The sequence below is a fragment of the Artemia franciscana genome, chromosome 14 (assembly GCF_032884065.1).
Source record: "Artemia franciscana chromosome 14, ASM3288406v1, whole genome shotgun sequence".
Lineage (NCBI taxonomy): Eukaryota > Metazoa > Arthropoda > Branchiopoda > Anostraca > Artemiidae > Artemia > Artemia franciscana.
The window spans coordinates 35135814-35207902 of record NC_088876.1 but is presented as its reverse complement, the minus strand read 5'-3'; the positions used below and the strand labels follow the sequence as shown (position 1 = coordinate 35207902).

The 72089-nt window shown below is 34.8% G+C and overlaps 3 protein-coding genes across 7 annotated transcripts in view; 1 reads left to right on the top strand and 2 right to left on the bottom strand.

The window, feature by feature from the left end:
- The window catches only part of LOC136035785 (synaptojanin-1-like), a 16446-nt gene extending 9418 nt beyond the window's left edge, over window positions 1-7028 (bottom strand). The window contains exon 1 of the mRNA XM_065717759.1: window positions 6862-7028. The gene's annotated coding sequence lies outside the window, so the exon portion shown is untranslated. The remainder of the gene's footprint in view (window positions 1-6861) is intronic.
- Window positions 7029-36165: 29137 nt separating this feature from the next.
- On the top strand, window positions 36166-55015 carry LOC136035641 (nematocyst expressed protein 3-like). 5 transcript variants are annotated; one of them, XM_065717544.1, is made up of 5 exons: window positions 36166-36318; window positions 38282-38465; window positions 41500-41914; window positions 45946-46679; window positions 54613-55015. In XM_065717544.1, the coding sequence occupies exons 2-4, from the start codon at window positions 38284-38286 to the stop codon at window positions 46624-46626; spliced, it is 1278 nt and encodes a 425-aa protein (XP_065573616.1). In that variant the 5' UTR covers window positions 36166-36318; window positions 38282-38283; the 3' UTR covers window positions 46627-46679; window positions 54613-55015. The 5 variants fall into 5 exon arrangements, with proteins under 5 accessions (XP_065573616.1, XP_065573617.1, XP_065573620.1 ...); XM_065717545.1 differs by having other exon boundaries at window positions 36167-36318; window positions 45946-46327; XM_065717548.1 differs by having other exon boundaries at window positions 36263-36435; window positions 45946-46327.
- An 8218-nt stretch (window positions 55016-63233) lies between these two features.
- Window positions 63234-63683, bottom strand: LOC136035784 (uncharacterized). The gene has a single exon (XM_065717758.1). It carries the CDS (start codon window positions 63681-63683, stop codon window positions 63234-63236), a length of 450 nt encoding a protein of 149 aa, XP_065573830.1.
- Between the last annotated feature and the right edge of the window lie 8406 nt (window positions 63684-72089).

Genomic DNA, 72089 nt, shown 5'->3' with positions numbered 1-72089 from the left:
AATCTTCAACAACCTATCTTTGTATGCTGTGGAGGAGCTATTTGATAGCTTTTGTGAGTAAAACGATATTGTGATTAAGGTCTCTCCTCTTATTTGAATATAACTCACTTTGGTCCTATTACTACAAGCCAAAGCTATATTCTAGCAAACAGTCATGAAGAGGCTAACCAGAGAATCTTCTATTAAACTAGTTTTTTAGCCAAAAAATTTTTCATCCAGTCCAGAACTGCTACAAGCAACATAAACTTTTTTTTCATATTCACTCCTATAGAGAACTTGAATCCTGAGGTTCTAGAAAGAGATCCGCACAGATTTCCTGAGTTAGATTCATGTTTGTCTGCAGTCATCCCTCCATTTCCAAGTGCAGTGGGGGCTTCTAACAGGACATAACTAGATGGACTGTATGTGATTTAGACATGTTTTTCTTAGAAGTGATGAAGGTTACCAGGTTCAAGAACAAAGCCTAGAAAGTAAAGATTGTTTTGATAAAAAATCCTAGTCTTTCTCTCTTCAGTTTGGCCAAATATGTTGTTAACATACCCTCTTGCCATAAGGTATGGTTAAAAACCTGACTTTCTTTTGATGATGAAGCTCATTGGGTTTGGACAACCCTTCCAAATAAGTTTGTGGTCATTGGGACTATATACAACCCTCCAACCTGCCAGATTATTAGCTACCTTGAAACCTCTCTTAGTTATATTAAGGCAACTATGAAAAATCTGCCATCATCCTCCATGGATATTTCAATCTACACCATAAAATATGGCTCTATGGTAAAGACATTGAGAAGGAGGGCTCAGAACTGTATGATCTTTCTCTTTTGTATGGGTATGTACAAATTGCTGAACTCAATACCTACCATGGACCAAATGGATCATCTTGTCTTGATCTCATCCTTATGGATCATCCAGATTCCTTTAAGGTTGACACTCATAATTTCACAAGTAACCACATTATTAGGTATTAGGGAAGGGGGTGTAGTTAAACAGAGAGCAACTGTCAAAACTGACCCATACAATTTTAATGTAATGGAGTAAGAATTGTGTTAGGTAATGTGTAATTCAAAAAGGTGTTAACTGTGCTTTCAAACCAAAACTCAGAACAAGTAGCCTGCCTCCTTCAAAAAATATTTTTCCAAATGTTGTCTTGCTAGCTGATTTAAAGATTTTGACTAGGATATGTTTAATACATAATAGTTAAACTTAGCTGAAAAGAGAGCTAAATTTATACTGGTCCAGGTTCATTCCACATTACATTCAACCACACCTGGTTAAACTTTTTAAGTGCTTCATTTGTTTTACTAGATTTTGTAAGTCATAATCTTGGCTACAAAAATGCATAATATATTTTCTGTAATTCAATGTCAAGTGGTAAAAAATAGGGAGGGGGGCACTTGAAACCAGCTCATACCTTTCAATGTTATTCCCCTGTATCAAGTGATGGAGGTCTCATGAAACCACACCTAAAATAGAACATTCTGACATATTGCAGGCTATTTTATTGCAGAATTTTATCAAGTTAAAGTTAAATATCTAGGACAAAAACACAAGAATTTTCGGGAAGGTTAAGAAAATTCATTAAGAATTAAAAAATGGTTCTAAAGCAATTGTACTTACATAAAACAGAAAGAAAATGTTTCAACTTTTGGGGAAAATCATAGTATCACAAAATTAGTCATTGATTGCAGTTTTAAAGCAGTTAGTTTTTGTATTTCTGCAGAAACAGGAAAATATTGTAAATTCTTGTAGGTAGCACTAGCAATTTTGTTCACTTAAATTAATGTATAAAATTAACTAAATCAAATTAATAATAAAATTAAAAAATTAATTGAATAAAATTAATATAGAAACTATTTACAGACACAATAGAACATATTTCTTGATCTTATATGTGTTCTGTTCCTGCAAGATACACTTCCTGCATCTTGGGAACAGCAAAAGTACCATGGTTTAAAAATCATTGAAAAATCATTTAAAAAAGCAAATGATTTAAAAATCATTGAACCATTATTTAAAAATCATTTTTAAATTGCTAACTCATGATACCATCCAGAGTCCTTTACTTCTTGCCATTTCCAATAAATAGAGCCACTATTTATTGGAAAAGCCATCCTGGCCGAGTGGGTTGGTGCACTGGATTTGGGATCCTTTGTCTGAGAGGACATGGGTTCGAATCCCAGTGTACCCAATTCTTTGGTTTAAGACCGGGGTCAGTGGTGTGACCCTGTAAGCTTAGCCAGAGTCGACCCAGTTCTAAATGGGTACCTGGAGAAATCTGGGGAAGGTAAACAGGAAGGATGTGCAAAAGCACAGGATGGCTGGCCCCCAACCCCCCATTGCACTTCCTGGCTGAAGGGCCAAGAAACAGAGATCAGCACCGCCAGTAAGGACTGTAAAGTCTAATGCCATACCCTTTACCTTTTTTTAATAGAGCCGCTCATTTTCATTCAACACACTGCCAATCAGTTAGAGGTATGCAACTTAAAGTGGTTTAAAGTCACCCTCTATGTGGGTCTCTAGAAGGCAACTAGGTCAGTTCAAACTTTTTTTGTTTTTTGGTGTCAAGTCACCCTGTCCTATAGTACTAAAAAGACTAACACAAATCAAATATCTAAATAAGAAATATATTATTGGATTTCTTAGTCAATACTCTCACAAAACATAATAATCATGGGACTGGTGCAATTACTATAACTTTGCTGGGAAATATATTATTTGATTTCCTAGTTAATACTCTAACAAAGCATAATAATCAACATGCTGTCGCAATTACTCCAAATTTGCTATTTTTGTCAGTTTCCATTCTTTTTGTACTAAATTTTCTAATCCCCATTTTGTTTGTAATGCCAATTTAAAAAAAAAAAAATCAGCCAGCCTTTTTATACATCCTAGGGCTAAATCTAGGCATAGAGAGGGTGCTGGGACACAATTGTGAAAGTAGTGGTTATCATACTTCAAAAGAGCATTGAATGGGAATTTTCTTGGTAATAGTGTGCCAGAAATCCAGTTCTGAACTATGCATATAAGAACAAAAGAATGGTACTACTTGATTCCCTATTCAATAGTATTAAAAAAATGAAGGAGAAAAATGACTGCTATCATTTTAAGGTGCAAGCCATAAGAAATAAGGAACAATGTATCACTAAGGACTTAAAATGGAGATTTCAATGGAAGAAATTTTTAGAAAGACCTGTTTTGTTTGTATGTTTGGTAAAATTCTAGTTTAGGGACTTTTGGCTATCTTGGAAAGGGGTTAGGTTAGGAAAATAAAACTTTCAGGGATGGATCTAAAGGCTAAAGTATGCCATGGGAAGGTATTTTGAAGTACCTACCTCCCCTCCCTCTCTCTTAAGAGGGTCCTGACCTTTGATGACCTTTAAAAATATGTGTGTTATAAAAGTGAAACCTTGCAAAATAGATCTTCTGCTTGAACTAAGCACAACAAAATTGTTTTCAGCTTCACGACTTTGCTCAATCCCAATTTATAAGGTTTTAAAGATATGTAAATACATTTCCTAAACTTTGAAAAAAAAAAAAAAACATGGATCCAGAATTCTACTCAAATAACAGGAATTGCAATTTCAGAACTAAAGGCAGAGAAAAAGCAACTGGTAACTGAAAATTAAGGTAAAATGTTGTTTTATCAAAATTTCAATAGGTATAGACCTGTCATGTAGGCAAATTTCAGGGCCCTCTAGAGAGAGAAGGAGTGGAGGTGGGTACTTTCAAATTCCTTCCCAGGATATACTTTAGCCTGTAGATCCATCCTTGAAAGTTTCAATTTCCTAACCTAACCCCTTTCTGAGATAGCTAAAAGTCACTAAAATAGAATTTTACCCTATGTTTAAATGTATAGATGTCTAGGAAGGTCACAAAATGTGCATCAGGTGGTGTCTTCATCTTCTACCTAGCAAACAAAATTTAAAAATTTACTGATTTATCTTAGATAAGTAGCCTTATCCTACAACTGTCAAGGAAGTGACTGCTATATTTGGTAACACTGTATTTTATGGCAACTTCTAAATGAAATAGTTACCAATAAAATAGTTTTCAAAATATCTGGTAATCTTTTTAAGGCTAAAAAGAAATGTATCACATTAAGGGCTCAAAATAAAATTTGAAAAGAAAACAATTATTATAATTAGAACAAACATAAAAGATGCATAGCTAAGTAGGCTAATGGAAAAAGCTCAAATTTACAGGGTCCTTTAGAGACTCAAAATTTGCCAACTTGACAGGTCTATCTAGACTAAAGGCTAACTATTGACATTTTGACAAAACAAAATATTTTGCCTTAATTTTCAGACCAGTCCCTTTTCTCTGGTGTTAGTTTTGAAATTGTAATTCCTGCTATTGAAGTAGAATTTTAAGGCATATCAATGATTTTTTTTCTAAATTTAGGAAATGTATTTGCAGATCTTGGAAACCTCATAAATTAGGATTGAGTAAAGTTGTGAACCTGAAAATACTTTTCTTTTGCTACATTTAAGTAGATGATCTATTTTGCATGGTTTCATATTTATAACACAAAAATTTTCAAATGTCATCAAAGGTCACTGTCTTCTATAGGGAAAAGAAGTGGAGGTAGTCTACCCTAGTTACTTCAAAATAGGCCTAGACTACCTTCCCAGGACATACTTTAGTCTGTACATCCATCCCTGAAAATTCATTTTCCTAACATTACCCCTTATCAAGATAGTAAAAAGTAGCTCAACTAGGATTTTACCATTGGTTAACATAGTAGGCTAGCTTGGCTATACCTTCCCATGGAATGTTTTTGTTCCTATCAATGTCAATGTTCCTATTACCTGAACAATTGTTTTAGGTCATGAATCTACTGTTAATAGATGCATTTTAACTTTTTGAACATCTTTTCTCTCTTGCAAAATTACTGCAAACTCACCATTATGGAGTTATTATATATTTGCACATTAGGGGGGGGGGTAAAACATAGCATATATTAAATACAGCAATGGTTAGTCTACATATTTAATATATGCTATGCTTTACCCCACCCCCCTGATATGCAAACATATAGCCCAAATTTGTTTCTAAACTATTACAGAATTGCAATTTCAAATATCCAATCAATGAAAATGGAAATGATTGCAATTCTATATGTGTAAATACAAAATATTTGGGCTGGAATAACTCCATAATGGTGAGTTTGCAGTAGTTTTGCAAGAGAGAAAAGATGTTCAAAAGTCAAAATGCATCTATGAACAATAGTTTCATGGCCCAAAACAATGGATAATGGATAAAAAAATAGGAACATTGCCTTATCAAGATAGTAAAAAGTAGCTCAACTAGAATTTTACCATGGGTTAACATAGTAGGCTAGCTTGGCTATACCTTCCTAGCCTCACTCCTTCCCAAGATAGTCAAAAATAGATTGCCTAGAATTTGGTAAAATTCTAGTTAGGCTAATTGACTTCTTGCTATCTTGGAAAGGGTTTAGGTTAGGAAAATGAAACTTTCAGGGATGGGTCTACAGGCTAAAGTATGTCCTTGGAAGGTATTTTAAAGTACCCACCTCTACTCCTTCTCCCTCTAGAGGGCCCTGAAATTTGCCTACATGACAGGTCTATACCTATTGAAATTTTGACAAAACAACATTTTACCTTAATTTTCAATTACTAGTTGCTTCTTCTCTGCCTTTAGTTCTGAAAATGCAATTCCTGTTATTTGAGGAGAATTTTGAGCCATATCAATGTTTTTTTCAAAATTTTGGAAATGTATTTGTATATCTTCAAAACCAGCAAAGTTATGAATCTGAAAATAATTTTGTTGTACTTCAATTAAGCAGAAGATCTAGGTAAAATTCTAGTTAATTGACTTCTTGCTATCTCAGAAAGGGTTTAGGTTAGGAAAATGAAACTTTCAGGGATGACACTACAGACTAAAGTATGTCCTGGGAAGGTATTTTGAAGCAACTACCTCTACTCCTTCTCCCTCTAGAGGGTCCTGACCTTTGATGACCTTTAAAAATATGTGTGTTATAAAAGTGAAACCTTGCAAAATAGATCTTCTGCTTAATTGAAGTACAACAAAATTGTTTTCAGCTTCATAACTTTGCTAAATTTCATTTTATAAGGTTTTAAAGACATGCAAATACATTTCCTAAATTCTGAAAAAAAAACATTGATATGGCTCAAAATTCAAGTAAAAGGAATTGCATCTTCAGAATTAAAGGCAGAGAAAAAGCAGCTGGTAACTGAAAATTAAGGTAAAATGTTGTTTTGTCAAAATTTCAATAGGTATAGACCTGTCATTTAAGCAAATTTCAGAGCCCTCTAGAGGGAGAAGGAGTGGAGGTGGGTACTTTAAAATACCTTCCTGGGACATACTTTAGCCTTTAAACCCATCCCTGAAAGTTTCATTTTCCTAACCTAAACCCTTTCCAAGATAGCAAGAAGTCAATTAACTAGAATTTTACCAAATATCTATTTTGCAAGGTTTCACTTTTATAACACACATATTTTTAAAGGTCATCAAAGGTCAGGGCTCTCTAGAGGGAGAAGGAGTGGAAGTAGTTGCTTCAAAATACCTCCCCAGGACATACTTTAGTCTGTAGATTCATCCCTGAAAGTTTCATTTTCCTAACCTAAACCCTTTCTGAGATAGCAAGAAGTCAATTAACTACAATTTTACCTCACAATTGCTAATGATAAAAGAGGATGAAGAAGGGAATCAAGTGATGTCTTCATTTATATGCTAGGCAAACCTAATTATGTTGTCAGCTACAAATTTACCCCTAACCCTTAGAAACCTAGTCATTTAACATTGAACTAGTCAATGAAGAATGGACTAAAAGACAAATAATGTTGAATTAGGCTACAATCAACTCTTTTCTGAAAACCACCTACTGTGCCACTTGTACTCTTCTACTTATGGGCTTTTCAGTTTACAGTATTTAGGCTTCTTCCTTTTTCTCTGTGTCTTGTGGTAGTTCTCGGATTCCAGGAAAGGGATAATTTACTGACAGGCTTTTGACAATCGATGGTGGTAGGCTACAGTTAGATATTGAAGTTCTTCCTTAAATTGATGAATATTGAAGTATTTACATGAATGTCAAGTGTATAATATAGCGCAGGAGCAAAAAGGCGGAAGCGGCTTCGGCACCTTTTTTTACAGATAACTTCCAGCACATGGGAAAAGGGCTTAAAATACTACTTGGGAAGCGATAAGAGTGAAAAATATTTTTTTTCCTAAATACCATTTCATCTGAAAAAGGACAGAAGCTTTTTCTTTAGCTTCAAACCTATATAAGTGACATATTCGGTCAAAGGAATAAAGATATGCACAGAAATAGCTAAAAAAAAATGTCTTGTTCGAACAAATTTTACGATCAGCTAGAACTCGTAAGATGATACTTTAGTTTAAAGTTTACATTGAATTTCTTCAACATTTCTGAGAAAAACACTAAAAGGTTTGGGATATACAATAACTGGGCTTTAAATTTCGTCTCTCGAATGGGCTTGAAAAAGACATTCATAAAATTTTTTGTCAGGTAGACCACTATACCGAAAACAAATTTGAAACTAATTTTGACTGTATCGATTCATGACACCAGAAAATGTGCTTCTTATTTATGTTAGGCTTATAACTTACAAGGAATGTAAATTGGGGCAGGTGCAGATAATGAACACTGATAGAGACATGTTTTGAATATCAGTTTTGTCAATATGTTACGCTCAAAACTGGCCAAAGAAATTTTGATTTATCAGAATGGCTTAGAGTAATAGGACATGTAACGGAAAGGAGAAGACCTCAATGAAGACAAAGGCTATTGAAAAAATTATTGCAATGTTTCACGATGCCCGAAATAGGTCCAAATTTATATTGTCGACTATCAGCTTCCTAAACATATAAATTAGGCCAAACCAACCTAAGAGGAGAAAAGTTTTATTTTTCTGTAATTAGCTCAAATTTTTCGGGATAAGTAGACTGGACCAAAGGAAACATAACACCGAATTTTGGCATAAGTATGATCACTTTGATTCTTTTCTCTAAAATCAAATTTTTCTATTTTTCATCTCATTTAAAACTTCAAGTTACATAGAGTCCACAAATAAAATATTAGGGTCAAAGGAATCTCAATTAAGACTAAAAATTAAGGACACACATCTGATTATATTGATTTATAACGTCCATATTTTTTAAGACAGCAAAGCAAAACTGTTTTTCATAAATGACATTGACATGCATTGATTTAAACAAAGAGACACTTATTGCATAATATAACAGACAACAACCCTTTTAATATAACGGCGGATTAAGGTACAAATATATTTCAAGCTGTTTCCATAATAATGGGTTCTGCCCTAAAAATTTAATGGGGAAGGCTTCTGCCCTATAGAAGACGAAGAATTATGCAAATTTTCGATTCCAATATACACTCTCCGCCTTTTTCATCCCCTTAAATTTTTATAGTAAAACTATTATTGAAATTTATTGCTCAGAAGTACTGCTGATCAAAAGTTTTGACCAAACATTCAAAGTTCGTCAAAAATTCAAAATTTTAATTCAATATTTTAATTTCAATATTTCAATATTTTAATTCTTAAGCAAAGAAGCTGAAAACAAAAATTTACAAATATTCTCAATATTAACCAAAACTAAAATTATATCAATTAGAGAAGATTGGAAACTAATTTTTCGAACCTTTTTTTTCTAAAAGAGAAGAGGAATTTTTCAAAGAAAAGTAAGGATCCATCTTGAAACTTAAGACATACAAAGTTAGTGTGACTTAAGTGTGACTAATTACAGACTTAAAACGAAAAGAAATTACCACAAACAGAAGTAGGGCAGAGTAAATTTTTCTCTGCCGGGGCGTCAGTTGCGCTTTACTGAAAACCAAATATTTCTTTTATAACTAAAATAAGCAAAAAATAACTTTGACTTCAAGGAATTACTGTCATTTATAAATGTTAAAAAATCATTCCAATATTAGTAGCTTTTCCCCCGTAATCAAGATTATTATGGTGTTTCTCTTTTTGTTGTTGTTGTTGTTGATAATTTTAGAAATAGCATCCACACTGTCCAAATCACAATTCTTGTTTTAACAAGTGAAACGCAAGCCGTTTAGAGGGTTTGAATGTGCGTGGGTGTGGGGTAGCACCAATTGTATTTGTAAACCATGACTCTTCTTGTGATAATGTTGTTGTTTAGTATTATGTTTTTGTTGATCTTGTGACAAACAAGAAATACTCCGCTCGAAACAAAAAATAAAATTCTAAACTAATGGACCAAACAGTTTAGATCCTGACTATGCATAGTTATCTAACATAAAAAAAATTTTGAGACGATAATCTGTTTTTTAAACAAAGTAGTATGCAAAAATGTGTAAAATTTCCATAAGAATTAAAGATCCATCTGATAAATATGACCTGATTTATTTTGAAGGACATCAAGAGCATCTCAGTGGAGCTTCCAGACAGATTTATTTCGCTCCAGACAAAGTGATTGGCAACCGTGACAGTTCCCTCTAAAAGATTGTTCTAGAGATGATTCCTGAGATTAGCCTGATTAAAAGAAGGGATGTGAGCTCACTTGCAGTTTCACATGATCACTGATGATGAGATGGCAAAGGGCTGGTTGAAATATAAGTAATTGAAGAATTGTTGCCGGAATACCTATAGCATAAGGTGACCTTATGTATCTTCCTCTTGTGTAGGGGCCAGTAACTTCATTTGTGTGTAAGGAGAACCTCTTGCAGTTTGAATGAAACTTATATTTGTTGTCCAGAGTTGAGTTATGCCTGATAATCTTAAATTAGGAATTACATTTATCAAACTGCACAAACCACATCTTACCTATACTAAAATTGATCTGCCATGCTGCTGCACAATTCTGAAAATGAAAAAGTCTGGCTGTTATAACCCATATTTACCACCTAGCAGCATAAAATTTCAGTGTATTGAGCGACATGTTGCTTAAACCCTTTCGGTGTAGCCGTATTTCTAAGGCTTCATTGTCAGATTCAGCAATGCTGGTGCTTAGTATTCTGTAAAAGTTCTTTACTGCTAAGGACTAATAAATCTAATATAGTTGGGTTTTAAAAGATGTTGTGTCGATTTGGTTTATCAAAAATCTGATGTAATGAAACGTCAGGTAAACAACCAAGGTTAACAATTCTTCCGATACTGCCAAAGAAATAAAAAAAACTTTACAAATATTCGTTTTATTGTTCAATAATAAAAGACAATTTTATTAATACGAATGCAAATTAATTGTAAAAAAAACTTTTCATAAAGGAAGTATTTCGACGAAAAGTAAAGAGCTGCATTAAACCAAAATAAAAGGTAAACGCTATATTCTAAACTACAGATTTTATAGTCTGGTAAACTACAGATGATAATCACTTACAAAGATTCTAATTGTGAACTTCGTTAGTCGTTATTTTCCCAGTAAATGGCTGCAGTGGTTGATCTAGGGGGGCAGGGGGGACCTGGGCCCCACCAAATTTTTTCTCTGAAACCCTTTTTCCTTATTTTTCTTTTTTCAATCTTTTTTTTTAAATAGATTTAACAATTTGGTCAATTATTGACACCTTTGTAACACCCCCCCCCCCCTCTCCCAAGGTTTTGAACCCTTGTCACATTGAGCCTCCCCCAAGATTTTCCTCTAGAATCAACTTTGGCTGGCTTACCTTTTTTGCTTTGGGTTTAATACTTTGAATTTAATTTTTGTTTTATTTTAATCCATATTGATAGCTTTTTAATTCTTCCAATTTAGGTCTTGTTTTTACAATTTAGGACTTAAGCGGGGAAGCAGTTTTCTTCTCAAATATCCGTTTTTGTTGCTTCTAGTATTTTTGTTGATTTTATAAAACCCCATTTTCGCTTTTCTTCTCTTTTATATTTTGTAGTAACATAATGTATTGACTCTTAGTTACCCAAAAGCACATCTCAAAGATATTCGTGGGGAAATAAGTTTTCCTGCCATTTGTGACTGATTTGATTTATGACTTCCACTGATCCTTTGAAAATACCTAGCTGAAGCTTGTTCTGCTTCAACCATTGGAGGAGTAGAGATGCTTCTATAAACATGAAATTTTCTCGTACTGCTCTGGCTGGATCTTTAATCTATTTTCGATCTTGATATTACTAATTCTAGGATTCTAAATTCTAGGAAACCTCTGCGAATGTTGTCAAATATGCCCTTGTTTGTTCCTAGGCTCTTAATTATAAGAATATTATCTTTCAAAATTTTAATTGTTGGATGATTTCTGGGAAAAATAGGTGGCAATGTTTCTAAGATGATAATTCATTAGACATTTCCACTCACAGTTAGAACTTAGAATGTCTGTCATGGACCTATTTGGGATTAAATAAAAAAAACAAGTTTTTTTTAACTGAAAGTAAGGAGCGACATTAAAACTTAAAACGAACAGAAATTACTTCGTATATGAAAGAGGCTGCTTCCTTATCAACGCCCCGCTCTTTACGCTAAAGTTTGACTCTTTCTCTCAATTCTTCTTTTTAAAACAGTAAAAACTTTAGCGTAAAGAGCGGGGCGTTGATGAGGAAGCAGCCTCTTTCATATACGAAGTAATTTCTGTTCGTTTTAAGTTTTAATGTCGCTCCTTACTTTCAGTTAAAAAAACTTGTTTTTTTTATTTAATTTCTGAACGTTTTTGAATCAATGCATGTTTTGATTTTGGCTTTCCGCAGAGGAATAATTAAAACGAAATTTGCATTTTTTTTTTGTTTTTTGGCTAAATGGCTTTCTCATAATTTTGATCGAATGATTTTGAGAAAAAAGAGCTGGGGAGGAAGCCTAGTTGCCCTCCGGTTTTTTGGTTAATTAAAAAGGCAACTAGAACTTTTAATTTTTTACGAATATTTTTATTAGTAAAAGATTTACGTAACTTATAAATTAGCTTACGTAAAGAACTTTTCTATTCTCATATTTTTATTACATATATGAGGGGGTTCGCCCCCTTGTCAGATCCTCGCTCTTTACACTAAAGCTTAATTTTTGTCCCAATTCATTAAGAATGACCCCAGAATCACAAAAGCCGTAGAATAAATAGTTGAAATTACTAAAAATGCTTTAGCGTAAAGAGCAGGGTATTAGGAGGAGGTGAGCCCCTCATATGGGTAATAATTTCTGTTTGTTTTATGTTTTAATGCTGTTCCTTACTTCCAGCTGAAAGAACTTTTTCATATTTATTTTTTCATTGTTTTTTTTTTAAAATAATGCTAGTAAATCCTGCGCTCCCTTCATGGAGATTTTCTTCCCCCATGACAAATTATCGATGGAAAGTTCCCCCAGCATATCACCCTCTTCTCAACCCCTCCCCCCAACCAAAAAAATCCTCCTGAAAAACACCTGTACACTTCCCAATAACCATTACTATATGTAAGCACAGGTCAAAGTTTGTAACTTGTTGCCCCTCCCACGGGGACTGTTGGGGAGTAAGTCGTCCCCAAAGACATAATTATAAGGTTTTTCGACTACGCTGAATAAAATGGCTATCTCAGAATTTTGATCCGTTGACTTTGGTAACATAATTAGCGTGGGAGGGGGCCTAGGTGCCCTCCAATTTTTTTGGTCACTTAAAAAGGGCACTAGAACTTTTCATTTCCGCTAGAATGAGCCCTCTTGCAAATTCTAGGACAACTGGGTCGATACGATCACCCCTGGGAAAAAAAAAACAAAACAAATAAACACGCATCCGTGATCTGCCTTCTGTCAAAAAATACAAAATTCCACATTTTTGTAGATAGGAGCTTGAAACTTCTACAGTAGGGTTCTCTGATCCGATGAATCTGATGGTGTGATTTTCGTTAAGATTCTATGACTTCTAGGGGGCGTTTCCTCCTATTTTCTAAAATAGCGCAAATTTTCTCAGGCTCGTAACTTTTGATGGGTAAGACTAAACTTGATGAAACTTATATATTTAAAATCAGTATTAAAATGCGATTCTTTTGATGTAGGTATTGGTATCAAAATTCCATTTTTTAGAGTTTTGGTTACTATTGAGGCGGGTCGCTCCTTACTACAGTTCTTTACCACGAACTGTTTGATAATCCTACAAAGAAAAGCTTTTTTTGTCAATTTTACTGTGCAATACTTAATTTTTGAGACCCGTGACTTACTTATCAGAAAAAAACAGTAAAAAACAAAAAAAAGTGAAAATCTACTTTGAAAAAGGCATTTCCGTAAGATTTATAACCACAAAATCGAAATCTTCAATGAAAGTAAATTCGCTTTTACTTGAATGACATATGCGTTTTCGTGCTGAAAATAGACTACTCTGAAATTTAGCATCGTTTGCCAAAGCATCTAAAATCGAGCATTTGTGCAAATTGCTGAAAAAATAGAGCTCAATATATCTACAAGTTTCTACTTTAGTTGTAGTTTATCCGGCTTCTTTCTTTGTCCATTTGTTATTGACTTAGAATAGTATCAAACAGTTCGTGGTAACGAACTGTAGCAAGGAGCGACCCGGCTCAATAGAAACCAAAACTCTAAAAAATGGAATTTTGATACCAATATCTACATCAAAAGAATCGCATTTTAATGCTGATTTTAAATATATAAGTTTCATCAAGTTTAGTCTTACGCACCAGAAGTTACGAGCCTGAGAAAATTTGTGTGATTTTAGAAAATAGGGGGAAACACCCCCTAAAAGTCATAGAATCTTAACGAAAATTACACCATCAGATTCAGCGTATCAGAGAACCCTACTGTAAAAGTTTCAAGCTCCTATCTACAAAAATGTGGAATTTTGTATTTTTTGCCAGAAGGCAGATAACGGATGCGTGTTTATTTGTTTGTTTGTTTTTGTTTGTTTTTTTTTTCCAGGGATGATCGTATCGACCCAGTTGTCCTAGAATGTTGCGAGAGGGCTCATTCTAACGGAAATGAAAAGTTCTAGTGCCGTTTTTAAGTGACCAAAAAATTGGAGGGCACCTAGGCCCCCTCCCACGCTAATTATTTTCCCAAAGTCAACGGATCAAAATTCTGAGATAGCCATTTTATTCAGCATAGTCGAAAAACCTTATAACTATGTCTTTGGGGACGACTTAATCCTCCACAGTCCCCGTGGGAGGGGCTACAAGTTACAAACTTTGACCAGTGCTTACATATAGTAGTGGTTATTGGGAAGTGTACAGGTGTTTTCAGGAGGATTTTTTGGTTGGGGGAGGGGTTGAAAAGAGGGGGATATACTGGGGGAACTTTCCATCTAGGAATTTGTCATGGGGGAAGAAAATTTCCATGAAGGGAGCGCAGGATTTAATAGCATTATTTAAAAAAAAACAATGAAAAAATAAATATGAAAAAGGTTTTTTCAGCTGGAAGTAAGGAGCAGCATTAAAACTTAAAACGAACAGAAATTATTACCCATATGAGGGGCTCACCTCCTCCTAATACCTCGCTCTTTACGCTAAAGTATTTTTAGTAATGTCAACTATTTATTCTACGGCTTTTGTGATTCAGGGGTCATTCTTAATGAATTGGGCCAAAATTTAAGATTTAGTGTAAAGAGAGAGGTACTGACGAGGGGGCGAACCCTCTCATATGTGTAATAAAAACACGAGAATAAAAAATTCTTTACGTAAGCTAGTTTATAAGTTACGTATATCTTTTACTAATAAAAAGATTCGTAAAAAATTAAAAGTTCTAGTTGCCTTTTTTATTAACCAAAAAATTGGAGGGCAACTAGGCTTCCTCCCCCGCTCTTTTTTTCTCAAAATCATTCGATCAAAATTATGAGAAAGCCATTTAGCCCCCCCCCCAAAAAAAAAAATATGCAAATTTCGTTATAATTATTTCTCTGCGGAGAGCCAAAATCAAAACATGCATTGATTCAAAAACGTTCAGAAATTAAATAAAAAAACAAGTTTTTTCAACTGAAAGTAAGGAGCGACATTAAAACTCAAAACGAACAGAAATTACTTCGTATATGAAAGGGGCTGCTTCCTCATCAATGCCGCGCTCTTTACGCTAAAGTTTTTTACTGTTTTAAAAAGAAGAGTTGAGAGAAAGAGTCAATAAAAAGAACCAGAGATAAATAAAATAAATAAATGAAATTCATAATATAAATTTACAAATAACGTAAAATAAATATACAAATAAACGTAGAAATATTTATTTTTAAATAAATAGACTTATGTAAATAAGTCAGTTTTCATCTTGAAAAACGCAAACATTACTCATAAATAAATATAGACACCACAAACATATTGTACATCAGTGACATTGTTGCCAAAAGTGTCGCTAAAAAATTTATCAAGGGGACAGTCTTTATTCTTTCAGCTACTTTGTGTCTTTACCTTATATTCACCTAGTTGTATTTGCATGTAAATTAATTAAAAAAACAAAGTTTTTCTTACGGAAGTAAAGAGATAAATTGAAATTTAAAGCCAACAAAAATTATTGCGTCACCAACATCGATTATGCAAAATATGTCTACAAACCACTCAAATAAACTGACTTGTGGTATTTTCCAATAACAAAAGAATTCTAAAAACTAGGGCTTTACAGAAAGCACAAAGTTGGCCCAAAAAAAATATACTCTCTTAAGAACAAATTCTGTGACTAGCTTGCAGAGAACAAAAACTAATTGTAAGTTTCGTTATATCGAACAGTTCGTTAGTAAGGAGCGACCCGGCTCAATAGTAACCAACACTCTAAAAAGTGGAATTTTGATACCAATAGCTACATCAAAAGAATTGCATTTTAATGCTGATTTTAAATATGTAAGTTTCATCAAGTTTAGTCTTACCCATCAAAAGTTACGAGCTTAGAAAATCTGCCTTATTTTAGAAAATAGGAGAAAACACCCCAAAAAGTCGTAGAATCTTAACGAAAACCACACCAACAGATTCAACGTATCAGAAAACCCTGTCGTAGAAGTTTCAAGCTAATATCTACAAAAATGTGGAATTTTGTATTTTTTGCCAGAAGGCAGATCACGGATGCGTGTTTATTTGTTTTTTTTTTTTTTTTTTCTCAGGGGTGATCGTATCGACCCAGTGGTTCTAGAATGTTGCGATCAAAACTATTAGAAAGCCATTTAGCCAAAAAAATAAATATACAAATTTCATTTTAATTATTCCTCTGCAGAGCCAAAATCAAAGCATGCATTGATCCAAAAACATTCAGAAATTAAATTAAAAAAAACAGGTTTTTTTTTAACTGAAAGTAAGGAGCGACATTAAAACTGAGAACTAACAGAAATTACTTCGTATATGAAAAGGGCTGCTTCCTCATCAACGTCCCGCTCTTTACGCTAAAGTTTTTTAGTGTTTCAAAAAGTAGAGTTGAGAGAAAGAGTCAAACTTTAGCGTAAAGAGCGAGGCGTTGATGAGGAAGCAGCCCATTTCATATAGGAAGTAATTACTGTTCGTTTTAAGTTTTAATGTCGCTCCTTACTTTCAGTTAAAACACTTGTTGTTTTTTATTTAATGGTCTTTCAGCGACCATGACATCTAGAGCATTTAGTGTATTAAATAAAAAAACAAGTATTTTTAACTGAAAGCAAGGAGCGACATTAAAACTTAAAACAAACAGAAATTACTCCGTATATGAAAGGGGGTTTTCCTCCTCAACGCCCTGCTCTTTACCCTAAAGTTTGACTCTTTCTCTTAACTCTACTTTCTAAAAAAGTAAAAAATTTAGAGTAAAAAGCGGGGTTTTGAGGAGAAAACTATTCTTTTGATGTAACTATTGGTATCAAAATTCCATTTTTTAGAGTTTCGGTTACTATTGAGCCGAGTCGCTCCTTACTACAATTAAATAAAAAAAAACTAATTTTTTTAGCTGAAAGTAAGGAGCGACATTAAAACTTAAAACGAACAGAAATTACTCCGTATATGAAATGGGTTGTCCCCTCCGCAATCCCTCGCTCTTTACGCTAAAGCTTTTTATTGTTTTAAAAAGCAGAATTGTGGCAAAGAATCAAACTTTAGCGTAAAGAGCGAGGGATTGCGAAGGGGACAACCCATTTCATATACGGAGTAATTTCTGTTCGTTTTAAGTTTTAATGTCGCTCCTTACTTTCAGCTAAAAAAATTAGTTTTTTTTATTTAATTTCTGAACGTTTTTGAATTAATGCATGTTTGGTTTTGGCTCTCCGCACATAAATTTTTAAAATTAAATTTGTATATTAATTCTTTTTTTGGCTAAATGGTTTTCTCTTAGTTTTTATCAGACGATTTTGAGGAATAAGGGGTGGAGAAGGAGGCCTAGTTGCCCTCCAATTTTTCGGTTACTTAAAAAGGCAACCAGAATTTTTAGGTTTTAACGAACGTTTTTATTAGTAAAAAATATACGTAACTTAAGAATTAACTTACGTAACAAAGTTTCATAATCTTATATTTTTATTATGTATGCGAGGGGGGTTTGTACCCTCGTTAATGCCTCGCTCTTTACACTAAATCGTAAGTTTTGTCCCAATTCTTTAAGAATGACCCCTGAATCAGAAAGGCCGTAGAATAAATAGTTGAAATTACTAAAAATACTTTAGCACAAAGAGCGAGGTATTTATCTCCTCCTAAATACCTCGCTCTTTATGCTAAAGTATTTTTAGAACCCCTCATATGCGTAATAATCTCTGTTCGTTTTAAGTTTCAATGCTACTCCTTCCTTTCATTTGAAAAAACGTTTTCATGTTTATTTTTCATTGTTTTCTTATAGTAATGCTAGAAAATCCTGCGCCCTTTTCATTGAATTTTTCTTCCCCCATGACATATTCCTCCAAGGTAAGATCCTCCAACATAGCCCCCTCCCCTCATCCCCACCCCCAAACAAAATAAAATCCCCCTGAAAACGTCTGTACACTTCCCAATAACCATTACTATATGTAAACACTGGTCAAAGTTTGTAACTTGCAGCCCCTCCCCCAGAGGTTGTGGGGGAGTAAGTCATCCCCAAAGACATAGTTATTTTGGTTTTCGACTATTCTGAACAAAATGGCTATCTCAACATTTTGATTCGTTGACTATGGGGAAAAATGAGCGTGGGAGGGGGCCTAGATGCCCTCCAATTTTTTGGTCACTTAAAAAGGGCACTAGAACTTTTCATTTCCGTTAGAATGAGCCCTCTTGCGACATTCTAGGACTACTTGGTCGATACGATGACCCCTGGAAAAAAGAAAAAATAAATAAAATAAACACGCACCCGTGATTTGTCTTCTGGCAAAAAATACAAAATTCCACATTTTTGTAGATAGGAGCTTGAAACTTCTACAGTAGGGTTCTCTGATACGCTGAACCTGATGGTGTCATTTTCGTTAAGATTTTACGACTTTTAGGGGGTTTTCCCCCCTATTTTCTTAAATTAGGCAAATTGTCTCAGGCTCGTAACTTTTGATGGGTAAGACTAAACTTGATGAAACTTATATATTTAAAATCAGCATTAAAATGCGATTCTTTCGATGTAGCTATTGATATCAAAATTTTTTAGAGTTTTCTAAAAGAGTTATTGATATCAATTTTTTAGAGTTTTGGTTACTATTGAGCCGGGTCGCTCCTTACTACAGTTTGTTACCACGAACTGTTTGATTCGTTACCATGAACTGTTTCATTAAATACAATAACAAGTTTTTTTTTCAACTGAAAGTAAGGAGCATCATTAAAAATTTAACGAGCAGAAATTATTCTGTATATGAAAGGGGCTGCTCCCTCCTCAACACCGCGCTTTTTACACTAAAGTTTTTTTTATTGTTTAAACGGTAGAGTTGTGAGAAAGAGTCAAACTTTAGCGTTAAAACATCTTTTGTCACTTAAAAAGACGTTCAGACATGGTATTCCCGTAAAGGGGGAGATAACATTCCTCCTTTATGTAGTGACAAATCTTGTTAGTAATCAATTGGGAAATTGAATGATACACAATCCTTTCACCAGGGCTGTGGGGGTCATGACACAGTTATTAGACCTTTTGAACAAAATGGCTTTTCAAAATTTCTGTAAGTGTTGAGGAGAAGAGGTATTCAAAAAGGGCAAGGAGACTAGTTGCCCTCCGCCTACTCTTCAACGCCCCCCTCAACATACCGTGGAAGTTTCAACTTAATACTCTCAGCCGTTCCTTAGATATTGCTGATACGCCTTTTTGACACCCAGCATGCACATAGTGTGTTCTGGTTGTGCTTGACACCCCTCTCAATGTATTCTTCAAGTTTCACCTTAACAGTGGCGTAATTTCGTTAAAATCCTGGAGGGGGCAAAGTTGGAGCCAATTTTTCCAAATCAAATGAAAATGACAATAAAACTAAAAAATAAGCAAGTGGTACCATAAAGGTACTCTATAGTACTATAAAGGTAAATATGTACTAAAAAACTGGTCTGTTTCTGTTGACGCTTGAATTATGCAGGTTATCTTAGTTTTGACAAGATTTTAGGAGAAACTAAATTTCAGCTTGGGAGCAGCCTCGGGTCAGGGGGGGGGAACCAAGGTCTGGGAGGGGCAGTTGCCCCACCCCTGCCCCTTAGCAAATTATGTCCCTGCACCTTAATTCCCATACCCTTTTTGGGGACCCAGAATCAGACATGGTCCTTTTTCCCACTAAAAAAAAAACCTTTTATGTTAACAATATACAACCTGCAAAACTTACATCCCTTGTCTAGGGAGCTGTGATGGTGGGAGGGGGGTTAATGTTAACCCTGGGGTACAGTTATTTGACCTCTGGAATATTTGGAACAAAATGACAATTTCAAAATTTTTAATCAGATTGCCTTAGGAATAAAGGGTGTGGGAGGGGCACTGGCTGCCCTCCGATCACTTTGACTCTTAAAAAGGGTACTAGAACCTTCAGGTTCAATCAAATGAGCCCCGTCCAATGTTTACATGACCGCTTCTTCCGCATAATGTGGCTTATGGGGAAAATGATAATAATAATTACAAATAATACATTGAAGCCTTATGACTCTTTACGATGTATTGCTTCTAAAAATGTTTTAACAAGAATAATTTTTCAATAAAAATATCAAAAAGGTATTTTTTCAAAATATACAAGGGTGGAAGGGCAAGCTCAGCTGCCTTTTTCCAATTGTTGCCACTGCCAAAATTTCAGGGGAAAAAACCTTCGGTCCATTCATTTGGCCTATTTTTCCTTCTTTTTCGAATGCCACTTACGAAACTGTCACGACCCTCAGATCAATCCTAGCGATTATAGGCTAATTTGGACCACATACTCTTTTCACATTGTTTAACGGAGTCGATTAGTTATCCATTACATTCATGTTATAACTGCCATTGTTACGATGCAAATACTTAAGCCTTTTCTAGCTGAGAAAGACTTATCATCTCAAAAAAAATTGAAGAATTCACCTATTGTAATAAGCTAAATGACGTCACCAAAATAAGATTAAGTTTTAAATCTGCATAATACAGCTCTATTAGGATAGCACAAAAAAACCTTCCTTTTTATGTAAGCCTACATTCCTCGTTACGAATCGACCTTGACCATTTTATTTCTTGTAAGCCAAGATTATGATACCTGTCATCCGGCCTTGAGATGCCCTTTCTGCTATACTCGCCTTACAGGTGTCTTCACCCATAAGGTTTACTTAATGCGGAGAGAAAGCTAATTTTGGCTTAAAATGGGGTCATTCGTAATATTATAGAATAGGATGGAGAGAAAGTAATCAGAAAAGATATTATTTGGCATTTAAGATGCTGAAAACTTCTGAATGCTGCGGGATGTCTGACGAATCATTACTCTTATAGTAATGTTTTTTTTTTATTTAAGGTGGGAGAAATGGCTAGAGTCGTATACATCGCTCCGACTTTACTGTCTCTCTTGAAAAGCGTCCGTTTCTATGTGGATTTGTATAAAAGCTATCCTTGTTGCGATTTTTTTTTCCGTTTTGCAAGTTATATTAACTTGGGTTTAAAATACAATTATTAATATTCACATACTATTTCCGGTTTTGTAGCCTATATACTCGATCCTCCAGTACTGAAAACAAAACGAACAAAACCATCAAATTAACCCTGGCAGAAATAAAATATAATTAAGTTGAACCTAAACCAATTAAAAATTTGCCAGAATCGAAATTTTAGGCGCTGGTTTAAAATGGGTTAAAATTTGTTAGTTGTTCTTTCTGTTTTTTTGTTTGGGGGGGGGGAACAAGCAAGTGGTACCTTAAAGGTACTTTATAGTACTAAAAAGGTAAATATTTATTGAAAAATTGATCTGTTTCTGTTGACGCTTGATTATGCAGGTTTCCAGAATGAGACAAATACTGACACTAAGGCGTCAACTGGGGGGCAGTGGTATCTGCCCACAATGTTTTCTTGCCCCCTAGGTGATAAATAATACCTTCTTAGGGATATTATTTTTGATGATGCTTTTTCAGATAGTTTTATTGAAAAATTTTGAATAAATAATAAATTTGCCCCCCTCCTCCCATCTCTGAAATTTCCTTGAATTTGACTTGAACACTCACTTCAGTGGCATAAAGTTTTACAAGCAAACGCAGTAACAAACTGAGAAGACCCTATAACGAACTGTAAGTAAGGAGTGAAACGGCTCAATAGTAAACGAGATTCTAAAAAAAGAATTTTGATACCAATAGATGCATCAAAAGAATTGGATTTTTATGCTGATTTCAAAAATATATAATTTTCATCAAGTTTAGTCTTACCCATCAAAATTTACGAGTCTGATAAAATTTTGTATTATTTTCGAAAAAAGGGAGAAACACCTCCTAAAAGTAATAGAATCTGTATGAAAATAACACCATCAGATTCAGCGCATCAGAGAACCCTACTGTAGAGGTTTCAACCTCCTATCTACAAAAATGTGGAATTTTGTTTTTTTTGCCAGAAGAAAGAACACGGAAATGTGTTGATTTGTTTTTTCGTTTTCCCCCAGGGTTGATCGTATCGACTAAGTGGTCCTAGAACGTTGCAGGAGGGTTCATTTAAACGGAAATTAGAAGTTCTAGTGCCCTTTTTAAGCGACCAGAAAAATTGGAGGGCAACTAGGCCCTCTCCCACGCTCAAATTTTCCCAAAGTCACCGGATCAAAATTTTAAAACAGCCACTTTGTTCAGCATTGTCGAAAAATCTTATAGCTAGGTCTTTGAGGATGACTTAATCCCCCTAATTCCTCGGGAGAAGGGCTGCAAGTTATGTACTTTGCCTATTTTTTTACATGTAGTACTGGTTATTGGGAAGTATAGAGATGTTTTCAGGGGGATTTGTTCTGGTGGTGGGGGAGAGGGTCGGGGAGAAGGAGTTAAGTGGGAGGATCTTAATATGGAGGAGTTTATCATGGGGAAAGAGAATTTCCATCAAAGGAGCGCTGGATTTTCCAGCATTATTTAAAAAACAATCAGAAATTAAATTAAAAAATAAGTTTTTTCGACTGAAAGTAAGGAGCAACATTAAAACTTGAAACGAACAGAATATGATTATTACGTATATGAGGGCGTTTTTCCCTTCCTCAATACCTCACTCTTTGCGCTAAAGCATTTTTAGTAATTTCAAAAGAGCTATTTATTCTTATTAAACGGCCTTTGTGATTCAGGAGTCACTCTTAAAGAATTAGAAAAAAATTCGAAATTCGAAAAGAGCGAGGTACTGAAGAGGGAGCAAACCCCTTCATATATGTACTAAAAATATATGAATATAGAAGTTCGTTATGTAAGTTAATTCGTAAGTTACCTCTATTTATTACTAATAAAAATGCTCGCAAAATAAAATTAAAAGTTTTAGTGGCCTTTTTAAGTAACCAAATAAGTGGAGGACGATTAGGCCCCCTCCCCGATCCTCTTTTTTCTCAAAGCCTTCCGATCAGTATTTTGAGGAGGCCATTTAGCCAAAAAAGTAAAATTGATATGCAAATTTCGTTTTAATAATTTAAATACGATTAGCCAAAATCAAAACGTGCATAAATTCAAAAAAGTTCAGAAATTAAATAAAAAAACAAGTTTGTTTTAACTGAAAGTAAGGAGTGACATTAAAACTTAAGACGAACAGAAATCTAATTCCTTGACATAAAAAAAAACTAAGAAGGAAACGTGTTGAGAAAATAATTCTTGCTTCACCATATACTGAGAAATTGTGGTTTACATATTTTGAATACACTCCCACTACATTTACTTCCACCTAATGTGCAAATATTTAGCCCTGTTATATATTTTCTATATTATTATAGTCTAGATTATTTATTATATATTTCTATGACGTGCAAAATTACATTCAAAATGAGAAATAACACTGAACAGATAAATAATGAGATATGGAACAAAACAGAGTGTCAAATTAAATTGAATTGCTAACTAGATTGGGACTTAAAACTAAATAATAACACAGCAATTGTCGATTTTAGATATCTCAGAAAATTATGATACAGCAAGGAACGTGTTAAGCAGGGAGGAGGAACATGAATGCCTTACAGAATTTCTTAATTCAACTGAATTTACTGATTTTCCACCCTATTACTTAAAACTAAATAATAAAGCAATGATTATATCCATTTAAATGCTTCAGGGGGCATAGGCATTGGAACACATGATTTTGAATGGATCCGAACAGCTAAAGTAAAATACATGGAAAGAGTCTGAGGTAATCATACACAAAAATGAAATGCGCGAAAGACTTACTGCTAAAGGACATTTGACAAGCAGTATCACAACGAATGGATTGAATCGCAAATGAAATCTGCAAATGAAATTACAACAAGTTCCCGAAGAAAACAATACCCTTAAAATGAATTTTCTTTCATGCATTAGTAGGAAGGAGGAATTGAATTCACGCCGGTCTTTCTTAACTCTATTTTTATTCCTTATTTGACACCTCATGACTTAAAACAAAAAAATAACGATTTTTACACACTCCCATTAAACGAACAACTATCTGGAACATTTTTTTGTTACAATTACATACCTTTTATGTATTTTTATTATGACATCAAGAAATATCTTCAGTTCATGAAAACTAGAATCAATATACACAAGCTTGTCGCTTGCCCGGGCAAGGCCTCAAAATCGCTTAAATCGTTTTTTTTAAGCTTGCATATTGACATTTATGGCCACAAAACGATTTAAATAGCTCACAAAGGTTGGTTGTATCGAGCCTATGGTGAAGCCATGATCAAACAGTTCGTGGTAACGAACTGTAGTAAGGAGCGACCCGGCTCAATAGTAACCAAAACTCTAAAAAATTGAATTTCGATATCAATAGCTACATCAAAAGAATCGCATTTTAATGCTGATTTTAAATATATAAGTTTCATCAAGTTTAGTCTTAGCCATCAAAAGTTACGAGCCTGAGAAAATTTGCCTTATTTAGGAAAATAGGGGGAAACACCCCCTAAAAGTCGTAGGATCTTAACGAAAATGACACCATCAGATTCGGTGTATCAGAGAACCCTACTGTAGAAGTTTCAAGCTCCTATCTGCAAAAATGTGGAATTTTGCATTTTTTGCCAGAAGACAAATCACGGGTGCGTGTTTATTTTTTTTTTTTTTTTTTTTTTTTTTTTTTTTTTTCCAGGGGTCATCGTATCGACCAAGTGGTCCTAGAATGTCGCAAGAGGGCTCATTCTAACGGAAATGAAAAGTTCTAGTGCCCTTTTTAAGTGACCGAAAAATTGGAGGACATCTAGGCCCCCTCCCACGCTCATTTTTTTCCCAAAGTCAACGGATTAAAATTTTGAGATAGCCATTTTGTTTAGCATAGTCGAAAATCATAAGAACTATGTTTTTGGGGATGACTTACTCCCCCACAGTCCCTGGGGGAGGGGTTGCAAGTTACAAACTTCAACCAGTGTTTACATATAATAATGGTTATTGGGAAGTGTACAGACGTTTTCAGGGTTTTTTTTTTTTTGGTTTTGGGGGTAGGGTTGAGGGAGGGGGCTATGTGGGAGGATCTTTCCTTGGAGAAATATGCCATGGGGGAAAAAATTCAATGAAAAGGGCGCAGGACGAATCTGGTCACGTTAGAAAAAAAACGTCAAATTAAGAGCTTAATATACAATGCTGGGTGTTCGGAGCCTCTCTATTATGGAGTATAATTTGAAAAGAACACAACTATACGAGCGATAAAACATATATACCACAACCATAACTCAACTAACGAAGGAACTGCTAAGAGATAACACAACTATAAAGCGAAAACAGGTGAAAACTAACGGGAAAATAAACGAACTAAGAGGTGGAAGGGGCCCAGAGAAAAAATATAATCCTTTTTCAATTTTGAGCCTAACTTCCAAAAAGGAGTAATAATGTCAGAAGCCCCGAAATACCGAATTATTTTCTTTTCAAACAGTTCGTGGTAAGGAACTGTAGTAAGGGGCGACCCGGCTCAATAGTAAACGAAACTCTAAAAAACGGAATTTTGATGCTAAAAGATACATCAAAAGAATCGAATTTTTACGCTGATTCTAAATATATAAGTTTCAATTAATTTAGTCTTTGTCATCAAAAGTTACGAGCCTGAGAAAATTTGCCCTATTTTGGAAAAAAAGGGGGAAACATCCCCTAAAAGTCATAGAATCTTAACGAAAATCACACTATCGCATTCGGTATATCAGAGAACTCTATAGCAAAAATTTCAAGCTCCTATCTAAAAAATGTGGAATTTTGTATTTTTTGCCAGAAGACAAATCACGGGTGCGTGTTTATTTGTTTGTTTTTTTTTTTGTTTTTTTTTCCCAGGGGTCATCTTATCGACCAAGTGGTCCTAGAATGTCGCGAGAGGGCTCATTCTAACGGAAATGAAAAGTTCTAGTGCCCTAGTTCTAGGCCTAGTAATTTCTGTTCGTTTTAAGTTTTAATGTCACTCCTTACTTTCAGTTAAAAAAACTAGTTTTTTTTTTATTTAATATCAAGAAGAGACTCACATTGTCTGAAATGAGAAGACAAGCGACAATAAGAATTCATATTTACAAGCCTGCCGCCTAGCTGTGCCGGGGCCCGGTGGTGAAGCCATCGAGCCTCTGGCATTAAGTATGGTGGCTGATGTCAACCCCCTATAAACATCCCCCATCCCCCCACTGAAAATACCGCCAGAGAAAATATCCCCCGGAAAATACCCCTGCAGAAAATACCATCCTCGGGAAATACCCCCGCGGAAAATACCCCCTGCGAAAAATATACCCCGGAGAATACCTTCCCCACGGAAAATACCCCATCGTAAAAAATACCCCCCGGAAAATAATCCCTGGAAATTACCCTCTTGTGGAAAATTATCCCTACAGTAAATACCCCCATAAAATATTCCCCGTAAAACCCCCTGTAGACCCTCCGGAAAAATTCTACCCCCACGCTGCTGGTTGGTCTCCAATCATTCTTGACTCTAAAAAAAGGACTAGGCCTATAACTCTCAATTTGTGATCTGATGAGCACAATCTCAAGTTGCTGCGACCTTGAGGGGAAGTGTGGATGAGGAAGGGGTAGACCCCTCTTTTACGGAATAAGTTCTGCTCATTTTGGGGTTTAATGTTATTCTTTACTTTCATAAACAGCAGAGACCAGAAATATTCCCATAATTATTAAGTGGGTGGATGCTAATTTATCCACAAAACATGTTTTTTAAAGAAAAGTAAAGAGCTCCATGAGAAATAAATTCAAATGATTTTAAAAGTATAAAACTATGGAGTCTAGTAGAAAAAAAACAACATAAAACAAAAAGATACTTCCATGAAAAGACTGTTAATAAAAAACAAAATAAATTAATTTAAATTTTTTTTCCACAGATGAATTTTGTCATAGAAGAGTAAAGGGCACCATTAAGCAAAAACTGAGTAGAAATAAATATAAATACATTTTTAAGCATAAAATTTCAGACCAGTAAATCTCAGTTTGCTAATTTTCAAAAAAAAGGAAGAAAAATATGGAGTCGTTTTGGAGAAAAAAATCCATGCACACATAAACACACAATTATTGCTCAATCGTGGAACAGAGGAGGCAGATATGAAAGCACAAGGCAATATCAGAGTAGTAATCTAAAATATTGTGTTTCGATTTTGAAAAAAAATTCCGACTGATATGTGACAGATAGCAACCCCATGTAGTTTTGTAGCCTACGATCTTAATTTGTTTAAATTGGTGGAGAGCAGGGGTGCCGTTTGCATTGGGGAGGGAGGGTTCATACACAATTTTCAAAGGCTGTACAAAGCCCTTCGGCTGGTATGCAATAATTTCTACTCTTCGTCAAGTATACATTAGCCATTTATTAACCAGTGAATGTTTGAGAAAGAAATTCTCTCACGGAACCTGGTAACACTAAGTGCCGACCCGGAAGTTCGCGTCAATGTTAATGTCGGTAAAATCTAATTGCCTCAAAACCTTGATAGTCATAATTGGTATTAATCCAGAAGGACTCAGAGAAATCGAAAGTGGTCGTTCTATATTTCTTGTGGCATTTGAGTTCAATATCGTAACAATGTATTAAAATTCAAATTTAATGCGATTGCAATTCAGATTACATGGCCGCATGAAAAATACAATTGGCAACCAGCATAAAAGGGGAAATATGAGATCATTTCAAAAAAACAGGGGAAAGCAGATTCGCCAGGGATAAAAAGAGGAGAATAGTCTAAGATTACTCTCCTACTTTCACGCTGAATTCCAAGGCTTTAACAGTTATCCCCAAAATTTCGTGTTTTTTCCCCTGTGTTTTCTCTTTTTTAACTTGACGTTTTGCTAGGGAATAGTAAATACTGATCAACGCACTTGACCGGGAAAGGTAGTCTTTTGGCTAAAATTTCCTTTTTTCCCCTGTCTTTTTTTCTTTTTTAACTTAACGTTTTACTAGGGAATAGTAAATACTGATCAACGTACCTGACCAGGAAAGGTAGCCTTTTGGCTAAAATTTCCTGTTTTTACCCGTGTGTTTTTTCTTTTTTAGCTTGACGTTTTGCTAGGGAATACTAAATACTGATCAACGCACCTGGCCAGGAAAGGTAGTCTTTTGGCTAAAATTTCCTGTTTTTCCCCTTTGTTTTTTCTTTTTCTTTTTTAACATGATGTTTTGCTAGGGAATAGTAAATACTGATCAACGCACCTGACCGGGAAAGGTAGCCTTTTGGCTAAAATTTCCTGTTTTTTCCCCTGTGTTTTTTCTTTTTTAACTTGACGTTTTGCTAGGGAATAGTAAATACTGATCAACGCACCTGACCGGGAAAGGTAGCCTTTTGGCTAAAATTTCCCGTTTTTCCCCTGTGTTTTTTCTTTTTTAACTTTACGTTTTGCTAGGGAATAGTAAATACTGATCAACGCACCTGACCGGGAAAGGTAGCCTTTTGGCTAAAATTTCCTGTTTTTTCCCATTTGTTTTTCTTTTCTTTTTTAACTTAATGTTTTGCTAGGGAATAGTAACTGCTGATCAACGCACGTGACCGCGAAAGGTAGCCTTTTGGCTAAAATTTCCTGTTTTTCCCCCTGTATTTTTTCTTTTTTAACTCGACGTTTTGCTAGGGAATAGTAAATACTGATCAACGCACCTGACCGGGAAAGGTAGCCTTTTGGCTAGAATTTTCTGTTTTTCCCCTGTGTTTTCTCTTTTTTAACTTGACGTTTTGCTAGGGAATAGTAAATACTGACCAACGCACCTGGCCAGGAAAGGTAGCCTTTTGGCTAACATTTCCTGTTTTTTCCCCTGTGTTTTTTCTTTTTCAAATTGACGTTTTGCTAGGGAATGGTAAATACTGATCAACGCACCTGACCGGGAAAGGTAGCCTTTTGGCTAAAATTTCCTGTTTTTTCCCCTGTGTTTTTCTTTTTTAACTTGATATTTTGCTGGGAATAGTAAATACTGATCAACGCACCTGACCGGGAAAGGTAGCCATTTGGCTAAAATTTCCTGTTTTTCCCCCTGTGTTTTTTTTCTTTTTTAACTTGATGTTTTGCTAGGGAATAGTAAATACTGAACAACGAACCTGACTGGGAAAGGTAACCTTTTGGCTAAAATTTCCTGTTTTTCCCCCTGTGTTTTTTTTCTTTTTTAACCTGATGTTTTGCTAGGGAATAGTAAATACTGAACAACGAACCTGACTGGGAAAGGTAGCCTTTTGGCTAAAATTTCCTGTTTTTCCCCTGTGTTTTTTTTCTTTTTTAACTTGATGTTTTGCTAGGGAATAGTAAATACTGATCAACGAACCTGACTGGGAAAGGTAGCCTTTTGGCTAAAATTTCCTGTTTTTCCCCTGTGTTTTTTTTCTTTTTTAACTTGATGTTTTGCTAGGGAATAGTAAATACTGATCAACACACCTGACCGGGAAAGGTAGCCTTTTGGCTAAAATTTCCTGTTTTTTCCCCTGTGTTTTTTCTTTTTTAACTTGATGTTTTGCTAGGGAATAGTAAATACTGATCAACGCACCTGACCAGGAACGGTAGCCTTTTGGCTATCCTGACATCTTTTATGATTTATATATTTCCCCCGTTGTTTATTCTTTTTTCTCACGCGGGTCTACTGTTTTACGCTGTTAAGTTTTAGAAATTGTGTCTCCCCCCAAATATATACTACATTACGAGCATACTATCACCTCATATTGTTTCATCTGTGTTACAAATTCTTTTCTTAAGACTTTGAACAGAAGCAAAGGCACTGACGCAAAACAGCAATTTTTTCCTCGAAGTGGGTCAAAAGCTATCAAGCGAAAATTCTGAGATTTCAAGTGAAGTTGAGGGATTTCAAGGTATTGAAGGTAAAGTTTTCAAGTGATGTTGATATTTTAACGCATAAATGGCCGATCAATTTCAAATTATCAAAGACCCTGTTCTTCTGCCGCGCGGAGGTGTATTCATCCTTAAAGCACGTGGTCCATTTGATATAAAAAATTCAATATTGGCATTTATTTGAAACTTCATTTAACCAAATTGATTCATTTGAGGCCAAATAAAATTACGCACAAAGGAATACAATTACGGATCAGCTATTTTATAGGAGAAGGGATGAACTTTGCGCGGGTGGGGGGGAGGTCTGCCTGAAGCCTCAAAAAGGGATTTTTTGTCCACAAATTTTCTAACTTTCAATGAGTCTTCACATAGCTTCTACCCGAGAGGGTAGAAATTAATTTGTAAACTCCCTTCATCCCCGGGAATTGTTTGAGACTATTCCCGTGATGTGGGTGCTGTGGGAAGATATCTCCCCTCTTATCGCACGAAAATGTTTTTTCATGTCCAACATAAAGATTGCACTCACATGCTTATCAGTACAAAAAGGTGGGCAATATAAGCAACACCAGGAAATTTTCCGGGGGAGGGGTGAGTGCAAACATAAGCTTTGTTTTCATCTGAGTTTATGCGAGAAAATTTGCCATCTTGCCGTTTATTTAAATTTCATAATTTCCTCTTGTTTTTATTGGGGGGGGGGTAGCGACCGCTGGCCCTATGCCCGCGTCCATGGGAGATATCCCTATGAAAAGGGTTTATACGAAGGCCTCGCCATAGAAGCTGTAATGTCGATGATCTTAAAATAAATTTTGATATTTCAGACCCCCCTGTCTCGTAACAAATACTTAGGGGTGTACTTTTTCAAGTATGATTTTCATCCTCGTAGCATTATCATACGAAAATCAAACTTGAATATAAAGGTAGGGAGTTCAAAGAGGAGTTAATCTGGCAGAAGTTCGATGGTCACTAATTAAAACCCGGCGCCAAGGCCGTATCCAGAGGGTTTGAACCCCCTCCCCTGGAAATATTTTTCCGATTCGTAAAAATGAAACAAAAATGAAGATAAACAAATTTTTGACGTTTTTTGAAGTTTTTTTTGTAAAACAGCAGTTTTTTCCTCGAAGTGGGTCAAAAAACTATCAAGTGAAAATTCTGGGATTTCAACTGAAGCTGGGGGATTTCAAGGTATTGAAGATGAAGTTTTCAAGTGAAGTCGATATTTCAAGGCATACATGGTCAATCAATTTTGACCTTTGAATAACATCGAACTTCTCCCTAGAATCTAAGACAGAGTTTCTAAGGCCTAAAAAGCTCTCCAGTCCCATTTTGACTTAAACGGTGTATGAAAAATACTTCAGGTGAACTGAGTGAATATTCAGGATATATATATATATATATATATATATATATATATATATATATATATATATATATATATATATATATATATATATATATATATATATCCTTGCCTCTCCTCTTCATTTTAGTGAACTGGTGCTCCTGAATATGTAGGCTACATATTGTTTTTTGGCTTTAGAACAAGCTTTTAGCTAAATAATTAAAATAAGAAGTTGTATAACACCCCAAAATAATAATAACACCCCCAAAAATAATAACACCCCAAAAAACTATGACTCTGTTACTGAGCTTTGGTATTATTTTTTAACTTTTTTACTTTTGAAATGTGGGACGTTATGTGGATGGAGAGTTATGTCGGTTGGGACTTATCTCGGTAAGGAGTTGCGTCAGTGATGTGTCGATGGGGCTGTTGTCACCGGAGATTTGTGCCATCAGTGACGCATTCACATAAAAGAGCAGAGTAAAGCTCTGATAAAGGGGTTGTGAGGTTACATACAAGGCCTTATCTAAGGGAAGCTAGGGGATTTGACCCGGGGAGTTAGGGGATTGTGTCTGACTCATAAAAACGTGACAAAAATGAACATAAACAAATTTTTGATGTGTTTTAAAGTTTTTAACCCCCGCCCCCAAAAAACAACCTAGGTACGTTCTTGGTTACATCAATTTAGTTTCATTTATTAGCTGCTTTCTATTTGTTTAATCTTGAACGTTGGTTTTAAAGCTCAGTGAGAGATTCACTCAGCAATGGATTGTATCAAGATGTTGCTGATTTGAATGTTTCACAGCGGTGGATTGTTCGGTAGTTTCCAGGTTTACGTATACAATGATGCCATAAGAATACCGTACACACCTAGTTTATTTGAGAGGATGAGTAGATTCAAGAAATGGTAACTTATGTTACCATTTACCTGCAATGGTACCTTGCACCATGGTGCCTTGCCAATAGAAAATGGCACCTTGATGTTGCTGAATTGAAAGTTTCTCATCGATGGATTGTTCGGTAGTTTCCAGGTTTACTTGTACAATGATAATGATGCCATAAGAATACCATACACACCTAGGAATTTGTTTGAGAGGTTGAGTAGATTTAAGAAATGGTCAATTTTACAGGCAATATAGAAAATTAGGATTGGTATTTTAACAGCCTGAACATCTGGAGGAGTAAACCCATACAACCAATGGTCTTGACCTTCAATATTCAAAAAAGCTGGAATGCTTCAGTTGTTTTTAGACCAGAACCCATACGATAAAAATCATTTAAAAAAATGATTTTCAGTATTTAAGGTGAGTGGGTGGGCGGTTAAATGAGGGATTGTAAGCCTCAAAAGCCGTCCCGCTGGTGCTCTATCAAACAGTTCGTAGTAACGAACAGTAAATAAGGAGTGGTCCGACTAAATAGTAACCGAAACTCTAAGAAATTACGTTGGGGCAACTTTCGAGGGAGGAATTTTCATGCGAAAAGGGAATTTTCCATGAAGGGGTGCTGGATTTCCCGGCATTATTAAAAAACCATCAGAAATTAAATAAAAAACAAGATTTTTCGTCTGAAAGTAAGGAGCGACATTAAAACTTAAAACGAACAGGAATTATTTCGTATATGAGGGGTTCACCTCCTCGTCAATACCTTGCTGGTTAAGTTTTTTTTAGCACTTTTAAAAGAGCCATTTATTCTAATTAAACAGCTTTTGTGATTCAAGGGTCATTCTAAAGGAATTAAAAAATTTAGAGCTTTAGCCTACAGAGTAAGGTGTATGGACGAGGGGATGAGCCCCCTCATATACGTAATAATTTCTATTTGTTTTAAGTTTTAATGTTGCTCCGTACTTCTAGCTGAAAAACTTATTTTTTCATTTAATCTCAATGAAAATCGCCATCAGATTCAGCGTATCAGAGAACCCTATTGTGGAGTTTTCAAGCTCATATGTGTATAAATGTGGAATTTTGTATTTTTTTTTTGCCAGAAGAATGATCACGGATCTGGTTTTTTTTTGTTTCCAGAGGTCATCGTATCGACCCAGTGGTACTAGAAAGTCGTGAGAGGGCCCATTCAAACGGAAATTAAAATTTATAGTGCCCTTTTAAGTGTCCGAAAATTGGAGGGTAACAAGGCCCCCTCCTACGCTCACATTTTCCCCTAAGTCACCCGACAAAAATTTTAAGATAGCCATTTTTCTAGCATAGTCGAAAAATTTAATAATTATGTCTTTGAGGATGACTAATCCCCCACAGTTTTTGTGGGGATTCATTTTGTGAATGAAAGTATGAAATTTGCCCATTGTTTACATATAGAATTGATTATTGGGAAGTATACAGACGTTTTCAGACGGATTTTTTTCTGGTGTATGGGGGGAGGGCCAGGGTTGGGGGTTACGTGGGAGAATCTTTCCATGGAGGAATTTTCCCTTCCATGGGAGAAGGGAATTTTCCATGAAGGGGTGCCGGATTTCCCAGCATTATTTATAAAAGATCAGAAATTAAATATAAAAAAAAAGTTTTTTTTCAACTTAAAGTAAGGAACAACATTAAAACTTAAAACGAACAGAAATTATTACGTATATGACGGGGTAAACCTTCTCGTATTGACCCCATGGTCAATACTTCGTTCTTTACGCTGAAGTTTTATTAGTACTTTCAAAAGAGCTATTTATTTTAATTATACGGCCTTTGTGATTCAGAGGTGATTCTTAAAAAACTAGAACAGTATTCAAACTTACAAATTTTTCGAAATTTTTAAGGAGGGGAAGCTGCGATCTGAAAGTTCTTTAAGCTGCTACAATCTGAAGTTTTCAGGTTTACCAAATGGTGTAAAATAAAAGGAATTGAAATCGGCTCCCTTCCCTTGCTTTGATTCTGCTTCTATAAATGTTCTTACCCAAAAAGGTAAAAGGTTCTACAAAAGTATTAAAATGACAAAAAAATATTCCATAAAGAAAGTGTCATAAAAAGCTCTACGCTTCAATTAGCACGTAGCCGCTTTCATAAAGGCTACTGCTCAACGATTAGTTTAAAACCACTTTTTGAATTTATCTAAGCTGTGCGATCTCTGTCTCACGATTCTTTTTATATATCCTTTATTAGGAAAGTAGATAAGTTGCTTCACAAGAGGCAGTTTTAGGGAGGATAGAGGAGACAATTTCTCCGGGCGCAGAAGTTTTAGGGTTGCAAAATTACAAATAAATAATCTAACAGTTGTAATCATTTTGTGATTTTGAAATTCTGTTCCTATTAAAATGAAGTGGAGGACGTAGATAATAATCTCTCAAAATCTATTAAATTCACTTATTAATGGTTTAAACTAACAAACAGAGTAACACTTCAAAAGTTTTCCTATAACACAGATTAAAAACTTCTTTAATGGCTAATTTAAAGAAGGCTTAAACATCCACTGTTTTATTAAAATGTATGTTTTGGGCCTCTGTTTTACGAAAACTAGTTAAATAAATTGTTACCCTTACCCCATTAGTTGAACTGATTATTATGCCCATTATCAATTAATATGGGGCACACACCCCCTCATTCCAATCTATTTCGTTGTCCAACACATACGGTATGTTTAGCACCCAAAACGAATGATGGAAAAATTTTTGAAAATTAAATTGAACGGCACCCAATCAAGCCACTTGACTCAAGGTATTTTGGCCTTTGGTTAAAGTTTGTAAATATGTAATGCGTCTATGAACCAGAAGTTAACTCAGGTTGACGCAGATGCTCATAGAGGAGCAATATTCACTTGTCAGAGTAATATGCTGATTAAAAGAATTGAAACAATTCAATTCTTATTAGGTTTTTGGGCAATTTTTCTATACAGCAGCAACAGGGATGGAAATTGTTACAAGGATTAGAGGTGCATTAGGATTTACATTTTAGGAAACTTACGTGTTATATCGACCACAACTTGATCAGTAATAAAACCGGCTTGGGTCCACTTCGTGATAATCAGCTTAGCCTGATGAACATTAACTATGCAGATATATTTTAATTAAATACTTAATGTATAGAGATGGATAGATTAGTTATTTAATGCATTCTTGGTGACCTGCTTTCCACAATTAGCTGTTCTATTTTCCACAATTTTGCTACTAAAGTATTATATTTTCATCAAATTTTGGCATATTTCGTTAGGATTAACCTAACTTCACTTCTTTGGCGTGGTCGCTATAACATGTAATTAACAGATTTAGAAAGGCAAGGTATAGCCTTTCTAAAAGGTTTGGAACACTAATCTAACCGCGATGCTTACTGAAGTACTAGGAAACCATATGAAGTTCATTATAAGAAACACAGTTTTTTTTTACTATTTTCACTTATTAATTGATATCAGTACATAAGCAGATATGTCGTCATTTTGCTTTTGTTGTCTATCGTTTCCTTTTTTTTTACTATATTCATTTTTTTCCCAATTCCTTTATTAATTGATTTTGCTATGTAAGCATATATGTCATTGTTTCGTTTTTGTTCTATATTATTTAATGTAATGTTTAGTCTCCACCATCACAGGCCAAAGAGCCTTTGTAGGGGTTCTAAAGCTTTGTAATTTTTCTTTATTTTCTCTTAATAAACTGATTGATTGATTGGTTGATCATATGAAGTTCATTATAAGAAGCACACTTTTTTTTTACAATTTTCAATTATTAATTGATATCAGTACATAAGCAGATATGTGGTCATTTTGTTTTTGTGGTCTATCGTTTCTTTTTTTTTTTACTATATTCATTTTTTCCCAATTCCTTTATTAATTGATTTTGCTATGTAAGCATATATGTCATTGTTTTGTTTTTGTTCTATATTATTTAATGTAATGTTTAGTCTCCACCATCACAGGCCAAAGAGCCTTTGTAGGGGTTCTAAAGCTTTGTAATTTTTCTTTATTTTCTCTTAATAAACTAATTGATTGATTGGTTGATCATATGAAGTTCATTGAAGTTTATTAAAGGAAATACAACACTTCCAGTAGGCCTATGCATCCATTCACAAATAAAGTGGAGTGGTGCCCCAAATTGATGTATTGTATTTGAATCTGAATTGTTATATTTAGGCAAGTGAAATATAGGCTATTATTATAGATACTTGTTTAGTAGCTTGATTATCCTACCCTTAATTTGATGCAAAGCCTGCCGCGCAAGGGAAATCTTCCCAAAGTCTAAAAACTGGATGGTTTCCAATCAGGTTGACCCAGACCCGATCCTTACGTCACCATTGGGCCTAGCCTACCCAGGTGTTGGGTCAGAGGTAACAACCCGGTGCTAAAAACTGCCTAGGGTACTGCTGTTATAATGAATAGTAGAAAAGGAGATGCACATAAACTGAAAGTGGTAGTGGTGGAACTAAAACCTAAAGTGAAGCAGGATTTCTAATATACAAGCACCATTAAGGTAATCTACTGTGGATACACATTTTGTGAGATCAATTGGATACCATAGGCTTATCTTCCCAAAAATTGTTATAAAAAGTGAAACCAAATTTCAAGACCTACAAAGAAACTTGACTGGGTGAGCTTTTCAACCTGTGCTCCTTCTAAAAAAAACCTCTAAAAGTAAAAGCAGCGACAGACGACGGTAAAAACGTTACCTGGATGATCTTTGAAATTTAATAACTTTCGACAAGTTACAAAACCGGTATAAAGCTTGTGGGTCAAAGAAAATCCTCGGTCGGGTATTGTATTAGTATCGAAAGTGCTTTTACACAAGCATATCAGAGAAGTTTAAGGTAATGGACTAATGAACAATTACCAGGTTTAAAGATTTCTTATGCTTGTTGGGAATACAGCACGTCCTTAAAAATATAGGTTTGACTTATTTTTTTAAGCTCTACAGCGGAATTCTTATTCCAGGGTAACAATCTAGTTCAGGGCTTCTTGCATAGTAAACACTATAATAATTTTGTTTACTTCACTCGGTTCAGAAAGATTCGATCTATTGCATTTTGCTATTCAGGTCAGTTCAACTGCATCTCAGGCTCTCCCTCTAACGCCTAGACATAGCCCTAGGCTGTCTCCTAAGCTTCGCTGATTCTTTTTCAGTTTGTATTATTTCCTTGTACTTATTTCTCATTGTCAATTTGTTCATACTCACTAATGAGTTAGCTAAGAATTAGACATATCTTTAGAAATCAGACTTTCATCCTGAATCCAAATACAACGTTCATTCGCGCCGAAAATTAACTTCGACACCCCCCACCCCCCACCCCCCCCCCTCTGCCTAATACGGAAATATATACCCTGAATTGCATATATGTACTGAATTCTTCGTAAGTCACTCTTTTCTTCAAATTGATTTAACAGTTTATAGTAATAATGTCAAATTGCATATATACAATTCAGAGTATAAATTCACACATTAGCAGGAATAGGGGTAAAGTTCATTTCTGACAAAAATGAATGTTATATTTGTATTCAGGATGAAAGACTGATTTTAGATGCATCTCTTGTTTTTAGCTATTTCATGTGTGATTTAGTCGGCAAATTTACCATTTTTTACTTTACTCCATTCAAAAACATTTTAGCTATTGCATATTCCGACTCGCTTCCAGTTTAACTGCATCTCAGACCCCCTCCCTCTAGCGCTTAGACATAGCCATAGGCTATCACCAAAGCTTCGCTGCTTTTTTCCGATTTACGTTATTCCTTTGTACTTATTTCTCATCGACTATTTGTTCATAACACAAATCTGACAAGAAAAACAAAATCAGCAAACATGTAGATTTAACCTAGGGCTAGGTATAAGCCTAGAATGGGGGCTATTGAGAAGGAAACATGTTAATAAAACAATTCTTACTTCATAGTATTCAGAAAAATTATATTTAGCTCGTTTTTGAAGGGGCTTCTACTATACTTTACCCCCAAGCCCCCTCCTAATGTGCAAATATATAGCCAAAATTATATATTTCGCATGTGTTTTTTTCTTTTCTTGATTTCGTCAGTGTTGACTCGATTTACAGATGCACAGGTTGAAACAAGAGCGACGCATGGGAAAATGCATGAGAAATATATAATTTTGGCTATATGTTCATACATACATTTTTTTTGGGGGGGGGGATCGTTGATAAAGTATAGTGGAAACACCTTCGAAATGTGTTAACTAGAATTTTTGTGTTCATATTATGAAGTAATAATTGTTTTCTTAACATGTTTCCTTCTCAATACACCCAATTCTAGGCTTGTGCCTAGGACTATATCAAGACATCGGATGGGTGGGGGGAAGAGAACACAGAAGTTCGCTAATTTTAGGGATTTGCATTATTTTGTGCTTATTTCTCAGTTATAAAAGTATTCTACATATCACACTGGTAATCCACATAAAAAATCGTATGTTGATTTTAAACAAAAGATATTTTTAGCAATGAACGGATTTGTGAAAGTTGCGCTTTGCGCGCTTTTCGTGTCATCGTGCCTTGCCGCGGAAGCTGATCCTGCAAAAAGAACAGTAGATAAAGTGGAAAAGAGGATATCTCCCGTATATCCAAAGAAACAAATTTCTAGAGACGGTGCACATCATCACCATGACCACCATGGACATCACGAGTAAGTGTTTTTGTTAGTATTTTATTAGTGTTTTTGCACTAAACAGCAAAACACATTTTAGAGTTCATTTTAACATCCTATTGGATGAAATTATGCAGATCCTCTGGCTATAGGCTAAATAAATACAAAAGTGGTATTAGGGGTTTCTTCTGAAGTTAATATGGACCCCCCCAAACATGGCAAAAAATTCCCTTTTCCACGTTTTTGAATTCTTTAGTAGGATAAAAGCTGTAATCGGCATATACACGGTAATTTCTTTTCGGGTAGGGGGGTAGGGAGGTAACCGAAAAACATAAATTCTACTATATAATCTGAAGGATAAGTGCCTATGAAGTTTGTAAGGATTGAAGGGAGCAAAGCCCTGTACGAGAGTACATCCATGGCTGCGTTTTTTCTATCTTTAAAATTTGTTCATTTTGGAGGGTGGAACGTCGAAGACCTGATTTAAGCTTAAGTTAAGGTCAAACTCTCACTTCTACTTTTTACCTACTTTCAAGGCTTTAAAGATTCTTTGATGACTTATCAATAGAAAAATGGCGAAAAATCAAAAGTCCCTTAACTAGAGTTTCCCCACCCTTGAATTGGCATATATATATATATATATATATATATATATATATATATATATATATATATATATATATATATATATATATATATATATATATATATATATATATCAGAAAATTACCTCTTCTAAAAGTAAAAAAAAAATAGGATTTTGTTATAGGTTTTTTGCATAAAAATTTGAAATTGTAGTTCATGACTAAAAACAGTCGAACTTTTAAAAATTTTATTCCGTAAAGCTCCGACTCATTTCCAGAACGGCGGCGGGGGAAACGGGAGGGGGTATCCAGCAAAATTAATTTTTCCATAGCCAACCTGGACTAAGAAGCTATGAAAAATACAAAATATAAAAGTTGATAACTTAAAAAAAGTGAAGTTTTGTGTTTATGCAGTTTTCACGTTCGGTTACTGAATTAAGCCACTTCTTACACAATTAAGCCGAATTAACCAAATAAATTTTTAGTATTTTCTGTGTAGCCGAGAGTTGATTGTAAGAGAAAGACTATTACCTCTGATTAAGCTAATTTTAGCTTTTTGTTATGACATATTACCACGTAAATTAAAGAAATAAAAAGAAAGAGCAGTCAATGCTTGTGAGATGTTTTTGCCTTATTAACTCTCGTTAATAGTCTTGTTAACTCTTGTTAACTCTTAAATACTCTTTATTAACTCTTGTACTTTGTTCCCCGTTAGAATTTATATCACTCAAGTTTTTGACCATAATAATTTGGTTTATAAAATGCGATTACCGTAAGGTTCTGTTGAATCTAAATGATCAGAGGTGAAATTAGCTAACAATTTGTTTCTCACGGATAAATCTTTTAGATTGGAAACTATGATCCGATGAAAATTGCCCATCCGAAGAAAAACCGGGCGAATGTTTGGTTTGTTTTTTTTTACCAGAGTTGAAGAATTCCTTCCTACGATCGAAAAAAAATATTTTGGTGAAAATTAACTATTTATGCTCTTTCTTTAAATTTCTAAGCAATAAATTTGTTTATGTACATTGTTTACGCTCTAATACTGTTTTCCTTAAAACATATTTGTGCGAGATTTGTTTGAGTACAGATATGCGTCTAAAATTAAAACTAATATTTACAAAAAAACAGAAGACAAAGCAAGACAAAGCAAAAAAAAAAAAAACAAAAATCAAAACGAAAAAGCAAAACAAAAAAGAAACAATTTTCAAATTAACTAAATAATTCAATATGATGGGAAAAAGGAAAAATTTTGAAAGAGTCTCTGTCGTATCTACCCCCCTTTCTTTTTACTAGAGAGATCTCTGGAGTTGTTCTCCACGAGGATACTAGGAGTCTAGATAATACCTGGAGTCTATACTCTAAACAATACTAGGAGAATATTATTTACAATAGAATATCTCGCTTGTAATGTCTTATCGATTTTTTAAATTGTTTTCATTTGCGTTAAAATCGCTGATTTGAACTTCCAAATAATTTTTCGCTTTGGTTATGTGAGCATTTAGGATAAGTCTTTACCCCAGATGTCGAGAGCTCAAAAGACTTTTCCAGTTGTTTAGTTGCAATCATGATAGATTTTCTTCTTTTTAGATTTTTGAAATAAGAAATTATTTTAAGCTATCACGACATGAAACAAGATGATACACATGATCACCGCATAAATCATCATAGCTCTTCATACCTCTTTTTATTGGCTGATAATAATAATATAAAGCCCATTTCTTCAAAGTCTGAAGTTAGTTTTCTTCTATTGGATTAAACTACTCTTGCTTTTTTAAATAGTCAATAAACTTTTGCCAAAAAATTGAAAATATTGTTACAATTTTCACAAATATTGTCTTCTAATCGACCAAAATCTTTACTTATTGACTAAAACTAAAAATACACGAAACCCATCTTTTCAATGCCTGAAGTTACTTTTATTCTATTTAATTCAACTCTTCTTGCTTTTTTAAATAGTCAATAAACTTTTGCCAACAAATTGAAAATATTGTCACAATTTTCACAAACATTGTCTTCTTATCGACTAAAATCTCTACTTATTGGCTAAAACTAAGAATACACAAAACTCATATTTTCAAAGTCTGAAGTTACTTTTGCAACATTAGAAAATACATATTAAACTAATTCTGATCTTTTTAAATAGTCAATATACTTTTGCAAACAAGGTTGAGAATATTCTCATGATATTCGCCCAGTTGTCACAGTTATTGTCTTTTTCGTAGCCGAAAATACCTTGACGCTTATTATTATTCCGGAGTATTTGGCTCATAAAGTACACCTTGATGTAGTTTCTTTTTCTTTAATTGTTGACTGCTTGTAGTTCAGACTTTTGATTTCTTATTATACAAACTTATTCACTACTTCTGACCATTGCTTATATCCTTTGATAAACCTGATTAATAGCCAAAAAAATACAGCATACAATATCTTTAAAAAATTATAATATAATTGAGATTCAGCACTAATGAAGACATGTTCTTTCATAGAGCGGCCCCTGCTTATGGTGCTGGACAAGGTGCAGCTGGCTATGGGTCTGCCCCACCTGTTGATAATTATGCACAAGCTCCTGCTTACAATGCTGCTCCTGCTGTACCTGCACAAGCTTCATATAATGCACAACCTCAACAAGCATTTGCAGCACCTGCTTATCCCGAACAAGGATCTTATTCTGCACCAGCCCAAGCTGCTGCTCCATACCAAGCTCAAGCTTCGTACAATGCACAACCTCAACAAGCTTTTGCAGCTTCTGGTTATCCCGAACAGGGAGCCTATTCTGCACCAGCACAAGCAGCTGCTCCATACCAAGCACAGCCTTCGTATAGTGCACCAGCTCAGCCAGCTGTCGGATATGCTGCGCAAGAATCATACTCTGCACCACTTGAGGCAGCAGCTCAGTACCAAGTAAGACATTTGTAACTATGCAACTTATCTCTAGCATGATGTCTAAACCACGCTTAAAGTTGCTATAACGATTCTTTTAGGAGATTTAAACTAAACCCAAGATAATATTGATTTTTAAAACTCCCTAACTCATTTTTGCCAGCAGCACATGTTCAAAAAACGTAAAATACTCATTGTTTTAACTTTTGAAACAATTCCAAAGTGAGAAAAAGTATATGGCCGACTGCAAAGCTAGATTCTTCCTAAGAAATTGTGAAATATGCCAGGGTTAAACTAAGGTATTTTATCCTGGCTATTAAATCTTTAAATTCTCATTTCATCCAGTTTCTTATAACAATCAACAGTTTTCACATTGTATTGAAAACATTTGAATCTTCTCATTTGCACATCCACAGTTTTTTTTACCCAACTAATATTATTAATGGGATTCATTTATATAAAAAAATACATGCATTACAACAATGTTCAGAAGCTATGGCCTGCAAGGGACTTAAATCAGGATAGAAAATAAGGACAGGAGAAAGATTGTCCTAATTTTACCCAAATCGAGGAAGAAGTGAGATAAATGTGTATAGGAATATATAGAGACATTTTTAATTTCTTATAGAGAAATTGTATTCAATATTGAAGATTTAATACCCCACCCCCCTATCCCGTAATCTCAGAAGAGTTCCATTTCATCCAGTTTCTTATAACAATCAACAGTTTTCACATTGTATTGAAAACATTTGAATCTTCTCATTTGCACATCCACAGTTTTTTTTACCCAACTAATATTATTAATGGGATTCATTTATATAAAAAAATACATGCATTACAACAATGTTCAGAAGCTATGGCCTGCAAGGGACTTAAATCAGGATAGAAAATAAGGACAGGAGAAAGATTGTCCTAATTTTACCCAAATCGAGGAAGAAGTGAGATAAATGTGTATAGGAATATATAGAGACATTTTTAATTTCTTATAGAGAAATTGTATTCAATATTGAAGATTTAATACCCCACCCCCCTATCCCGTAATCTCAGAAGAGTTCCTATTTTAACCATAAACTTCCATAGATGCGTTTTCATCTGAATTCTTCGTCTGAATTTTCATCTGAATTCTTCAGAAAAATTTTCATAAAATTCATTCATAAGAAATTTCAGAAAAAATCATTCATAACTGTTTTCATCTGAATTCTTCAGGAGTAACAAATAACTGGTTCGAAAGAAATATGTAAAAAAAAACTGACTCTTCTAGGAACTTTAAATTTAAATAGAATAATAAAATATCCTAAATATTATTAATTTTTTGCACTCAATGCTTGGAGTTAATTTATTGATTTATGATTCAAATTACCACACAAACGTAGCAGTTGGTTCCTTGAATAAAATTTGAGTTTCAGCGCCATTTTTTCTTTCCTCTGCAAGCAATTCAAATACCATCAAGAACGTCACTGCATTACTTTCTAAATTGATATCTCCGCATTTCTAAGGAAATTTAGCAAATGGAATGTATACTTGTATCTTTTTTTATAATTGTATGTTTTACGCACTAATAATGCTACTTTTAATAAAGCTTGACAAAGATACCATTCTGTGGGTCACTTGGAAGGAATGCTAATTATGTAAAATGTGTACAACCTTCAATGGAATGTGACGCCGGATTTCTCCATTCCGGTTTTGAAATTGCGACCCAACAGTGACCTACATTTACAACAGATAATAGAACCGTTGAGCACGTAATGCTGCACGGAATAAAAAAAATTGGGAGCGGCTAACTTGCCTTACTACAATCAGATATACTCAATAATTGAATAGCTGTCAAGAAGATTTACCTAGATCTATAAGAATATTATAAATTAAAGGAACTGGTTATGAACATAGTTAAAAGTGTTAGTATTTCGATGGGACAAATAAGTTTACGCTATGCTTAAAAAGAGGAAATTTTGAATTTCAGTCAAAGAGTACTTTCAAGATATATGATCTCTTAGTCAGACCTCCACCATAGCTTCAAAATTCCCCTTGGTACTTTTGTATTATTCAGAACACACTCAATAAGTGAAGTTAGGTTCTTTCGTGAAAAAAACTGCGACGCAGATACATTTTAATTAAATATTTTATATATAGAGGTGGTTAGGTTAGGTTAAGTTAGGTATTTGATATAATGCACCCCCTCCCCTAATGTGCAAATACATAGCCTAAAATTTTGATAAAGCTAATGAAATAAAACAAAATATGATTGAAATATACTACTTTATTAGGATAATAAAATATAATTGTCTCTTTTTCAGTCTTTGCCAAATCCCAAATCTTTATTTCAAAATCCATGTTCAGACACTATCTTCTACCACTATGCGTAGCAAACTAAATTGAGTTTTGTCTTTGTGGCTATGAAACAGGATTTTCTCAGCAAAATTCTTGAGTGTGCTCTGAATTTAACTGAATCAATTGAATAATAAATAAGTATCAAATATTCAATTAAAATGTACCTTTATCGTAGTTTGTTTCACAAAAGAAGCTATCTTCACTTATTGAGTGTGTTCTGAATAATACACAAGTACCTTCCCCTCTTCAGCATTGTTACCAAGTATGTCACATCAGTTTGAGATCCTGGGAGTCTTACTCGCTGGAACTGATTTAATTTAAAGCTGCCATTCCCAAAGTGGGACGCGGGTCCAATCGGTCAGGCATGGTAATATTTTGGTGGGTTATGGGCAGGACGAGCATCCTATGGCTGACTGTACTTTAGAGCCGTAGTTTTGAAAACCTTTCTCCTTGCAAGTGACGTGAGATTAATATCGAGAGTAAACACCAGGGAAAAAATTAAGAAATTATGGAGATGAAAATCCAAATCGTAAAAATGTTTGAGTGACTAATGCGTTAATACCCATTTTAAGTTCAAAGTCATAGACCTTAGGGGTGTCTTCAAAGATAAAATATTCTATGGAGGGGCAATACCCTCGCTAGAATATTTTTATCTTTAAAACTAACATTTGTCTTTCCTTAAACTTCCCAGAAAGCTTCAAACCGCAGAGACTTACCTGACTTAACTGCATGACTTAATGGTTTTGAAATTTTTAATATACTGGAGTTCTAAAAAATTCAAGCTAGAGAATATTTCAGAAAACATTTTTTTTTCTAGACTGAAATGACCTGAATTTGCTCTACTTGTGGACTGGTAATCCCAAACTATACATAATTCCGATAAATGATAACATTGTATTTAGTGCGTTCAATTTAATGCTACTAAATTACACTTATGGTTACTTAATTCCATTCGTTGTAAGCACCTGCAGTAACACATGAAAGAGTTAGGGCCAGATAAGTTGCATGGTTTCAAAATCATCATTTTTTCAAAGGAAAGTGAAGGTATTTACGCGTTCATCAAAATCATCATTTCAAGTGATTGTTCGTTGATTCAGGCACCTTACACTTCCTTACCTTAAGTGTTTGCCTATGGCCAGATACCCCTACTGTTCTGCCTTAAACTGAACTTGTAGTACTCAATATTGGAATGTATAAACCTCATTAATAAAAAAAAAAAGGAATTGTGTTATGTAATGGTGCAATTCATTGGGTAGGCAAACGGGCCAATAGCAGTGGCTTTTGGTAAATCTTTGTTTGGATAGAATACTACTATAGTAAATTTCACACTATGTGGGTCAGGCATAGAATTGGCAGTCAGGTTATTTTCTCACGATTTTTTTTTCTTGGCTGTGGTTTAGCCTGTCAGGTAATTCAAAAGCTACTGACTACTGTTAAGTTGCTGGCATCGTTTATCTGGGTCAGTACTACGCCTCAGGGTCCATAAAAAAATGTATTCGAGCATTTCAATGAAAAGGATTAAGTTTTTTTGTTTGTGTATTTTTTTATTCATGCTGAAGTTATCCAAAGCCATAATAAATGACTAGCGTTGAAAAAGAAATTGCTGGAGAATGAGACATATAATAACTAAACATAGCCTTGCGTAGCTTTGTAGCCTTTGATAATGACAAATCATCCTGATTTAAGGGTTTATTTGTAGATCTTATTTAGCTATTTATTTTTAGGCTCCAGCTGCAACTGGGTATGATCAACCAGCAGCATACTCTGCACAAGTTCCAGCTGCAACTGGATACGATCAGCCAGCAGCATATTCTGCACAAGCTCCAGCTGCTTATGCTCCAGCAGCTGCTTCTTATGATGCCCCAGCTCCAGCTTATGGTGCTCAGCCTCAGGAGTACCATGCCCCAAACAATCAAGGATACTACTATTACTACTATCCAGTAAAAGCTGGAAAGAAAGGAATCAAGCTTCCCAAAGCTTCGTTCCCAAGCTTCAAAGGAATGTGGGACGGAATGAAAGGCCATGCCAGTGGCTTGTTTAACTCCTTTGGCGGTGGTAATACCTATGCAAAACGGAGGTCAGCGGATGAGGACACAACTTTAATAGGTCTGGGAATTACCAGTATTATTCTTCTTATTATTGCATTTGGACTTCTTATTTCAGTACCCTTGATCGATATTACTACAGATGATCAAGTTGGCCAGGTTTTCTATAACGTTAATCTCGGTGGCCTCGGTATTCCAAATGCTTCCTATACTAAATTGAATATCCAGGGTCTTATAGGTCGTTCCATCGGCGGCTTCCATTTGAGCGATTATTTCACAATGGACACACTGAATTCACTAGCCAAAACTGTTCTTAAAGCTTTAGTAGAAGTAGAAGCTAAGCACAAAGCCAAGATATAGCAGATTGTACAGTTCATTTATCCGGGATGGGTCTGTGCAAGCTTAAACAGGTTGTAAGTAAGCACCCCTTCTGCTTTACTTTCCACTTTCAAAAACAACAAAGAGCAAATTAATTTTGAAAAGCTTTCTCGTATGTACTAGGCTTTTCATTCAATTTTTGTTTTGTAATTCAATAGCTAGAAGAGTAAAGCTATTCAATTGATCAACAAATAACTTCAAATAAAAGAATAAATAAACTCTTTGTTGGTTTTTATCAAGGAATCATGGATACTTAAAGCCTAAAATTAATCTGTTGTATCAATATATGTATATAATATTTTTAGCATTTAGCCTACACTGTATTGATTGCATTAGGTTTTAAGTATCTTTTTCCGCTGAAGTATGTGTCAAAATCTGTTAAGATTTTCATAAAATACTCAAATTAAAGAGCTAAGTACAAGAGGTTGATAAACTTGCCTTCCAACAAATGAAAATCAAGTGACTATTGCAGAATGCGCTGAATAGCGCTCCCTCAGCTTTGTACCAAAGCTTTAAAATCAAAAATATAGTCTGAACTTTGTGTTTTTTTACCTTTCGGAGTAATTTCTTTTTAAATTAATAGCAAGGTAGAACGCATTTACCACTTTTGAGACTTATGAACTTCTTGTACCCACATTTTTAGCAGTAAACAGCTTCCGACAAGACTTCAGATTCATCACTTTTGTATATAAATTACTCACTATATTCTATCTGAGCTTAGCTTTCCACAACCCCTAGTTTTTGTAAATTACAGAGGAATATAGTTTCCTGGGAAAGAAAACATCACTGAATAGTGAGCACTTTTTATTTTTATTTTACATGTATATAGTTACTTTTTGGAACATAATTGGTATTTAGTCGGGAATAATTTCTTCCCAGTTTGATCTGGCTCTTTATTTAGTCATTAATTTCACTGGATTTTATCTCTTGAAATTAAGATCATTTTATGATAATCGCTTAATTCAAGTTGGGTTCGTTATATAAACAGGCAAAGTGTTCTGACTAAGTACCATTATGTTTCTCTGTACAGTTTAGAGGGCACCCAGACTGGGTAGTCGTTTCTGCACTTGATTCTCCTGGTGTTTTTTGTTCTTTTTTTCACAGGGCCTTGCAACGCTGTACATAGCTTCTTTCTCATTTTCGTAGTTTTCTCTTCATACATGTATATTTGAACTTAAGAGTAAATTTGGACTATCTTTTGAACTTGATTTTTGAAAGGACGTCTTTTCTATCTTCTTGTGCGTTTGTTAGGTAAAAATTTACCACATTTAATTACTTTTAAAATACTAGTTTCTTTATTGACAGTTAAAGTTAAATTGACTGTTAAAGTTACTAAAAACAATGACCTATAAACCCCATTTTTTTCAGAAAATGTTTAAATATATAATATGTTTAGTATTTATAAAATATATTTATAAAAAATTGTAAATTGATTTGCCTGTGCTGGCAAGCAGCGTAGGTCCTTGTTGTTGATATTTCAAAGTTATCAATTTTGAACAATGTTCTTATTTGAAGTACTTAGCTGGGCCCGGAAACGAAAAGCCACATATGTGGGTATGATCCAAGTTGAGAAGGATTGGGATACGATTATTTTGACCATTAAGCTGCAGAAAATGTTACTGTATTTTCTACAAAAAGAATTCCTTTGTATATTATGTATTCGTAATCCATTCAAATTTCAAGTTCAAGGTTCCATGGTAGGTATTTGTTTACTGTCTTTAGTAATGGTTCAGGAGAAATTTTCAGCTTAAAATATTCCTTTTCTTCTCTATGGGTCAGTAGGTGCATGAGGTTTGTTTTAATTTGTATATATTTAATTTGTATATATTAGGGCAAATGCTACTATTTCAGTGTGTCCTGATTTGGAAAAATATTAATCCAGAAAATGTGAAAAGCTGCCAGGAACGAGATGCAAAATATTACCATACTCCTCATAATAGTAATGGCTTCTGGGAGCTTACTAGAGGATTCAAATTTGACTTTCCGTGTTTTTAAAGTCATTCTTGGAAGCTTTGTCAAGACAAATGAAGGATGTGTTCCAAAAAAATTATAATTATTTTCTTGAGGAATAATATCCGTAAGCATTCACTCACACCTTAAGAAAAGGTTGAAGTAAGTAATTTGGCATGCTTGAGATGTAGAGGCTAAGACAGCGTAGCAAGGGTACTGAATATAAATTCCTTTAATTTTTCTTTCCTCTCTTCTTATTAGTTTATAATACCATACCAGGAGCCTCAAAATTAAATTAACATAACAGTTTGATAACTACTTGAATCTTTAGAATAATGTTTGATATCGAGAATCTGGAATTTGCGTATTGATTTTACTTTTTTGGCTAAATGGCTTTCTTAAAAGTTTGATCAGACGATTTTGAGAAAAGGGATAGGGGAGGGGTAGTTGCCTTCCAATTTTTCGGTTACTTTAAAAGGCCACTAAAACTTTAAATTTTATTTACGAACATTTTTATTAGTAATTATACGTAACTTACAAATTATCTTGCGTAACTAACTTCTATATATGTGTGTTTTTATTATGTATATGAGGGGGTTCACCCCCTCGTCAATACCTCGCTCTTTTCGCTAAGCTTTGAATTTTGTTCCAACTTAATAAGAATGACCCCTGAATCCCAAAGGCCATTCAATTAGAATAAATAGCTCGTTTGGAATTACTGAAAATACTTTAGCTTAAAAAACGAGGTATTCAGGAGGGGACGAACCCCTTCGTATAGCTTATAATTTATATCCGTTCTAATGTTGCTCCATACTTGCAGCTGAAAAAAATCTGAAAAGAATTCTCATTTTTTTTTAAATAACACGGGAGAATCCAGAGCCCATTTCATGGAAATTCTCTTCCCCAATGATAAATTCTTTCATGGAAGGGTCCTCTCACGTAACCCCCTCCCCCAATCCCCCCAACAACACCAACCCCCCTGAAAACATTAGTATACTTTCGAATAATCAACCCCGTATGTAAACAATGGGCAAAGTCCACAAGATGCAGCCCATTTCCCGGGGACTGCGGGGAATTAAGTCGTCCTCAAAGACATAGCTATTAGATCTATCAACTATACTGAACTAAATGGCTATCTCAAAATTTTGATCCGGTGACTTTGAGGAAAAAAATGAGCGTTTGAGGGCGCTTAGTTGTTCTCCAATTTTTTGGTCACTTAAAAAGGGCCCTAGAACTTATAATTTCTGTTAAAATGAGGCTAGGACATTCTAGGACTACTGAGTCGATACAATGATCCCTGATATAAAATGACATCCATGACCTTTCTTCTGGTAAAAAATACAAATTCCACATTTTTGCAGATAGGAGCTTGAAACCTCTACAGTAGGGCTCTCTGATACGCTGAATCTGAAGGTGTGATTTTCATTAAGATTATTCATTATTGATTATTCTATGACTTTTAGGGGGTGTCTCCCTCTTTCTTCGAAAATAAGGCAAATTGTCTCAGGCTCGTAACTTTTGATGGGTAAGACTAAACTTGATGAAGCTTATATATTTAAAATCAGCATAAAAATCCAATTCTTTTGATCTGGATATTGGTATCAAATTTTGTCTTTTAGAGGTTCAGTTACTATTGAGCCGGGTCTGTTTGATAATTGATTGTTGATGATGAAAACCTGCAATACACTTTATTAGTCATTTTTTTCTGATGCTCATTTTTCGGAGTTTATCGATTCGAATCTTTCGAAGGAAAAAGAGCACATTCAATAAAGGGCGTATCCAGGATTTTCATGTGGGGAGGAGGGTCACAAAAAAAAACAACTTTAAAAACACTCACAAAATTTGTTTACAAGCATTTTTGTTATGTTTTACGAGTTGGACAAAAATCTCGGGAGGAGATTAAACTTTGTAACCCCCTGAATATGACCTTGTACAGAGTAGAATATTTGATAGATTACTGGTCCAAAGAATTTTTTTTCTTGTTTGGCACCAGTCCACAAACAGCAGTTTGAAGAACAAAGTTTTAAATGACAGAAGAATCATCTCTTCACTCCAATTTTGCATTGGAAAGAAATCCTAACTTTAGGCATTTTCAAATTTTAGAAAAAAAATTAGTTACTCTTTATTAGGAAAATTCAGGCTAGAATACAAAGGGAAAATATGAAAAACAGTAGTGTATGAAAGTAGCCTGGTCAGATTTAACCAAAGGATCAAGAATCACAATTCAAAAATACTGTCACACCTGACCTGTTTTCTTTCGTACTACACAGTTTACTCACTTTTGTTGTGCCTTACTAAGCCTTAAGATATTTTAGTGTTTGCAAGTTAGGGTTTTTTTCAGATCTAAACACAATCAATCATCTGATGTGTGTAATTGCACTTCATTGAAACAACTAAAAAGTCTGGTACTTTGGTGGTTGGACAAATTTAGTTGACACAATTTTTCCATGTTGTTAGTCTGAAAAGAACAAGTAACAAGTAACAGTAACCGCTGATGTTTTTTTTTTTTAATTCTAAAGGTATGTTTTTTAGACGAATAATGTTCGTAAAAAGAATGCAAAGACGCTGTTTGACTTCTCATATTTAAGAGATGGGTCCGCGTCAAGAATCCCTCCCGTTTCCGTTTAGCTTAATACCTGGGAATAATTTTCTTGTTTGCTCTGATGGTATTTTATTAAAATGCCTAAAATACTAAAAGGGTTATCACTCCCAGATGAAAACAAGAAAAGAAATTGTTTGCGAAAAATAATAATTAAGCATAATTAAAGATAATAATAAATATATAAAAATAAGATAATAATTTTCTTATTTTTTCTGACGACATTTTATTAATTGATGCCTAAAATGCCAGAGAATGTTGCCACTCCCGGATAAAAAAGAAATAGAAATGGAAACTGAGTTTGCCGACAAAAAATTGGTTGGGATAAATAATAAATAAGGATACTTAAAGATAATAATATAAACATAAAATGGTAATTTTATTGTTTGCCCTGATCACATTTTCTTAATTCTTTTTCACATTTTTCACATTTTTTCTCCCGGAGAAAGAAAAAGAAAAGAAACTGAGTTTTCCGACGAAAAATTACTTGCGAAAGATAATAACTAAGGAAAAGTAAAGATAATAGTAAATATATAAATATAAGATAATAATTTTCTTGAATTATCTGATGACATTTTATTATTTGATGCCTAAAATGACAGACAGTGTTACCACTCCCGGATAAAGAAAAAAAGGAGCTGAGTTTCCTGATGAAAAATTACCTTCGAAAGATAATGATTAAGGATAATTAAAGATAATAATAAATACATAAATATAAGATAATAATTTTCTTATTTGCTCTGATGACACTTTATTAATTCATGCCTAAAATGCCGGACAGCGTTACTACTTCCGGATAAAAAAAGAAAGAGAAATGGAAACTGAGTTTGCCGACAAAAATTTGCTTGGGAAAGATAATAAATAAGGATAACTAAAGATAATAATATAAATATAAGATAGTAATTTTATTGTTTACTCTGATCACATTTTACTAATTGATACATAAAATGACATACAGTGTTAAAACTCTCGGATAAAGAAGAAAAGGAGCTGTGTTTGGTGACGAAAAATTACCTTCAAAATATAATAACTAAGAATAATTAAAGGTAATAATAAATATTCAAATATAAGATAAGAGTTTTTTTGTTTGCTCTGATGACATTTTTTTAATTGATGCCTAAATGCCAGACAGTGTTATCACTCCCGAATAAAAAAAGAAAGAGAAATAGAAATTGAGTTTGCCGACAAAAAATTGCTTGGGAAAAATGTTTAATAAGGAAAAGAAAAGGAAAAAAAAAGAAACTAAGCTTGCGAACGAATAATTGCTTGGAAAAGACAATAATTAAGGATGTTTCAAGATGATAATAAATTCATAAATATAAGAAAATAATTTTTGAACAAGTTTGCTCTGATGACAGTTCGTTAATTGGTATCTAAAAAACCTGACACTGTTAAAACTCCCGGAAAAAAAAGAGAAAATGAGTTTGGCAACGAAAAATTGTTCTGGAAATATTCTTGTAATTAGATGACAACTTGATACTGTAATTTTAGAAATTTCCACCTATTGAATATTTGATTGAATTTTTTCTATTATCAGCAACAATAAGTTAAATTAGAACAGATGTCTGTTCTTTTTTTTGTCCTAAGACTTTAACGATTGTAAGTACAATATGTCGTGCATTTGATGTGGCAAATAAAAATTCGTGCAATGACCAGTTATCGCTGTTTCTAGTTTAAACTTGGTACCCACGAACCCCGCAAAATTTCCATATCATCATCCATGAAGAAAATGAGTATATGCACTAATGAGTCAATATATCCATGAGGAATGCAGTAATTTTTGTTGAAAAAAGAAATGAAAAATTGTTTTTCATATACGATCCTCCTTTCTTTCATTAAACCTCAGAACTTTTTCGAAGTGGAAAAATAATATTAATTTTTTTCTCAGTGAGTGTGTCTTTAGATCTGCTTTGACCTCCAAAAAACTTACAACGGACCAATTAATTCTTTTTTCAAACCTGATTTAGAATAAAACTTTCCACATTAGATGCAACATATGTAATTTTTTTTGGGGGGAGGGAGATTTTCTGGTGGGTCTGCGTACATGGGAGGATCTTTCCATGAAGGAGTTATTTGGTGGAAGGGAGTCTCCTATGGGGGGGGGTCGATTTCCCTGCATTAATTAAAAACTATTAGAAATTAAATAAAAGAAACAAGTTTTCTTGTTTCTTTTACAGCAGATCTAAAGACACACTTACTGAGAAAAAAATTAATATTATTTTTCCACTTCGAAAAAGTTCTGAGGTTTAATGAAAGAAAGGAGGATCGTATATGAAAAACAATTTTTCATTTCTTTTTGAAACAAAAATTGCTGCATTCGTCATGGATATGTTGACTCATTAGTGCATATACTCATTTTCTTCATGGATGATGATATGGAAATTTTGCAGGGTTCGTGGGTACCAAGTTTAAACTAGAAACAGCGATAACTGGTCATTGCACGAATTTTTCAACTGAAAGTAAGGAGCAGTATTAAAACTTAAAACGAACAGAAATTATCACCTATGATGGGGTTACGCCCTCTTCAGTACATCGCTGTTTATGCTAAAGTGTTTTTTGAATTTGAAAAAAATTGTAATTATATTTAAACGATCCTTCTGTATCTGGATTCATTTTTAAATAATTGGAACAAAAATTCAGACTTTAGCGTAAAGAGCGAGGTACAGAGGACGGGGCATCTCCCTCATATACGTAATATTTATGTTCGATTTAAATTTTAATGCTGCTCCTTAATTTCAGTTGTAAAAACTTTTTTTTTTGAAAAAATTATACTACTTTCAAACACCATTCCTGCAGTAGCATAATGATAGAGATCTTTGACGTTACAGTATAATAACAATGTCTATAGTAATTATAATAATGCCACGTTACAATTATAATGATGATGCAAAAAAACAAAACAACCATGATTACAATATGATTATGTTATAATTTAACGCTACAAATTATTTGTCACAAATTATTAATATTTAGTTACTATTATTTCTTCTTCTTCTTGCTTGATTATTATACCCCCCCCCCCCAAACTCACAAAAATGTAATTAATGGCATTTTATAGAAAAAATTCATGGGAGCTCACCCCTGGCCCTCTCTTCATGGGCCAACGAACTTTGAAAACGAATTATGAACTTTAGGATCCTCTTGCACGCGTAGGACATTACAAAACTAAGTTGGCAGATTAATATGTTTGTTTCTTTTCAGATTATACCCCCCCCCCTACACACACATAAAAATATAATTAGAGACATTTTATAAAACAAATTTCATGGGAGCTGACCCCTAGCCCTCTCTCCATGGCCCAACGATCTTTGAAAACGAACTATGAACCTTAGGATCCTCTTGCATACGTAGAACATTACTTTTGTTTTGATTAGTTTTACTTTCTAAGTTGGCAAATTAATATGTTTGTTTCTTTTCAGAACGACGATACAATTATTAATTTTGCAAGATCTTCCAGTGTTCCTACTTAACCAGGAGGCCGTGAAGAGGTGCTTTGCTCACAAAAGAACTCAAGTGTATCAAAGATTAGTCAATGTTGAATATCGGGAACTTGGTTGATGTGGTTAAATTATCATAATTTATTAATTTATTTATTTATCAGTGTTTTCTAGTTTCGTGAACATATACCAGTACTTCTACCAGTGATTCGGCAAATACTCTCTTACAAACTAGAATCACATGTCTGTAGCTTCTTCTTTTCAAAATTCAATCCAGAATCTTCTCTGCTTTTTCTATTAATTTTTTCTAAGTCAGGTCTACAATAATTGCCGAAATATTCTTTTTTTTATATCCTTGCTGTTCATAATAAATGTATGTTTCTAATCCTGTTCAAAGAACACAGCTTATGCAAGATCTTTTTTTTATAAAATATTTTCATGCATGTCTTCTTTATGTCAATGTCATATCACAGGGCGTAGCTCTTTTCAGTAGTTATACTACACCTCCTACAAAGTTGGAAAATCAAAAACTTCGAAAATAAACCAGAAAGTGGTTAGGTGTGTCCTGCTTTATTCATCTGAATGTTATCCAAAGACACACTGTATGTTAAGTTTTTCACTAAGTTTACTTTAAAAAACCAAAACTTATTAGACTTACGTTTCCCAGTAAAAATAGATCTAAACCTAAAGTCATAAATTATAGGCCTTTTATTATAATTAACCTTAAAAAAAGCTTGTTTTAATTAAAAAAAAAGTCAACTGAAAGTAACAAGAACAGAAGTTATTACGTATATGAGGGGGTTTGCCCCCTAGTCAATACCTTGCTCTTTACCCCTGAGTCGCAAAGACTGTTTCATTAGAATAGATAGCTCTTTTGAAACTACTAAAAAAATAATAGCGTAAAGAGCGAGGTATAAACTAGGGGACAAACCCCCTCATATACGTAATAATTTCTGTTCGTTTTAATGTTGTTCCTTACTTTCAGTTGAAAAAAACTCGTTTTTTAAACCCAAATTATATTTTATTAAATAATGCTGGGAAATCAATCCCCCCTTCATAGAAGTGTCCCTAATCCCATGAAAACATCCGCCATGGAAAGATCCTCTCACGTAATTCTCTCCCCCCGACCCCCCATTAGAAGTAATCCCTGATGAAAACGTCTGCATACTTCCTAATAACCAATCACTATATGTTAACAATGGGGAAAATTCATAACTTGCAGCCCTTCCCCTGGGATTGTCATCCTTAAAGACATATTTATTGAGTTTTGACTATGCTGAACAAAATGGCTATCTAAAATGACTTTTGATCATATGACTTTAGGGAAAAGATGAGCGCGGGAGGGAGCCTAGCTGCCCTCTAGTTTTTCGTTACTTAAAAAGACCATTATAATTTTTAATTCCATCGAAATGAGCTCTCTCGTGATATTCTAGGACCACTGGATCGATACGGTCAACCCTGGAAAAAAACAAATGAAGACGCTTCCGTTATCTTTCTCCTGGTAAAAAATACAAAATTCGGCCTTTTTTGGAGAGGAGCTTGAAAACTCCACAATCTGGTTTTATGACATGCTGAATCTGATGGTGTGAATTTCATTAGGATTCTATAACTTTTAGGGGGTGTTTCCACCTTTTTTCGAAAATAAGGCAATTTTTTCAGGCTTGTAACATTTGATTGGTAAGACAAAACTTGAAGAAACTTACATACTTGAAATTAGCATAAATAATTCGATATTTTTGATGTATCATTCTGTCGCTCCTTACTTACAGTTCGTAATCACGGACTGTTTGAAACCGCTCTTACTGCTTTTGAAACATCTATGCTTCACAAATATAGAACCATATCTCTTCGTAGTTCTTCAGGTTGTGCGGGGAGGGAGGATTTTAAATCCTACAAAATCAAATAACGAAATGGACATTAACAAACAAGGGGATAAATCCTGCAAATTCTGAGTTTGGGGAAAGCGGAGCACATCTGCGTGCAATAAGAACCATGCCAGCTGATGAGAACCGTGGCCGACTTTTTGGATTTTGAGAAGACACAATTTGTAAAATGGGATATTCAAGCAACAAAATAAACTAAGACCAAAGGAAATTATATAATTGATATTCTACCAATATTTTATCATAAGGAACTGAACAAAAAAGAAAAAAAAATAATTCAAAATTCCCAAGCATTTTCTGACTGACCTTCTTGTCAGTGCAATAGGGCCCACTAATAAAGAGCGATGCGTCTAACGTGTATATTTCCCCCAGGGGTCTTCATACAAAATGGGTTGTAATAGAAAATTGAGGACAGTTTATTCAGTTGCAAAATCTGAGTCATTTACTGATTCATTAAACATTAATTGAACAGACTACACAGATTGCTGCTAAAATTGTCAATGCTTATCTAAAAGTACTATTTAGGCAAGATTTTTCTGTAAGCTGAAATGATATAGAATCAAAATGTAAAGTTAAGACATAAATGTCTCCTTTAAGATAGCAAAATTAAATCGAAAGTTAAAAATGTAATTATTCCAAAATATAATTTTTTTTGTGTCCCCAACGTTATCAAATAGTTCATGGTAACGAACTGTAGTAAGGAGCGACCCGGCTCAATAGTAACCGAAACTCTAAAAAATGGAATTTTGATACCAATAGTTACATAAAAAAATCGCATTTTAATGCTGATTTTAAATATATAACTTTCATCAAGATTAGTCTTACCTATCAAAAGTTACGAGCCTGAGAAAATTTGCCTCATTTTAGAAAAAAAAGGAAAACACTCCCTAAAAGTCACACAATCTTAACGAAAATCACACCATCAGATTCAGCGTATCAGAGAACCTTATTGTAGAAGTTTCAAGCTCCTATCTACAAAAATGTGGAATTTCGCATTTTTTGCCAGAAGACAGATCAAAATTATGAGATAGCCATTTTATTCACTATAGTCGAAAAACCTAATAAATATGTCTTTGGGGATGACTTACTTCCCCGCAGTCCCCGTGGGAGGGGTTGCAAGTTACAAACTTTGACCTGTGTTTACATGTAGTCATGGTTACTGGGAAGTGTACGGACGTTTTCAGGGGAATTTTTTGGGTTTGGGAGGGGTAGTTGAGGTGAGGGGGGGGGGATACGTGGGAGGATCTTTCCATGGAAAAACTTCTCATGGGGGAAGAGACTTTCAATGAAGGGGGTGCAGGATTTTTTAGCGTTATTTAAAAAAACAATGAAAAAAATAAATATGAAAAGTTTTTTTCTACTAAAAGTGAAGAGCAGTATTAAAACTTAAAACCAGCAGAAATTATTGCGCATATGAGGGGTTTACCTCCTCCTAATACCTCGCTCTTTACGCTAAAGTATTTTAGTAATTTCAACTATTTATTCTACGGCCTTTGTGATTCAAGGGTCATTCATAAGGAATTGGGACATAATTTAAGCTTTAGTGTAAAGGGCGAGGTATCGACGAGGAGTGAACTCCCTCATATACGCAATAAAAACAGACGAATATAGAAGTTAGTTACGTAAGTTAATTCGTAAATTACGTATATCTTTTTACTAATGAAAATGTTCGTAAAAAATTAAAAGTTCTAGTTGCCTTTTTAAGTAATCAAAAACTTGGAGGGCAACTAGGCTTCCTCCCTCTCTCCTTTTTTCTCAAAATCTTCCGATTAAAACTATGAGAAAACCATTTAGCCAAAAAAAATTAATATGCAAATTTCGTTTTAATTATTTATGAGCGGAGAGCCAAGATCAAAACATGCATTAATTAAAAAACGTCCAGAAATTAAAAAAAAAAAACAATTTTTTTTAGATGAAAGTAAGGAGCGACATTAAAACTTAAAACGAACAGAAATTACTCCGTATATGAGAGGGGCTTTTCCTCCTCAACGCCCCACTCTTTACGCTAAAGTTTTTTACTGTTTTAAGAAGTAGAGTTAAGAGAAAGAGTCAAACTTAGCGTAAAGAGCGAGGCGTCGAGGAGGAAAAGCCCCTTTCATATACGGAGTAATTTCTGTTCGTTTTAAGTTTTAATGTCGCTCCTTACTTTCATTTAAAAATAACTTGTTTTTTTTATTTAATTAGTGTTAGGCTTGTCTTCTGTTTTTGATAATCTTTTCAGAGGCAACGCTCTAGCGTTGCTCATCGAATTAGAAAATGAAATCTCTAAGAGTCAAAGTGACCAGCGGGCAATCGCCCCCCTCTTCCCATGGCGTTTTTAGCTGCCCTCTTCCCAAAGAAGTCCAATCAAACTTTTGAGTTAACCAATGTATTTAAAATAGTCTAAAGGTTAAATTACTTGCCTCCGGGGATGAAACAATTTCCCACGGTCCCACAGGGTTTGTTATTGGGAAAAGGAGTACATTTTTTATTCTTGGTCTCCAAAAAGGCTAAGGGTATTAAGTTGAAACTTTCAGGAAATGTTAAAGGAGATGTTGAACACAATCAAAACATCTGGTTCAACAACTTGACTGTAGCTAGTTGATACTATGACTGCTTGCGACTGCGACTACTTGTAGCTGCAAGTACGACTACTTGGGACTGTGAATACTTCTGACTCAGCTACGACCACGTTTAACTGATAGAAATTTTATCTTATAGACACATCTGTAAAAGCTTAGGAACTGATAAGGGTATTGATTTGAAACATTCTCCGGATACTGAGGGGGATGCCGAAACACATTGAAAGGTACTAGGTGCATCCAAGTTGTAAAAAAAAAAAAAAAACAATAACCAGGAACATCAAAGGAATGGCTAAGGCTATTCGGTTGAAACTCTCAGAAACCTTTACACCAAATAAAACTACCATATATGCATCCGGTTAGTCAAAACGGAATACCTGCTAAATATCAGGAACATTTAAGGGTATTAAGTTGAAACTTTCAGAGAATGCTGAGGGAGGGGGGGGGTGCTGAACTTAATAAAAAGGCGCTACAAGCATCGCAATTGTTAAAGGTACGCATCTGAAATAACTCGGGAGCGGCTAAAAGAATTAAACTGAAACTGCCGAAAGTCACCATGTGCATCTAGGTTGTCAAAATGGCACAAATGCAAAGTCTCAGAAACAGCTAAGGGTATTAAGTCAAAACTATCAGAAAATGTTAAGGAGAATGCTGAACTAAATCAGGAGATACTATTTGCATCCCGATTTAAAAAATGGAGGTTGAAATATCTCAGGACCGCCAAAACTACTAAGTTGAAACTACTCAGGAGTGGTATTAAAATAATATTTTGAGGAAATATCGAGGAGGATGTTTAGGTAAATTTTGACACTATGCACCTACAGGTTGTCAAAGTGGTGTATGTAAATTCTTCTTTCTCCATTTCATTCATAAGCTATCTTTTGAATATTTTCACGAGGCTTTTTCGAGTATTTTATAACTGGTTCATTGTTGGAGGAAAACCTCTGTTCAAGAACCATCATAACCTTGATTTGAAGTTGAACAAATGTATACAATAACTATATAAAATACAACCCAAGTAAATGTTTTGGTTAGTTTTTGCAACTTACAAACCTAAATTAAAATCTGATATTGTGATTCTTGAGTGGAAAAACTGGAGAAATATTGCAAACTTGGGAATCAAATAAAACAAAAATAAAGTAAAAAAAAATCCGAAAAAGAAGTTTTTTCAAAGATAATAAGAACCCATATAACTTAAGATGACCAAAAAACTCCTACAAAACTTCAAACTTAAAATAACTACAAATTACTGCCAAGGAATAATTGGAGGCACCAAGGGCATCAAAAAGGAGCTGCCAATCAGTTCGATGGTTTGTTACCTTCAGAATGCCCCCCCCCACTCAGATTGCATTGACATTGTAGATTCAGCAAGTTGGTCTTGTGTGTTCCTCATGGGTGCTTCTGGGTCTGCTTTGGCAGCGTGAACGTGTTGATTGCCAATGGAGCGCTGGATTGAGTTCCTGAAGATTGTCAATACGTAGTACGTGGCCAAGATATTTTCACCTACGATTTCTTACAACATCTGTCAGAAGAGACAGGCGGTCTTGTTATGTATGGATTGATTTGTTATCTTTTGCTGCTATTGGAATTTGACGATTCTTCTTAGACATCAATTTTCGAAAGCGAGTACTTTTCGATCTTGTTTCTGGTTCAGGTACTAGGTTATGGCTGCCAAAAGAATAGGTCGTATAACGTTGCTATTGATAAGTCATAATTTCAGCCATAGATAGAAGTTTTTGGACTGCCAAACTTTCTATAATCTATTGAAGATTCCATTTGCATGGCCATTTCCATTTGAAAATTTATTTTTAGATTGATTTGACTTCTTTTCTCTATCACCTGCCTAGGAGTTCTTAATGTCGTTGCATGATTCCAGGACGGCATTGTGTCGATGAAGTCTTTACCACTGAGATGGACTCTTGAATTCATGTGGATGTCGTATGTGCTGGTGCTTTATAGTAAATAGCAAATGATGATTACGAAGAGTAGTGGCGAAAGGATGCAACCTTGTTTGAATCCTGACTGGATACGGAAGGAACGTGTTTGGCCATCTGGTGTCTTTACACAGCTCGCTATTTTCATAGAGCGCCACAATTAGCGCAACTATTTTTCAGGAATTCCGTAGAGTAGCGAGATGTTCGACAGACTCCAGTGATCTACTCAGTCAAATAGCTTCTTGAAATCAATGAACATGGTGCTAAACGGCTATTTTTTATGCGTTGCAAATAGTTTTATATCGAGACGATATAGAAGAAAAGACACAAAAGAATTAACCTAAAAATAAAGACGATTTCATTCGAGTCAGTTTTTATCACCTCCACGACCACAGGCTAAATAATATTTTGTAGTTATTAATTATGAGAGAGTTGAGCTGAATATGATTAATTTGAATGGTGGTTGAGTCAGACAGGTTTGGGCTAGACGGGAATAGAGCTGAATTGATATTGGGTTAAATAAGGGTTGAAATGCACAGAAGGTGAGGAGAATGGGGGTAGAAATAATAGGAGGTCGAGTTGCACAAGAATTGAGAGAGAGAGAGAGAGGTTTATTAATATTAAATTGAAGACAATACAAAATACAATTCAAAATCCACTTAAAATACACATAATTCTCCTCGAAAGGCTCCATGGCAAGGGATAAAAGGGGGATAAGAAAATAATATTATTATACAAGCAATAAATTCAATATAGGCAATCACATATAGCATTTCACAGGCAATATATTTATGGAGGATACAATATAAGCAACAACTAGAAGGAGAAAAAAAAAACAAAAACATAGAGAACATACCTGAGGCCTGGGAGCAAAGTGCAGAGAGAAAAACCACACATCACTAACAAAACACAGGGTCCATCAACTCCTCAGAGGAAAAGAAAAAAAAATCTATTTGATTCTTTATTAAATGATTCTTAAGAATCCTTTTAAAAGTCCAAAACGAGTGGCATTTCTGCACTGAAGAAGGTAGTGAATTCCAGACCTGTTGACAAGCAATGTGGGGATTGAAATCTGATCGAATAGTACGGGTAGGCGGAATGTAGATATTATTTGAAGAACGAAGGCTATATGGAGCTGAATCAGAAATAAACATAGGAGTTTTCCAAAGAGATTTTGGAAGATTGCCGTGAGGTTGATCAAAGACAAAAGAAGCACAAGAAATATTGTAAATAGACCGTAGACTTAAGAGCGGTGTGGTGAAGAACGGTTGGTGTCCATAACCAGACGCCGTGTTTTATTATACATGACGGAAAGTAACCGCAGCGTAGACGGAAAAGTAGACATCCATACAATGGGGTAATAAGAAACAAATGACTGGACAAGACAGAAAAAAAAAAGAAGTTTCAGAATAGATCCAGGAAATTTGTATCTACGTTTTCGAATGATACCCAAACTCCGTGAGACCTTAACCCTTATCATGGCTACATGGTTTCTGAATGAAAGGTTATCATCAAGCAGGATACCAAGAAACCGGATCACCCAATTCTCTGGTCTGCACAAGGAGCCTTGTGACCCCTGAAGGTGTGTAAGCTGAGGGAAAGCTATACGAATTCGAGAAAAATAAGAAAATGTGATTTACCAACATTCAAGACCAAGTAATTGGCATTAAACCATGACATAACTCTCTCCCAAAGTCCAAAACGGTCCCAAGAGTGGTATCATCAGCAAAAGCAATAAGAAAAGCTTCATTAGAAGAAGTATTGGAAGACGACTGAGCATCAGGCTAACACAGCTTGAAACATGCCAGAGGCCTGGTGTTTTTTACAGCCAAAATCAGATCATTAACATAAATCAAAAATTAAATGGGACCAAGAACAGATCCCTGCGGGACGCCATAATATACTTCAGAAGGGCTCCGGAAAAGCGGATCAATTGAAATAAGCCTACCAGAAAGATATGAATCAAACCAAGAATAAGCGTTTGATCTTATACCAATATGCTATAGTTTCCAAAGAAGAATCCGATAAGTCAAGGAATCAAAAGATTTACGAACATCCAAAAATAAAGCTGCCGGGATATGACCAGAATATATTGCCGAATGAATGAAATTCGATAAAGCTACGCAAGCATGTTCCGTAGAGTCACTCGCTCGGAATCCAAACTGGAAATCATGCAAAAAATTCTTTGCATCCAGAAAACTAAGAAGCCTGGATAGCATAGCCTTCTAAAAAATTTTGCTGAAAACAGATAGGAGAGAAATTAGCCTATAATTAGCAGGATCACTCCGAGAACCACCTTTACAGAGTACTATAACCTTAGCTCGCTTGAGAGATTCAGGAAAAATACCTTTCTCGAAAGACAGATTGACGAGCTTAGTCAGTGGTGACAGAATAGTAGGCAGAATGGCACGGATAACCCTCGTAGGAATTTTGTCTGGTCCTGAAGAGGATGATCCTTTAAGAGCATTCACGATACCCGCTACCTCAAATTCAGAAACCGAATTCAAGACCATCGACTTCAAACATGAGGGTCCAAGGAAGGCTCTGAATTCGCAACGAGAAATTGCAGAGTTTGCAGAGGAAGCAGTTACCTTTCCTATATTAGCAAAATAAGAGGTAAGCTCTAGTTGAACATCTACATCTCCTTGGACGGTTTTACCATCGATTATCAGCATTGATGGAACTGAAGGAAGAGGGGGAGTAGGTCTAAGAACTGAATTAATTAAATACCATGTCTTCCTAACATCCTTCCCACATTAAGAAAATTTCCTATGATAATACTGAGACTTTGCCTTCCGACACAGATAATTAAATATACTCCTATAGGCCTTGAATCGTTCGTGATACGCTAAAGATGGTGAAGCCTTGTAAAGCTTCCACAAATAATTTTTCCTTTTCCAGCTTTTATGGAGACCTGAAGTCATCCATGGATTCAGTGGTGATATCCTTTTCGAAGTATGGGGCGCTGGACCCCGATTGCAAATTGCCAGAATTCCTTCTTTGACTAAATCATAAAAGGAATCAAAAGAGTGGTTAAAGTCTGAATCAGAAAGCAAACTACCCCATGGTACATCAGCCAGACGAGAATTAAGTAGACTTGGCTCAGTATCACCATAACGGAAAAATGGAAGATTAGATGGTGATGCTATACGCTGCGCTTGATCAGCACTCTTATATCGGGAAATAGCGGGAAAATGATCAGAAATATCACTAACCAGCACCAAATTATCTAAGACATCTAGTGACGAAAAAATATTATCGATTAGAGACGCTTGTGTTTCAGTAACTTGGGTTGGTATACAAACTGAAGGTAGAGTTCGCGAAGAGAGCATCATTGACAAAAAATCAATAGTTGAAGCAGAATTTTGATCCAGCAGGTTGAGGTTAAAATTACCCATAAGGATTAGTTCATAGGGATGTTTTTGGACTGAGTCCAAAACTTCTTCCAGAATTTTCAAAAACGAAGGAATAGATCCACTGGGGGACCTATAAACCAAACCCACTACTAAATACTTACGTATTAATTTAATCTCAATAAATAGGGATTAAAAGATTCCTTCCTCATTTCTGCTCAAATCATTTCGGACAGTATATGCAAGACGATCAGCAATATAAAGTATAAGGTCACCTCTCGCCATCTGTCTCCTATTCAGCCTCTCCATCCTATATCCTTGAATATCTAAAAGGATATACTTTTTTGAATCCAGGAAAGTTCCACATAATCCTATAAAATCAGCAGTTCCATCACTAACGATCCGTTTCAGCTCATCAAAAGACGAGCAGAGTCCGTGAATGTTAAGATGAAACACAGAGAAAATATCATCTCGTTTAGAGGAGGCAGAACCATTTAATTGCGAAACATACTTACTTTTAAAAGCCGAACTAGAATCATTATTCATCTGATTTCTACTTCCAATTGAATTATTAATAATATTTTCAATATCTAAAGGATTATTTTGTAAATCAAGTAAACGATCCCGCAAAGAGTTGATACCAGCCTGGCCACTAACAGAAATTGTCGATTTACTCATGGTGGATGGCAGTTCCGCCCCACGACCAAGTTCACCAGACCACAGGTATAAGGAAAAAATATAAGGAAAGAAGAGTAAAAAAATAATATAATCAAGGTAGGGATAAATAATGATAATAAAATCAAGGTAAGAACAAATAAGAAAAAACAGGGAAAGAGAAGAAAAAAGAAACAAGAAAAAACTAAGAAATAAACAAATAATCAGCACTGGTAATATAAACCATTCATACATAATCATAATCATAATATCACCCAAACCATTATCATGCATTGACCTCACGCCAAGGAGTACTCCTCCCCCATGCCTCTCCCATTGAAAAGTAAAAGCACTAAAACTCACGGTTTGTACTAATACTATACTGTTGGTGCAAAAAAAATCAACAACAAAAACAAATAGCGATACAATAAAAAAGACACAATATTTGTTGTAGCAGAAGATAGCATTATATAAGTTACTATTACTATTTTTATTGCATCGGACCAAACTAACTCACCAAATAATTCAAGCAATACTTTTTTCTTATCAAAACACAAAAAGTGTCCGGGCTTCCACAAACTCACTAAACAAAAAAGAAAAAAAATATTCAGTCATGTAATCCAGTCCATAGAATTGCCCCGTCCATTTCCTTGCCTACGCTGTCGTTGCGTTTGAATCAGGCTACTAATATCTGGTGGGATTTCATCAAACGAAAACATTTCCACTGGCCTTTCCTTAAGGCGACGAATACATAGAGATGATGGTATGGATCTCGCAATCCAAGTTTCAAAACCTGTTTTTTCACGAATACTGGTTCGGATAGCTAAAAGTTTTTTCCAAACTTCTCGAACAGACGGGGGAGAATCATCGGATAAAAAACATTCTGATTGCCCATGATAGTTTTTCCACGAAGATTTCGAGCCTGTTTTAGAACTGCCACTTTCAGCTCCCTGTTCTCCATGATAACCTTTATCAGCTTTTTTTCAAGCTTAACATCAGCTATCGTGTATTTGGGTACCTCATGGATTCCAAGGCATGACGAAATTATACTATCGAAAATCGCCCTAGCATTTACAGTATCAATCGCTGTCACGTTCCATACTAGAATATTTTTATCAGTTTCTTTACTTTCCAGCTTCATCATTGTATGCTTTAGGCTAGATAACTGCGATCAAACAGTTCGTGGTAACGAACTGTAGTAAGGAGCGACCCGGCTCAATAGTAAACGAAACTCTAAAAAACGGATTTTTGATGCTAAAATATACATCAAAAGAATAGGATTTTTATGCTGATTTTAAATATATAAGTTTCATCAAATCTAGTCTTTGTCATCAAAAGCTACGAGCCTGCGAAAATTTGCCTTATTTTGGAAAAAAAGGGGAAACACCCCCTAAAAGTCATAGAATCTTGACGAAAATCACACCATCGCATTCGGCGTATCAGAGAACCCTATAGCAAGAATTTCAAGCTCCTATCTACAAAATGTGGAATTTCGTATTTTTTGTCAGAAGATAAATCACGGGTGCGGGTTTATTTGTTTTTTTTTTCTTTTCCCCAGGGGTCATCGTATCGACCAAGTGATCCTAGAATGTCGCAAGAGAGCTGATTCTAACGGAAGTGAAAAGTTCTAGTGCCCTTTTTAAGTGACCAAAAAAATTGGAGGGCGCCGAGGCCGCCTCCCATGGTCAATTTTCTCCAAAGTCAACGGATCAAAATTTTGAGATAGCCATTTTGTTCCGCATAGTCAAAAACCATAATAACTATGTCTTTGGGAATAACTTACTCCCCCAAAGTCCCTGGGAGAGGGGCTGCAAGTTACAAACTTCGACCAGTGTACATATAATAATGGGAAATAATGGGAATATAATTGAGAAATGTACAGACGTTTTCAGGGGGATTTTTTTGGTTTTGGGGGTGGCGTTGAGGGGAGGGGGCTATGTGGGAGGATCTTTCCTTTGAGAAATATGTCATGGGGGAACAGAAATTAAGTGAAAAGGGCGCAGGATTTTCTAAAATAACTATAAAAAAAAACAATGAAAAATAAACATGGAAAAGTTTTTTCAATTGAAAATAAGGAGTAGCATTGAAACTTAAAACGAACAGAGATTATTACGCATATGAGGGGTTCTAAAAATACTTTAGCATAAAGAGCGGGGTATTTAGGAGGAGATAAATACCCCGCTCTTTATGCTAGAGTATGTTTTAGCAATTTCAACTATTTATTCTACGGCCTTTCTGATTCAGGGATCATTCTTAAAGAATTGGGACAAAACTTACGATTTAGTGTAAAGAGCGAAGTATTAATGAGGATACAAACCCCCTCATATACATAATAAAAATTTAAGAATATAAAAGTTTGTTACGTGAGTTAATTCTTAAGTTACGTATATTTTTTACTAATAAAAACATTCGTTAAAAATTAAAATTTATAATTGCCTTTTTTTTTTATCAAAATCGTCTGATCAAAACTAAGAGAAAGCCATTTAGCCAAAAAAGGAATTAATATGCAAATTTCATTTTAATAATTTATGTGTTGAGAGCCAAAATAATTTATGTGTGGAGAGCCAAATTCAAACATGCATATATTCAAAAACGTTCAGAAATTACATAAAAAAAACTAGTTTTTTTTTAACTGAAAGTAAGGAGCGATATTAAAACTTAAAACGAACAGAAATTACTCCGTATATGAAATGGGTTGTCCCCTCCGCAATCCCTCGCTCTTTACGCTAAAGTTTGACTCTGCCACAATTCTGCTTTTTACAACAATTAAAAGCTTTAGCGTAAAGAGCGAGGGATTGCGGAGGGGATAACTCATTTTATATACGGAGTAATTTCTGTTCGTTTTAAGCTCTAATGTCGCTCCTTACTTTCAGTTAAAAAAAAACCAATTTTTTATAATTTAATTTTAGTAAAGAATTTTCATCAACCAGCACAGACATGTGGCTCTTCAAATCATTGGTTTCTACCTCAAGGCTTATCACTTTAAGGCTTAATACCTTCCACCTCCAATTTCGATTCCAATACAGATTCTTCGATCTTAGAAATCCTTTGATCTAATCCTTTAAAATTAACACTAAGCTCATTTAACGTAGTTGAATTTTCTTTAACAGTCTGTAAAACTAGACTTAAACTATCAGCTAGTAATTTTAATGAGATTCCTTCCATAGGACTGGATGTGGGAAAAATCTCGTCAGATTTTTCCTTCTTCCTCTTTCCTCCCATTATACAAAATAGTAATTGAACTCCAAGAAAAAATAGACTGTAGAAATATACTACCACATAAAATTCCTTTAATCCAAAAAAATTTCGACAGCAAATTAACCTTGCTGAACACTAAATGAACGGTAAGACGCAAAGTAGGAGTATTTACCTCGAATGCATTCTTGTTTTATCAAAAGTTTGTGAGAATAAATCCGGTTTAAGATGTTCACTGAATGAATGCGATATGTGAATTACACGGAGGTTGAATTGAATGAAGGTTGAGCTGAATGAGGTTGAATACACGGATATTTAGTTGATTGAGGGTTGAGTTGCAAGAAGAATATGTTTTATGGGGTTCAGTTGTATAAGATAACAGTTAAACGGGGGTTCTGTTGCATTAGGGTTCAGTTACATGTAGGTTCAGTTGAAAAAAGGTTCATTTGAACTTAGATTGAGCTTGACGAAAATTCAGTTGCAAGGGGGGGGGTATATAGGGTTGAGCTGCATGAGGGTTCAGTTGCGCAAGGGTTCAGTTGCAGTGGAACTTATAAATCGTGGTAAGTGCGGACAATATTTATCCTTAATATGAAAAAAAGGTAGAGGACGACCTAAAAATAGATACCATGTTAATGTCCTTTTAACCTTCCTTTATAACAAAATTTAAGCATCACGAGGGGTCATCAGGATTTTATGAATGTTTTGGTGGGGCATGACCTGAAATTGGTTGGGAACCACTGGTGTCAGGTGTCAAATGCCTTAATAAAATATAGAAGTAAACCAGCTACTCATAAGATTAAAGTGACAAGTCTCACTAGTCACTAAAGCTGTATCATAATGCCATCTCTGCAGTTTTACCCTTTTTTTTATAACCAAATCAAATTGGTTTATGCATCTCCAACTGATCATATATTCTAATGTCAGGTCCTCTTAAACTCCTGCTCCAGGCAAAGAAATTTGCGCTCCATGAGGGTTTTCAAAGATTTATTTCTTTTTTTTCCAAGTTCTCTTTGTCTAAGTTCAAAATTTCTTCAGAAGAAAATCTGTGACCAACAGAACATTTCTCAAAAGTTTAGAAAACTGACTTATATCAAAGTATTTTCATGCTTTCACTAGGAAACAGCCTCGGAAGAGCCCCTCGCACACGTTTTCAGCCATCCCCTCTGGTTTACAACATAGTGTCTATTGGGTGCGCTCAAGATTAATCATCAGCTGCTAAGGCAGCCTCCTGAGGGGTGAACTCATGTTGGGGCTCTTGATGGTGATCTCAGATACGAGTTTTATTCCTTCTACAATTTCCACTGATTCTCATTCAGAGCTTCACTTCACCTTTAGATCCCTTAGTTGCTTATCTATTTTGGTTAATCCACAACCAGCGATATTTCTTCTCATCATTTGGTGGCCAAATTTATCGAAGGTTGGGCTGCGCCTTAGCGTGGTGGAACGAGACCATCTTGTAAAAGTATGAGATTGGCTCGGCCAAGGAAGCAGGGTGGCCACTGCATTAATTCCTATGATCGACAGAAAAGAACTCCCATCTATCGTCAAACAAGTTTGCGCGCTGCTTTGAGGATTCTTTGCTCAAGGGGCGCGGGTTCGATCCCCGGTGTAGCCAGTTGCTTGGTTTGGTACGGGAATCAATGGCGTGACTCTGTGAGCTCAGCTGAAGTCGACCCAGTTTTAAATGGGTACCTCGAGAAATATAGGGGAAGGTAAGCAGGAACGATAGGCGAAGGTGCAGGATGACTGACCTCCATTCTGCCATTGTACTTCCTTGCTTGAGGGCTACGAAACGGATATCAGAACCACTGGTTTGGAACTTAAGGGTCTAGTGCCCCGATACTCACTTACTTTACTTATTTCTTACTATGTCTAGCTCTGTACTCAGGAGCCCGTCAGGATGCAAACTTTTGGCTTTGGCATTTTTCCCACACCAATATACACTTCAATATCCAGCACTTTTGTCCCGATAACCGCTAAATCTTGATTTAATCAGTGGTACGACTTGAAGGTGGCCATTACTATGTCTTAGAGACAGTGGGATACTAAGAGACAAAAACGTGAAGATAGACATAAATGTGTAGAAAAACTTTTCTACACATTTACTTCCAAAATAAAATATCCAAACCTGGCTTAAAATCTGGGATCTATGCACACATAGCTACTGCTACTAATTTTGATAAACGCTCACTGGATCACCAAGCCTCCTGAGGCCAATAAAGCCGTGCTTACTCTTTTCTTTACATCTCTCCGATTATTCATTCTTTATATCCTGTCCATCTTGTTCCAGTTTCCAAAAAATCCTGTTTATTGTTCCAGCAGTTCAGGCTTCCATAAAATTCCTTCTTATGACCTCTTCCCTCCCCATTCGGAGACAGCCTGATTTCTGTTTAGCCATAGACAGGAAGTAAAAATGTAAACTCTTTAGAAATCTGCAAATTGTGGCTTAGCCACTTTAACTTTAATTTTGTCATAAACTTATAAATTGGGATCGAGCCATATTTTGTAAAACTAATTTTGGTATACGCCCAGTCAAACAAACATTTGAAACTACCCATAAACAATTCTTTTGCTAAATATTTGATATATCTTTATCACCCTTTCGAAACATCCACTTTTCAAAGCTGAACTCAACCATTTTCATGTACGAGGGAAAGAGAAATGATACAGCGATGAGTTAAGCTATCCACTTACTTGATTTTCACATTACCAAATATCGACTCTTTTCCCTAATTTATTCCTAGTCCAAGTGATGAGTCTTCTTAACATTGATTCCCAAACCCATTCTTGAACGTTAAACTGTCAAAACTCCAGACATTCACTGATTTTGATGAATTCTTATCTAGGACAAAGTAAAAAACTGGATGAGGATTTAAGGAAAGAATAGACAAGATAAAATTCGTGTGTGAGACTACCATCAAAAGAGGGGTCCAGCCCTGAGCTGACCCCTCAGGAGGTTGTCTCATCAGTTGGCGACTAATCTTGCACACACCTAATAGGCCCTGTATTGCAAGCCGCTCCTTACTTTCAGTTGAAAAGAACTTGTTTTTTATTTTATTTAATCTTCATACCAGATAGTTAACTGCCAAGTAGTTGCTTATAGTATTAAAATAAAAAGAATAAGTTTTTATTAAATCTAAAGCGAGGAGCGACATTAAAACTTAAAACGAAGAGAATTTACTCCTTATATGAAAGGGGCTGTTCCCTCCTCAATGCCCCGCTATTTACGCGAAAGTTTGACTCTTTCTCTCAACTCTACTTTTTTAAAACGGTAAAAAACCTTAGTGTAAATAGCGGGGCATTAAGGAGAGAACAGCCCCTTTCATATAAGGAGTAGATTCTGTTCGTTTTAAGTTTTAATGTCGCTCCTTACTTTCAGTTAAAAAAACTTGTTTTTTTATTTAATTTTTGAACGTTTTTGAATTAATGCATGTTTTGATTTTGGCTCTCCGCACATAAATAATTAAAACGAAATTTGTATATAATTTTTTTTGGCTAAATGGATTTCTCATAGTTCTGATCGGACGATTTTGAGAAAAGAAAAGCGGGGGAGTAGTCCTAGTTACCCTCCAATTTTTTGGTTACTTAAAAAGGCAACTAGAACTTTTAATTTTACTAACGTTTTTATTAGTAAAAATATACATAACTTACGCAACAAACTTCTAAATTCGTACATTTTTATAACGTACATGAGGGGGTTCAACCCCTCGTCCATACCTCGCTCTTTACACTAAAGCTTAAATTTTGTTCCAATTCTTTAAGAATGACCCCTGGATCACAAGACCGTAGAATAAATAGTTGAAATTAATAAAACTAATATAGAGTAAAGAACAAGGTATTAGGAGAAGGTGAGCCACTCCAATGCATAATAATTTC

Bases quoted from the DNA above. Each gene is read 5' to 3' on its own strand.
- LOC136035641 (XM_065717544.1), top strand. From the start codon at position 38,284: ATGAACGGATTTGTGAAAGTTGCGCTTTGCGCGCTTTTCGTGTCATCG. The intron at 38,466-41,499 runs GTAAGTGTTTTT...GTTCTTTCATAG, and splicing joins GACCACCATGGACATCACGA to AGCGGCCCCTGCTTATGGTG. The intron at 41,915-45,945 runs GTAAGACATTTG...ATTTATTTTTAG, and splicing joins AGGCAGCAGCTCAGTACCAA to GCTCCAGCTGCAACTGGGTA.
- LOC136035784 (XM_065717758.1), bottom strand. From the start codon at position 63,683: ATGCTGATAATCGATGGTAAAACCGTCCAAGGAGATGTAGATGTTCAA.